Source organism: Citrus sinensis, chromosome 5 (genome assembly GCF_022201045.2).
Source record: "Citrus sinensis cultivar Valencia sweet orange chromosome 5, DVS_A1.0, whole genome shotgun sequence".
NCBI lineage: Eukaryota > Viridiplantae > Streptophyta > Magnoliopsida > Sapindales > Rutaceae > Citrus > Citrus sinensis.
This window is the reverse complement of record NC_068560.1, coordinates 16,568,790-16,640,878: the sequence shown is the minus strand read 5'-3', so window position 1 is coordinate 16,640,878 and position 72,089 is coordinate 16,568,790. Positions and strand designations below refer to the sequence as shown.

The following is a 72,089-nucleotide window of genomic DNA, read 5'->3' as shown; positions in this document are numbered from 1 at the left end:
TAGACCTTGTGATATATACTGATGCAGACTGGGGAAGTGATATTGATGACAGAAGATCAACCAGTGGCTACTGTGTATACTTAGGTGGAAACTTAATCAGCTGGAGTTCAAAGAAGCAAAGTATAATTTCAAAATCATCTGCAGAATCAGAATATAGGGCCATGGCATTGGCTTGTTCAGAACTGACTTGGATTTGCTCAATTCTTAAAGAACTGGATGTCAGGCTTCAGAACACTCCACTACTGCTAAGTGATAGCATAAGTGCTGCTGCTATAGCTACAAATCCAGTAATGCATTCTAAGACAAAACACATAGAAATCGATATTCACTTTGTGAGAGACAAAGTTGAGAGAAAAGAAGTTGAAATTGCATTTGTATCTACAAATGATCAGGTAGCTGATATATTAACTAAACCTCTTACTTATCCCAAGTTCAGCTTCTTCAGAAGCAAACTTAAAGTCTTTCCAAAAGACTTAAGTTTGAGAAGGGGTGTTGAATTAGCTGATGAAGCTGAATCTCATGCTACACACGTTGGAGTGCCAGCTGGAATCAAGCTAGCTGTAAACCTAGTAGCTAGCCTAGAAGTTAGAATGAAATATGCACGTGAGGAGCTGAAGAATCCCAGGTGGCAAAACTGTTATGAAGAGATTCCCATGCAGTTAAATGCAGCTGGAATTAGTTGATAGTTTAGCTATTGTTAATTGTGTATTAGTTATTTCTGTTAGTTAGATTGATTAACTATGATTGGCGTGATTAGCAAACATTAGATTCAACTATAAATACTGAGCCAAGCTCATTATTGTAAATTGAGTTTTGTGATAATAAAAACAGATCTTCATCTTCCTCATTTGATCCTCAAAATCTAACTAGGATGAGAGATAAAATCGAGTCGTCATGGCTATTGAAATCGCTCCTGGGTGGGTGGTTGGCTTTTAATGTCTTTCGCTGATAAGTAATTCTCTAGGTTGGTCATTGAAGTTAAAAAGTGCTAGAAGCAGTATAGTTCCGAGGTCATAATCAGAGTAGTTCTAGAGCGCTTCCAAACTGAAATAAATGGATTCGGAGGAGCTCATTAAGAGGTGCAGAGCTATTAAGATAAGTGATGAGGAGGAAGGACGAGTAACGTTTAAGAGCAAAATGAAAGCTAGAGGAGAAAAAATAGTTGCAGGCTGTTTAATAGGGAAAGTAATCCTTTAATAGAACATGTCATTTTCTATGAACCAGCTGTTTTTCAAGTTGGATTGCTCTGGAATACTCACAATCTGGAAAAGCTTGTAACCGTACATAGAAATATTTTCACGTGAGGAGGTTGGGGAACATGCTGAGAGGCTCACACATAAAAACCTTAAAAGCTAAAAATGAACTTTGGTGTATTAAAAATTTTGAAATATATCAAAAGTATCATATCAATCATACGATAAGTAAATAATGTTATAACATGTGTTTATTTATTATGAGAAATCACTAATCTGTAATGTATTTTAGAATTCCTCCTATGGATAGTGGAGCACTTATGGAAAACATATTCCATTTATTTCTGTAAAATCTTGAAATTCTAAAGGTATAAAAATGTTGCCACAATTTGATAAATCTTGTACCATCCTCAGCATCTCTCCGAAATCTAACAGCATTTACGCGGCTGTTCGGGACGAATAAGCTAATTAGTATTTACTAACCCCAAACAGCTGAGAAGGATACTAAAATTTGGACCCTAGCACTTCATTCGGTGTAAATAACTAACTAAAAGTAGATAAATAAATAGCTGAAAATATCACAAACTATTTTAAATTGATTATTAAAGTAATGGAATATATTAAATAAATAAATAAATAAATAAATATATATATATATATACACGAGCGCGCGCATATATGTATATATAAAATAAATAATATATATAGTCCTTTTTTGGTACAGGCGCGTTCATTTTTTCATGCGAATATGCTTTTAAGCCATACAATTTAAGGAAATATTTCCTTCTGGTATCAGAGCCAAGGGGAGGATAGTGTAAAGCAGTTTATAGTTCTGTGTTTAAAGACTTGTGTTTTATTTTGAAGTTTTGTTGTGTGGTGAATCCTTACTGGTAGTAAGTCCCGCCATAGGATAAGGACATCCGTTTAGGGCTGTAAAACCATACCTGTAGCCATTCTGACAAAACCATAGATAGACCATAGGTTTCTATTCATGGATCCTATACACTGTAGAACATCATCCTTTTCTAGCTCTTCTTCCGGGAAGACTAGTGATTCAAAGCATGTTGTGAGTTCAGAGGAATTCTTTATTGAGAACTTTGATAAAGCAATTGATTGTTGGGAACTTCCAAAAATTTCTAAAGAAAAGATTTACAAAACAAAAAAGCTTGATTTTTTAAAGAATGATTATATTATAAAGACTGAAGAACGTGACATAACCCTTTCAAATCCTTTTGAAACAATTCAATTGTTTTCTGAGCATTCTTTAAAGAAATTAAAAGAAAAGAATTTCAATTATGTTCACATCGGTCTTATTCAGGTCGGAATAAAACCCTTAACCAAAGAAGGCTTGGACACTTCTATCCTTGCTGTCCTAAGAGATGGGCGATTCATCTCTTTTGATGATTCCTTGCTAAGTAGCATCGAATCCAGTCTGTGTAAAGGTCCAATTTCATTTGATTGTTATCCAAACATAACAATTTCACTAAAAGACAAAAATATTTTGAAAAGCATGATTTTACAAATCAAAACCCATAATTATAATATGATTGAGGGATCCATCCCAGTTGCCTTAATTTTTAAAATCTCGTATAAGGCAATGATCACTGCATTCAGTACACAACATAAATTCCAGTCAAAAAGAGATGAGACTCTTCTCTTGCAGACTGATTTGTCTAGAGCCAACACTGTCATTCCAAAACCTATTCAATGGAAAGATGTCCATCTTCCAGAAGAATGGATCCTTGAAGGAGCCGCTCCACCAGCGATTCCAAAACAACTTGAGCCTAATACAGAGTTGCAAAATGTGACTCAATATTCCGATGGTAAAGTCAAATTGTCTTTCAGAAGATCTACCTCATCCAGGTTTTCTGATAGAGCTTCGTGCTCAAGCATTCCTTCATTAGAAAGGAAATTTACAAAAGTACCCTCTGTTATAAATCTTCCTTTTCAAAGTCAACCTAGGTTTTCAACTTCTGATATACCTAGCACTTCTATACGATCTGTTGACTATACCACTAGTGTTCCTCATCCGATCTACACTAGTAATCAACATATTCAAAGTCAGGAAGAGAAGGAACCTTCTCCTCCAACATCTCCTACGTTTTCTGCTGTTACAGAAAATGTTATTAATGTCATCGAAAAAGAATTTGAATTGGATAAAACTCTTTTACATAATGATTTTTATTCTGATTTAAACAAAGAAAAAAGACTTTGGTTTTTTAAACACTTTTTAAACCAAAGAAAAGAAATCCAACAATTTTATTATGAATTTGTGGATCTTCATAAAGTTCATATATTGTTTTTTGATTGGTTCGAAATATATTCCTCAAATAACAACATTTCTTACCCTTTCAAAGAGTCAAACCCTATTACTATTAGGAAAAAGACCACTGAGTGGAAACTCTCCGAAAGTAATAGAACAGTCGATTCTGAGCATCCACCCCTCCGGAGTATAACCGTTGACCACGGCGAACCTCCTATAGAAATTAGAGCTTCACCTTACAAAATCCCCAAACCTAATGATACTGATAGTAATTTAAGTAGTATTATTCAACAGAATAATTTCTGTAATACTAACTTAAATACTATAGGAAAACAGTTGACTAGAATAGAAAACCAATTCCATCAGTCAACCATATCTGTTTCTCATAGTCAAAAGCCTATTCCTTCAAAATCAGATTCTGATAAAAAGCTTAAGGAACCTATTTTCAAACCCTTCCAGGTTTCGAAAATTAGCCAAAAGCTTGTCCATGAATCAAAATCGGATTTTGCCAAAGCCATTAGAGAACAACTAGATAGGATAGAAGCTGCTTCTTCCTCATCTAGTAAGGTTCAAATAGCTCCTGATACTCCTCAATCTAGCAAGATTGGAGTATTAGAACAAGACCAGGTTTCTATTGCCTCTTCTGACTTAGAAGCCTTTACCGAAGAACCTGTTTCTAAAGCCAATAAAATCCATTGGGAACTTGCTATCCCTACTTCCAAATCTCCACCTGATTTGACTATAGACAACAGGCCTAGTGCATTAAATCAAGCTCGATATAATGCATCCTCTGTCTATGAGTGGAATATAGATGGAATGTCTGAGTATAACATTTTAGGTGTATTGCAGCAAATGACCATGGCAGCCAATGCCTATAAAACCCAATCAGGAACTTCTGACAAAGCCATTGCAGAAATCCTAATTGCCGGTTTTACTGGTCAACTCAAAGGATGGTGGGATCATCTTCTCACTAAATTGCAGCAATTAGACATTTTTAATGCCATCCAAACTGATGAGAATGGTGCTCCCATTCTTGATGAGTTTAATAACCCTATTCAGGATGCAGTTGCTACCCTGATTTTAACCATTTCCCTTCACTTCATAGGTGACCCTTCTCACCTTAGAGACAAAAACGCCGAGTTACTACACAACTTAAGATGTAGGAAACTCAGTGATTTCCAAGAATACAAAACCACTTTCTTTACTAGACTCTTCCTTAGGGATGATGCAAATCATGTAACTTGGAAGGAAAAATTCCTTGCAGGTTTACCTACCCTATTGGGAGAAAAGGTTAGAAACTCCATCAAAGCTCTCTATGACAATCGTATTCCTTATGACGAGCTCACTTATGGTGAACTAGTCAGTTTTGTCAATAAAGAAGGTTTAAAGATCTGTCAAGATTTGAAATTACAGAAACGTCTGAAGCAGGAGCTTAGGAGATCTAAGCAAGAATTAGGCGGTTTTTGTAAACAATTCAATTATGACCCCTTTAAAGCCTCTACTTCCAAAGATTGTAATGGTAAGTGTTCTTCAAAACCTTACAAGAAATATTACAAATCTAAAAGCCGTAGGAAACCCTTTCACGAGTTTAGAAAACTTCCTTATAAGAAACCTTCGAGGCCTTATAAGAAACATAGTTTTTCTAAAAAGAAAGAGTTTAAAGCCAAACCTAAAACCCCATTCAACTTCAAAGATGCCACTTGTTTCAAATGTGGTATGAAAGGTCATACTGCAAAGTTTTGCAGAATGAACAAGAGACTCCAAGAGCTTGACCTCAATGAGGACATCCTTTCCAAAATAGCCCCTCTTCTTGTAGAGTCTTCTGACTCTGAGTCTTCCATGTCAGGAGACAGTGATCCTCTTCAGGTCGATGAGTTATTTGACTCAGATACCTCTGCATCTAGCAGTAGCGATTCTGATTCGGATTCCTATTTAAAGAAAATCAATGTTTTGACTAAAGACCAAGAAATTTTTCTTGAACTTGTAAAGCATATTTCAGATCCAAATCTTCAAAAAGAATATCTTGATAAACTTTTGAAAACCATGGATTCTGACAAAGCCGGAACCTCAACTGAGATTTCTAAGGTTCCAATTATTAAGAAGAATTCTTATGATCTTACTCAGATTTTGGACAAAAAGAAAACAAAAAAGTCAACACCCACCATCCAAGATCTTCAAAACGAAATCAAGCAGATTAAGCTTGAAATCAGGGATTTAAAAGAAAAACAAAAAAGTGATTCTGATACTATTCAACTCCTTTTACAAAAGCAGTTACAGGATAATTCAGACAATGAATCTAATCCTGATGATAATGGTGATGATATTAAAGTAGAAAATATTGAGTCTGTACCCAATGATTTTCTATTTGTTTTAAAACAAATCACCACAAGAAAGTATTTGATTAAAGTCACTCTCATCTTTTCTGATGACTTTGCTATGGACGCCATTGCCCTTTTTGATACTGGCGCCGATTTAAATTGCATTAGAGAAGATATTGTCCCCAAAAGATTTCATGAAAAAACAAAAGAAAGACTTTCTGCCGCTAATAATTCGAAATTGAATGTTAGCTCCAAAGTTGAAGCCTCGATTTATAATAATCAAATTGAATTTAAAACTTCTTTTGTCCTTACAAATGATATTCATCATGCTATCATTTTAGGCACTCCTTTTATAAATCTCATAACTCCTTATGCTGTCAACTATGATGGTATATATTTCAAAGCAAAATCTAAAGAACTGGTTTTCCCATTTATTGAAAAACCAAAAACTAGAAATCTAAACATTGTTAAAGCCTGTTCTGTTTATCAGCACAAAATCAATGCCATTCTTAAATCCAAACAAGATGATTTGTTTTGTTTAAAAAAGGATTTAAACTTCCAAAGAATTGAGAGTCAATTACAAAATAATTTTATTCAAAGAAAAATTTCCGATTTTAAAAGCCTCATTGAAAAAGAAATATGTGCCGATTTACCTTCTGCTTTTTGGAATCGAAAACAGCATTTGGTAGATTTGCCTTATGAAAATTCTTTTGATGAAAAACAAATACCCACCAAAGCACGTCCAATCCAAATGAACATGGAGTTGGAACAGCATTGCAAAGATGAGATAAATGATCTTATTAACAAAAAGCTCATTGTAAAATCCAGATCACCTTGGTCTTGCGCCGCTTTTTATGTTAATAAAAATTCTGAAATTGAAAGAGGCGTACCTAGACTTGTGATAAATTACAAACCCTTGAATAAAGCTTTAAAATGGATTAGGTACCCAATACCTAACAAAAAGGATTTGCTCCAAAAACTCTGTTCAGCTTTCATTTTTTCAAAATTTGACATGAAGTCTGGTTTTTGGCAAATTCAAATTCATCCAAAAGACCGTTATAAAACTGCTTTTACTGTTCCATTTGGACAGTACGAATGGACTGTTATGCCCTTTGGTTTAAAGAATGCACCCTCGGAATTTCAAAGAATCATGAATGACATTTATAACCCCTACTCCGAGTTTTGTATAGTTTATATTGATGATGTGTTGATCTTTTCTCAAAGTATTGATCAACACTTCAAACATTTAAAGACTTTTCATCTCGTTACAAAAAAGGCTGGCCTGGCCCTTTAAAGTACAAAGATTTCATTATTTCAAACAAAAGTCAGGTTCCTTGGTCACCACATTTCCAAAGGCACTATTACCCCTATTGAGAGATCACTTTTGTTTGCGGATAAATTCCCAGACAAAATTCTTGACAAAACCAAAGATTTCTTGGTAGTTTAAATTATGTTCTTGATTTCTGCCCTAATATCAATAGGATGTCTAAACCTTTGCATGATAGGTTAAAAAAGAATCCTGTTGCATGGACAGAAGAGCATACCAAAGTGGTTAGATTAATAAAGCAATCTGTAAAAAACATTCCTTGTTTATTCCTTGCAAATCCTGCATTACCTAAAATTGTTGAAACCGATGCATCTGACATAGGTTATGGAGGAATTTTGAAACAAAGGGATAATGATAAAGAACAGATAGTTCAATATGTTTCTGCTCATTGGAATGACTGCCAGAAAAACTATTCTACTATCAAAAAAGAAATCCTTTCCATTGTTTTATGCATTACAAAATTTCAAAGTGATTTATTAAATCAAAAATTTTTACTTAGAATTGACTGCAAAGCTGCAAAACATGTTTTAGAAAAAGATGTTCAAAACATTGCATCAAAACAAATTTTTGCACGTTGGCAAGCTATTTTAAGTGTTTTTGATTTTGATATTGAATTTATTAAAGGTGACAAAAATTCTGTTCCTGATTTTCTAACTCGGGAATTTCTTCAAAACAGATAATGCTGCCAAAGAAGAATAAAGGTAAAGCAGTTCTCAAAGACACTGGTTCCCAAGAACCTTCCAAAGAACCCCTTTCAACCCCTTCCAAAGAAAAATTACTTTCTTCAGCCTTGCCCATTAAATCTTGGATTGAAATGGTTGAAGAACATGGAGCCCAATACAAATCTATTTCTTCTGATGACCAAGTAAAGCAATGGATGAGTTCCATTACAAAATCACCTGAGCTCATGCTCGCCCTCCAAAACCTTTCTCAGAGCCAAATTTTTCCCCAAAAAGAAATTGAAATTTCAAAACCCTCTTCCCAAAATGTTGTTGTCTCTGCTGAAAGCTCATCCTCCCAAATTGTGCTTTCTCAGCCAACACCTTCAAAGAAAACCTCCGATTGGTTTGATAAAACCCATTTTCAAAACATTCTTTCTCTAGAAGATGGATTTTACCATTCTGATCCTTTTCAAAGCATTTCAAAGTTTTTTCCCAAAGGCTGGTTTTTCAAACCATGGGATTTGACAAAACCCCAGTCTTATTATCAAAGCATTTTGGAAATAACTGAATCAGTTAAATTCAAACATTTCTTTCTTGACAAAGCCCATCCAGAACCGGCTTATTCAACGGCCACAATCCTCAAAGTATTGAGCCCAAATCAGTGGGGTGACCTACTCCACAATTGTAAAACCTTCCCTCTAAATTTTGAAACCCGTTTACCACATTGTCGGACTTTTTCCTACTGGGATTACCAACAAGCATGGTATAACACCTTCTTTATCCAAAACCCTAAAAAATCCCACTCTTGGTTATTTTTCTTCAACACAAAGATAACCGTTCAAAGCCTTCCAAATTGGTTTCAGCATTGGTGGAATCATTTTGGCCCAATTCCACAAATCTTATCACCAAACGCTACAAATTGCCTAAACCTCTTCAAAGCCCATTATTTACCCTCTGTCTCAGAAAAAAGATTTCCCCCCTTTCTTTGCTTTTGTGCAAATTTCTTTCTTCCTTGGGTTTGTTCGTGGAACCTACGTTTCCACAACCAAGATTCCCAAGTCATCCTTCAAAGAACCTTTAAAGTCAAATGGTGGTCAAAATTTGATGAACAGTCCAAATTGACTGTCAACATGATCAAAGATTGGCTCTCCTCTAAAAACCTCCTACAACCAACCCTGGAAGCCTCTAAAGCCCAACAGACCTTCCTAACCCAAAAATCCAAAGCCCAGTCTCTTTTGGCAAGCGCCAAAACGGAAGATGAGTATTTCAAAGCCATGGAACAGCTCCTCGCCTCTCGATCAAAGTCCTCAGCTGCAGATTCCTCTGAAGATGAAGATGAAGATGTTGATGATGATGAAGAGCCTTTCATTTCTCTCGGAGACGATAATGAAGATGACTGTTTCGGCATTTTTTCTCCGATAAAGCATAGTAAATAATTATTTGATTATTTACTTAAAAAAAAAAAAAAAAAAAAAAAAGAATTGTATTTTCGGGTGGTCCCCTGGACACAAGTGAGAGCGCACATGTCTCTTCACCCGTATTGTATTTTTCTACAAAGAGTCTACTATTCAAAGCTACGATCCATTTGTTACTGTGCACTTAAAATCCCGCTACAGTGAACAGTGCAACTTTCCAGAGTTTACTGTGCACTTAAAATCCCGCTACAGTGAACAGTTTAAAGATTTTGTATATAAACCGAGAGGAAGACTTAGACTCCTCAGGTTTTTCATTTCTCTCTAAAAAGCTTCTCTCTCTTCTTCTCTTCCTTCTCTCTAAAACCTCTCTCTCTCTCTCTCCGAAGGGTTCCAAAGAAGTTTTCTGCTTACACAATAGTTCTATCACAAGAGCTTTGTGTGATCAGACTAGTTCTTTACCTTCAATCTTCTCGTCTTTCAATCTTCCCTTCTGGAAAGATTTGAAAATTTGTAAAGCCAACCAAAGCAAGATGTATGTTTAAATTCAGTTCTTTAAATTTTAAAGTTGAATGTAATTTAAATTTCCGCAATTTAATTTTCGCAATTTACTTTAAAGCATTTACTTTAAAGCATTTACTTTTCTGCAATTTAATTTTATGCACATTTAAATTCCAGTAATTTATTTTTTAAAAAAAAAAGCACTTTTCTTTTCCAAGCATGCTTGCAGACTGATCTGTATCAGATCTGCCATATAAATTCTACATTCCTCTGAGGCAAAGAGACCGGATCTCGATCCTCAGTTGTAAATCTTCTCTTCTTCCTCCATTCCTTCAGAGCACCATTTCCGGGAACCGGATCTGGTACTGTGTATGTACCCAAGCCCTTAAAAGAACTTAATCTAAATCTGATAATAGCCCAATAAAAAGAATCAACCACGTTTAAAGCAACTTAACTTTATTTGGTAAACTAAAACTGATTTGGTATATCGGCTGGAAACCCGAACGTGCGGGCTATTGATCTGTTCTAAGTCAGATCTGGGTCCAAAGGCTTCACTCTGTGTAGCATCGATCTGGTTTAACAACGCCACGTATCAATTAGTTATTAAAATTGACTAACCGCGTTCAAATTTGTTTGAACATTGTATGATCCAAAGAATTGCATAATCAAAGCTGGTAATTTATTATTTTATAAAATTTGGAAAAGCCGATCCGTTAATTGGTTTATTTAAAGTTTTAATATTGAGTTCTAACGAAAGCACATCCATCCTTCGATCCTATTTCCTTCTGGTATCAGAGCCAAGGGGAGGATAGTGTAAAGCAGTTTATAGTTCTGTGTTTAAAGACTTGTGTTTTATTTTGAAGTTTTGTTGTGTGGTGAATCCTTACTGGTAGTAAGTCCCGCCATAGGATAAGGACATCCGTTTAGGGCTGTAAAACCATACCTGTAGCCATTCTGACAAAACCATAGATAGACCATAGGTTTCTATTCATGGATCCTATACACTGTAGAACATCATCCTTTTCTAGCTCTTCTTCCGGGAAGACTAGTGATTCAAAGCATGTTGTGAGTTCAGAGGAATTCTTTATTGAGAACTTTGATAAAGCAATTGATTGTTGGGAACTTCCAAAAATTTCTAAAGAAAAGATTTACAAAATAAAAAAGCTTGATTTTTTAAAGAATGATTATATTATAAAGACTGAAGAACGTGACATAACCCTTTCAAATCCTTTTGAAACAATTCAATTGTTTTCTGAGCATTCTTTAAAGAAATTAAAAGAAAAGAATTTCAATTATGTTCACATCGGTCTTATTCAGGTCGGAATAAAACCCTTAACCAAAGAAGGCTTGGACACTTCTATCCTTGCTGTCCTAAGAGATGGGCGATTCATCTCTTTTGATGATTCCTTGCTAAGTAGCATCGAATCCAGTCTGTGTAAAGGTCCAATTTCATTTGATTGTTATCCAAACATAACAATTTCACTAAAAGACAAAAATATTTTGAAAAGCATGATTTTACAAATCAAAACCCATAATTATAATATGATTGAGGGATCCATCCCAGTTGCCTTAATTTTTAAAATCTCGTATAAGGCAATGATCACTGCATTCAGTACACAACATAAATTCCAGTCAAAAAGAGATGAGACTCTTCTCTTGCAGACTGATTTGTCTAGAGCCAACACTGTCATTCCAAAACCTATTCAATGGAAAGATGTCCATCTTCCAGAAGAATGGATCCTTGAAGGAGCCGCTCCACCAGCGATTCCAAAACAACTTGAGCCTAATACAGAGTTGCAAAATGTGACTCAATATTCCGATGGTAAAGTCAAATTGTCTTTCAGAAGATCTACCTCATCCAGGTTTTCTGATAGAGCTTCGTGCTCAAGCATTCCTTCATTAGAAAGGAAATTTACAAAAGTACCCTCTGTTATAAATCTTCCTTTTCAAAGTCAACCTAGGTTTTCAACTTCTGATATACCTAGCACTTCTATACGATCTGTTGACTATACCACTAGTGTTCCTCATCCGATCTACACTAGTAATCAACATATTCAAAGTCAGGAAGAGAAGGAACCTTCTCCTCCAACATCTCCTACGTTTTCTGCTGTTACAGAAAATGTTATTAATGTCATCGAAAAAGAATTTGAATTGGATAAAACTCTTTTACATAATGATTTTTATTCTGATTTAAACAAAGAAAAAAGACTTTGGTTTTTTAAACACTTTTTAAACCAAAGAAAAGAAATCCAACAATTTTATTATGAATTTGTGGATCTTCATAAAGTTCATATATTGTTTTTTGATTGGTTCGAAATATATTCCTCAAATAACAACATTTCTTACCCTTTCAAAGAGTCAAACCCTATTACTATTAGGAAAAAGACCACTGAGTGGAAACTCTCCGAAAGTAATAGAACAGTCGATTCTGAGCATCCACCCCTCCGGAGTATAACCGTTGACCACGGCGAACCTCCTATAGAAATTAGAGCTTCACCTTACAAAATCCCCAAACCTAATGATACTGATAGTAATTTAAGTAGTATTATTCAACAGAATAATTTCTGTAATACTAACTTAAATACTATAGGAAAACAGTTGACTAGAATAGAAAACCAATTCCATCAGTCAACCATATCTGTTTCTCATAGTCAAAAGCCTATTCCTTCAAAATCAGATTCTGATAAAAAGCTTAAGGAACCTATTTTCAAACCCTTCCAGGTTTCGAAAATTAGCCAAAAGCTTGTCCATGAATCAAAATCGGATTTTGCCAAAGCCATTAGAGAACAACTAGATAGGATAGAAGCTGCTTCTTCCTCATCTAGTAAGGTTCAAATAGCTCCTGATACTCCTCAATCTAGCAAGATTGGAGTATTAGAACAAGACCAGGTTTCTATTGCCTCTTCTGACTTAGAAGCCTTTACCGAAGAACCTGTTTCTAAAGCCAATAAAATCCATTGGGAACTTGCTATCCCTACTTCCAAATCTCCACCTGATTTGACTATAGACAACAGGCCTAGTGCATTAAATCAAGCTCGATATAATGCATCCTCTGTCTATGAGTGGAATATAGATGGAATGTCTGAGTATAACATTTTAGGTGTATTGCAGCAAATGACCATGGCAGCCAATGCCTATAAAACCCAATCAGGAACTTCTGACAAAGCCATTGCAGAAATCCTAATTGCCGGTTTTACTGGTCAACTCAAAGGATGGTGGGATCATCTTCTCACTAAATTGCAGCAATTAGACATTTTTAATGCCATCCAAACTGATGAGAATGGTGCTCCCATTCTTGATGAGTTTAATAACCCTATTCAGGATGCAGTTGCTACCCTGATTTTAACCATTTCCCTTCACTTCATAGGTGACCCTTCTCACCTTAGAGACAAAAACGCCGAGTTACTACACAACTTAAGATGTAGGAAACTCAGTGATTTCCAAGAATACAAAACCACTTTCTTTACTAGACTCTTCCTTAGGGATGATGCAAATCATGTAACTTGGAAGGAAAAATTCCTTGCAGGTTTACCTACCCTATTGGGAGAAAAGGTTAGAAACTCCATCAAAGCTCTCTATGACAATCGTATTCCTTATGACGAGCTCACTTATGGTGAACTAGTCAGTTTTGTCAATAAAGAAGGTTTAAAGATCTGTCAAGATTTGAAATTACAGAAACGTCTGAAGCAGGAGCTTAGGAGATCTAAGCAAGAATTAGGCGGTTTTTGTAAACAATTCAATTATGACCCCTTTAAAGCCTCTACTTCCAAAGATTGTAATGGTAAGTGTTCTTCAAAACCTTACAAGAAATATTACAAATCTAAAAGCCGTAGGAAACCCTTTCACGAGTTTAGAAAACTTCCTTATAAGAAACCTTCGAGGCCTTATAAGAAACATAGTTTTTCTAAAAAGAAAGAGTTTAAAGCCAAACCTAAAACCCCATTCAACTTCAAAGATGCCACTTGTTTCAAATGTGGTATGAAAGGTCATACTGCAAAGTTTTGCAGAATGAACAAGAGACTCCAAGAGCTTGACCTCAATGAGGACATCCTTTCCAAAATAGCCCCTCGGTTTTGAAATTTCAATTTCTTTTTGGGGAAAAATTTGGCTCTGAGAAAGGTTTTGGAGGGCGAGCATGAGCTCAGGTGATTTTGTAATGGAACTCATCCATTGCTTTACTTGGTCATCAGAAGAAATAGATTTGTATTGGGCTCCATGTTCTTCAACCATTTCAATCCAAGATTTAATGGGCAAGGCTGAAGAAAGTAATTTTTCTTTGGAAGGGGTTGAAAGGGGTTCTTTGGAAGGTTCTTGGGAACCAGTGTCTTTGAGAACTGCTTTACCTTTATTCTTCTTTGGCGGCATTATCTGTTTTGAAGAAATTCCCGAGTTAGAAAATCAGGAACAGAATTTTTGTCACCTTTAATAAATTCAATATCAAAATCAAAAACAAATGTCATTCATGATTCTTTGAAATTCCGAGGGTGCATTCTTTAAACCAAAGGGCATAACAGTCCATTCGTACTGTCCAAATGGAACAGTAAAAGCAGTTTTATAACGGTCTTTTGGATGAATTTGAATTTGCCAAAAACCAGACTTCATGTCAAATTTTGAAAAAATGAAAGCTGAACAGAGTTTTTGGAGCAAATCCTTTTTGTTAGGTATTGGGTACCTAATCCATTTTAAAGCTTTATTCAAGGGTTTGTAATTTATCACAAGTCTAGGTACGCCTCTTTCAATTTCAGAATTTTTATTAACATAAAAAGCGGCGCAAGACCAAGGTGATCTGGATTTTACAATGAGCTTTTTGTTAATAAGATCATTTATCTCATCTTTGCAATGCTGTTCCAACTCCATGTTCATTTGGATTGGACGTGCTTTGGTGGGTATTTGTTTTTCATCAAAAGAATTTTCATAAGGCAAATCTACCAAATGCTGTTTTCGATTCCAAAAAGCAGAAGGTAAATCGGCACATATTTCTTTTTCAATGAGGCTTTTAAAATCGGAAATTTTTCTTTGAATAAAATTATTTTGTAATTGACTCTCAATTCTTTGGAAGTTTAAATCCTTTTTTAAACAAAACAAATCATCTTGTTTGGATTTAAGAATGGCATTGATTTTGTGCTGATAAACAGAACAGGCTTTAACAATGTTTAGATTTCTAGTTTTTGGTTTTTCAATAAATGGGAAAACCAGTTCTTTAGATTTTGCTTTGAAATATATACCATCATAGTTGACAGCATAAGGAGTTATGAGATTTATAAAAGGAGTGCCTAAAATGATAGCATGATGAATATCATTTGTAAGGACAAAAGAAGTTTTAAATTCAATTTGATTATTATAAATCGAGGCTTCAACTTTGGAGCTAACATTCAATTTCGAATTATTAGCGGCAGAAAGTCTTTCTTTTGTTTTTTCATGAAATCTTTTGGGGACAATATCTTCTCTAATGCAATTTAAATCGGCGCCAGTATCAAAAAGGGCAATGGCGTCCATAGCAAAGTCATCAGAAAAGATGAGAGTGACTTTAATCAAATACTTTCTTGTGGTGATTTGTTTTAAAACAAATAGAAAATCATTGGGTACAGACTCAATATTTTCTACTTTAATATCATCACCATTATCATCAGGATTAGATTCATTGTCTGAATTATCCTGTAACTGCTTTTGTAAAAGGAGTTGAATAGTATCAGAATCACTTTTTTGTTTTTCTTTTAAATCCCTGATTTCAAGCTTAATCTGCTTGATTTCGTTTTGAAGATCTTGGATGGTGGGTGTTGACTTTTTTGTTTTCTTTTTGTCCAAAATCTGAGTAAGATCATAAGAATTCTTCTTAATAATTGGAACCTTAGAAATCTCAGTTGAGGTTCCGGCTTTGTCAGAATCCATGGTTTTCAAAAGTTTATCAAGATATTCTTTTTGAAGATTTGGATCTGAAATATGCTTTACAAGTTCAAGAAAAATTTCTTGGTCTTTAGTCAAAACATTGATTTTCTTTAAATAGGAATCCGAATCAGAATCGCTACTGCTAGATGCAGAGGTATCTGAGTCAAATAACTCATCGACCTGAAGAGGATCACTGTCTCCTGACATGGAAGACTCAGAGTCAGAAGACTCTACAAGAAGAGGGGCTATTTTGGAAAGGATGTCCTCATTGAGGTCAAGCTCTTGGAGTCTCTTGTTCATTCTGCAAAACTTTGCAGTATGACCTTTCATACCACATTTGAAACAAGTGGCATCTTTGAAGTTGAATGGGGTTTTAGGTTTGGCTTTAAACTCTTTCTTTTTAGAAAAACTATGTTTCTTATAAGGCCTCGAAGGTTTCTTATAAGGAAGTTTTCTAAACTCGTGAAAGGGTTTCCTACGGCTTTTAGATTTGTAATATTTCTTGTAAGGTTTTGAAGAACACTTACCATTACAATCTTTGGAAGTAGAGGCTTTAAAGGGGTCATAATTGAATTGTTTACAAAAACCGCCTAATTCTTGCTTAGATCTCCTAAGCTCCTGCTTCAGACGTTTCTGTAATTTCAAATCTTGACAGATCTTTAAACCTTCTTTATTGACAAAACTGACTAGTTCACCATAAGTGAGCTCGTCATAAGGAATACGATTGTCATAGAGAGCTTTGATGGAGTTTCTAACCTTTTCTCCCAATACGGTAGGTAAACCTGCAAGGAATTTTTCCTTCCAAGTTACATGATTTGCATCATCCCTAAGGAAGAGTCTAGTAAAGAAAGTGGTTTTGTATTCTTGGAAATCACTGAGTTTCCTACATCTTAAGTTGTGTAGTAACTCGGCGTTTTTGTCTCTAAGGTGAGAAGGGTCACCTATGAAGTGAAGGGAAATGGTTAAAATCAGGGTAGCAACTGCATCCTGAATAGGGTTATTAAACTCATCAAGAATGGGAGCACCATTCTCATCAGTTTGGATGGCATTAAAAATGTCTAATTGCTGCAATTTAGTGAGAAGATGATCCCACCATCCTTTGAGTTGACCAGTAAAACCGGCAATTAGGATTTCTGCAATGGCTTTGTCAGAAGTTCCTGATTGGGTTTTATAGGCATTGGCTGCCATGGTCATTTGCTGCAATACACCTAAAATGTTATACTCAGACATTCCATCTATATTCCACTCATAGACAGAGGATGCATTATATCGAGCTTGATTTAATGCACTAGGCCTGTTGTCTATAGTCAAATCAGGTGGAGATTTGGAAGTAGGGATAGCAAGTTCCCAATGGATTTTATTGGCTTTAGAAACAGGTTCTTCGGTAAAGGCTTCTAAGTCAGAAGAGGCAATAGAAACCTGGTCTTGTTCTAATACTCCAATCTTGCTAGATTGAGGAGTATCAGGAGCTATTTGAACCTTACTAGATGAGGAAGAAGCAGCTTCTATCCTATCTAGTTGTTCTCTAATGGCTTTGGCAAAATCCGATTTTGATTCATGGACAAGCTTTTGGCTAATTTTCGAAACCTGGAAGGGTTTGAAAATAGGTTCCTTAAGCTTTTTATCAGAATCTGATTTTGAAGGAATAGGCTTTTGACTATGAGAAACAGATATGGTTGACTGATGGAATTGGTTTTCTATTCTAGTCAACTGTTTTCCTATAGTATTTAAGTTAGTATTACAGAAATTATTCTGTTGAATAATACTACTTAAATTACTATCAGTATCATTAGGTTTGGGGATTTTGTAAGGTGAAGCTCTAATTTCTATAGGAGGTTCGCCGTGGTCAACGGTTATACTCCGGAGGGGTGGATGCTCAGAATCGACTGTTCTATTACTTTCGGAGAGTTTCCACTCAGTGGTCTTTTTCCTAATAGTAATAGGGTTTGACTCTTTGAAAGGGTAAGAAATGTTGTTATTTGAGGAATATATTTCGAACCAATCAAAAAACAATATATGAACTTTATGAAGATCCACAAATTCATAATAAAATTGTTGGATTTCTTTTCTTTGGTTTAAAAAGTGTTTAAAAAACCAAAGTCTTTTTTCTTTGTTTAAATCAGAATAAAAATCATTATGTAAAAGAGTTTTATCCAATTCAAATTCTTTTTCGATGACATTAATAACATTTTCTGTAACAGCAGAAAACGTAGGAGATGTTGGAGGAGAAGGTTCCTTCTCTTCCTGACTTTGAATATGTTGATTACTAGTGTAGATCGGATGAGGAACACTAGTGGTATAGTCAACAGATCGTATAGAAGTGCTAGGTATATCAGAAGTTGAAAACCTAGGTTGACTTTGAAAAGGAAGATTTATAACAGAGGGTACTTTTGTAAATTTCCTTTCTAATGAAGGAATGCTTGAGCACGAAGCTCTATCAGAAAACCTGGATGAGGTAGATCTTCTGAAAGACAATTTGACTTTACCATCGGAATATTGAGTCACATTTTGCAACTCTGTATTAGGCTCAAGTTGTTTTGGAATCGCTGGTGGAGCGGCTCCTTCAAGGATCCATTCTTCTGGAAGATGGACATCTTTCCATTGAATAGGTTTTGGAATGACAGTGTTGGCTCTAGACAAATCAGTCTGCAAGAGAAGAGTCTCATCTCTTTTTGACTGGAATTTATGTTGTGTACTGAATGCAGTGATCATTGCCTTATACGAGATTTTAAAAATTAAGGCAACTGGGATGGATCCCTCAATCATATTATAATTATGGGTTTTGATTTGTAAAATCATGCTTTTCAAAATATTTTTGTCTTTTAGTGAAATTGTTATGTTTGGATAACAATCAAATGAAATTGGACCTTTACACAGACTGGATTCGATGCTACTTAGCAAGGAATCATCAAAAGAGATGAATCGCCCATCTCTTAGGACAGCAAGGATAGAAGTGTCCAAGCCTTCTTTGGTTAAGGGTTTTATTCCGACCTGAATAAGACCGATGTGAACATAATTGAAATTCTTTTCTTTTAATTTCTTTAAAGAATGCTCAGAAAACAATTGAATTGTTTCAAAAGGATTTGAAAGGGTTATGTCACGTTCTTCAGTCTTTATAATATAATCATTCTTTAAAAAATCAAGCTTTTTTGTTTTGTAAATCTTTTCTTTAGAAATTTTTGGAAGTTCCCAACAATCAATTGCTTTATCAAAGTTCTCAATAAAGAATTCCTCTGAACTCACAACATGCTTTGAATCACTAGTCTTCCCGGAAGAAGAGCTAGAAAAGGATGATGTTCTACAGTGTATAGGATCCATGAATAGAAACCTATGGTCTATCTATGGTTTTGTCAGAATGGCTACAGGTATGGTTTTACAGCCCTAAACGGATGTCCTTATCCTATGGCGGGACTTACTACCAGTAAGGATTCACCACACAACAAAACTTCAAAATAAAACACAAGTCTTTAAACACAGAACTATAAACTGCTTTACACTATCCTCCCCTTGGCTCTGATACCAGAAGGAAATAGGATCGAAGGATGGATGTGCTTTCGTTAGAACTCAATATTAAAACTTTAAATAAACCAATTAACGGATCGGCTTTTCCAAATTTTATAAAATAATAAATTACCAGCTTTGATTATGCAATTCTTTGGATCATACAATGTTCAAACAAATTTGAACGCGGTTAGTCAATTTTAATAACTAATTGATACGTGGCGTTGTTAAACCAGATCGATGCTACACAGAGTGAAGCCTTTGGACCCAGATCTGACTTAGAACAGATCAATAGCCCGCACGTTCGGGTTTCCAGCCGATATACCAAATCAGTTTTAGTTTACCAAATAAAGTTAAGTTGCTTTAAACGTGGTTGATTCTTTTTATTGGGCTATTATCAGATTTAGATTAAGTTCTTTTAAGGGCTTGGGTACATACACAGTACCAGATCCGGTTCCCGGAAATGGTGCTCTGAAGGAATGGAGGAAGAAGAGAAGATTTACAACTGAGGATCGAGATCCGGTCTCTTTGCCTCAGAGGAATGTAGAATTTATATGGCAGATCTGATACAGATCAGTCTGCAAGCATGCTTGGAAAAGAAAAGTGCTTTTTTTTTTAAAAAATAAATTACTGGAATTTAAATGTGCATAAAATTAAATTGCAGAAAAGTAAATGCTTTAAAGTAAATGCTTTAAAGTAAATTGCGAAAATTAAATTGCGGAAATTTAAATTACATTCAACTTTAAAATTTAAAGAACTGAATTTAAACATACATCTTGCTTTGGTTGGCTTTACAAATTTTCAAATCTTTCCAGAAGGGAAGATTGAAAGACGAGAAGATTGAAGGTAAAGAACTAGTCTGATCACACAAAGCTCTTGTGATAGAACTATTGTGTAAGCAGAAAACTTCTTTGGAACCCTTCGGAGAGAGAGAGAGAGAGGTTTTAGAGAGAAGGAAGAGAAGAAGAGAGAGAAGCTTTTTAGAGAGAAATGAAAAACCTGAGGAGTCTAAGTCTTCCTCTCGGTTTATATACAAAATCTTTAAACTGTTCACTGTAGCGGGATTTTAAGTGCACAGTAAACTCTGGAAAGTTGCACTGTTCACTGTAGCGGGATTTTAAGTGCACAGTAACAAATGGATCGTAGCTTTGAATAGTAGACTCTTTGTAGAAAAATACAATACGGGTGAAGAGACATGTGCGCTCTCACTTGTGTCCAGGGGACCACCCGAAAATACAATTCTTTTTTTTTTTTTTTTTTTTTTAAGTAAATAATCAAATAATTATTTACTATGCTTTATCGGAGAAAAAATGCCGAAACAGTCATCTTCATTATCGTCTCCGAGAGAAATGAAAGGCTCTTCATCATCATCAACATCTTCATCTTCATCTTCAGAGGAATCTGCAGCTGAGGACTTTGATCGAGAGGCGAGGAGCTGTTCCATGGCTTTGAAATACTCATCTTCCGTTTTGGCGCTTGCCAAAAGAGACTGGGCTTTGGATTTTTGGGTTAGGAAGGTCTGTTGGGCTTTAGAGGCTTCCAGGGTTGGTTGTAGGAGGTTTTTAGAGGAGAGCCAATCTTTGATCATGTTGACAGTCAATTTGGACTGTTCATCAAATTTTGACCACCATTTGACTTTAAAGGTTCTTTGAAGGATGACTTGGGAATCTTGGTTGTGGAAACGTAGGTTCCACGAACAAACCCAAGGAAGAAAGAAATTTGCACAAAAGCAAAGAAAGGGGGGAAATCTTTTTTCTGAGACAGAGGGTAAATAATGGGCTTTGAAGAGGTTTAGGCAATTTGTAGCGTTTGGTGATAAGATTTGTGGAATTGGGCCAAAATGATTCCACCAATGCTGAAACCAATTTGGAAGGCTTTGAACGGTTATCTTTGTGTTGAAGAAAAATAACCAAGAGTGGGATTTTTTAGGGTTTTGGATAAAGAAGGTGTTATACCATGCTTGTTGGTAATCCCAGTAGGAAAAAGTCCGACAATGTGGTAAACGGGTTTCAAAATTTAGAGGGAAGGTTTTACAATTGTGGAGTAGGTCACCCCACTGATTTGGGCTCAATACTTTGAGGATTGTGGCCGTTGAATAAGCCGGTTCTGGATGGGCTTTGTCAAGAAAGAAATGTTTGAATTTAACTGATTCAGTTATTTCCAAAATGCTTTGATAATAAGACTGGGGTTTTGTCAAATCCCATGGTTTGAAAAACCAGCCTTTGGGAAAAAACTTTGAAATGCTTTGAAAAGGATCAGAATGGTAAAATCCATCTTCTAGAGAAAGAATGTTTTGAAAATGGGTTTTATCAAACCAATCGGAGGTTTTCTTTGAAGGTGTTGGCTGAGAAAGCACAATTTGGGAGGATGAGCTTTCAGCAGAGACAACAACATTTTGGGAAGAGGGTTTTGAAATTTCATATATATATATATATATATATATCAATTCAAGATTTTAAAGTGCAAGAAAGTCCAAAAAAACTTTAAACTGTGGGGTTTTAAAAATTTTCCAGACCTTTCTTGCACTTTAAGATCCCGGAGGCTCTTGATTAAATCTTCATCATACTTGGAGAAAATTAAATATGTATGGAAGGATATTTTCAAGCTTGGTAAGGTCAAATAATTGTGGAGTTAAAAAATTGAATGATGGGCAAGTTCAAACTACAATACAATTTAGAAACTTTTAGCAAAAAATAATAAGTGAAAAAACTTTAAAGTTCATGCACATATGAAATATGTATTATGGGCTTGGCTAAGTTACGGTTCGTGTTAATTTAAGGTTCATGTAACTAACAACTTTAATGATAAAATTGAATATAACAGTAGTTTTTTTTCACAGAAAAAATTGTCAATATTTTGTGTCAAATAAAAAATTAAAAAAATATATCTATTTTGGGCGAAACTTTTTGCGAAAAAAAATGAGTGCCAACACTTTATAACTTAATATGTATTTTAGGCTTGGTGAAGTTACGGTTCATATAACTTAATATGATTTTATATTTTTACTTTAAGATGATTAAATTAAGAAAAAAAAGAAATTAAATAATCAGAGATCGGATACCATTGGAGATCCCTTTGTATTATTTAGAAACATCCATCCCCTCGTTTCAAGTAAGTTTGAAGGAAATGTCTAGAGTACAAAGTGGTAGACAGAGTATTAAAGATGAGTATGGGGAAATCAATCCCCTCCCCTTCCTTTCTTATTGACATCCTTACATATGAGCCCAAGAGGAAATGCACCGTGCCTGATAAAAGTAAAATTAAAAATAAAAAATTTCTTTTATCAAATCATTCTGTGGTGGAGATTATTGTATAATCAAGTACACATGGCATTTTTAAAATCTTTTTCTTTATTTAAAGCTCTAAAGGTCTGCCTAAGAGTCAAGGTTGGTGTCGTTATTCTAGAAGAACAACCCGCATCTTTTGATATTCAAAGTATCAAGTTCAAACTTTAAATTTTGAAATAATAATAATAATAAATATAAAAAGTGCCCAAATTTTTAGCTATAAATAGAGGGGTTCACCCCCTCATTTCATTCATTCCATTCTTTTCTTCTTTAGTTCTATAATGAGATATTTAGAGTTTTATACTCTTGAGTGACTAGTGTTTGGAGAGAGTGGGTGTATTAAGATTTTGAGAAGTGAAACAAAATACTAAAATACTTATAATCCTCATTTCACTAGTAAAGTTTTATCCTTTTGTCCTTTCCTATGGGCATAAGTTAAAAGCCGAACCAAATAATTTATGGTATCCTCTATGTGCTTGTTCTTCATTTTCTTCGAATTTCATTTTAGTTGTGACCCTACTTCACCAATCAATTTCCTAATAGTGGTATCAGAGCCGGGTTGTATTTTTTGGGGTCGAGATACTGTTCACATATATTGTACTGTTCATGTATATGATATTGTTTCTGTATATGACACTTTATTCATATATACAGTTACTGCTCATGTGAAATGGTAGGAACCGATCTTAGCAAAGGTAGCTCGTGGTGAAAAGCGATGGCGGAAAAATACAAAATTGAGAAGTTCAACAGAAATAATTTTTTGTCATGAAAAATGAAGATGAAGGTTGTATTGAGGAAGAGTAATTGCTTGGCCGCAATTGAAGAGAGGCTCACAGAGATAACTGATGATGACAAGTGGAATGAGATAGACAATAATGCCATTGTAGATCTACACTTACCACTTTCAGATAGGGTATTATTCAATATGGTAGAGTAAAAGAGAGCAAAGGAAATATGGTTTACTCTCACAAGACTATATGAGGTCAAATCACTACAAAATAAAATCTTCTTAAAGAGGAGGCTTTATACTCTTCGAATGGTAGAATCTACATTAGTGATCGACCATATCAACACTTTAAAGACTTTATTTTCATAACTTACAACATTGGGTCATAAAATAGAGGAAAATAAACATATGGAGCTTTTACTTCAATGTTTACTAGATTCGTATGATCAATTCATCATTAATCTAACTAATAACAATCGAGCAAACAATTTAGTCTTTGACAATATGGCAACCTCCGTATTAAATGAGGAGAGTAGCAAAAAATAAAAAAGATAGACATACGAGTTCGCAGCAAGTAGAAGCGCTATTGGTGATGAAAGGAAGATCCATGTAACGTGGCCCTAGTGAGAGCCACAATCACGGTAGATCAAAATCAAGAAGTAAGAAGAATGTCAAATGTAACAACTATGGCAAGAAAGGGCATGTCAAGGAAGAATATTGGAACAACTAGAAGAGAAGAGAGGGTAAAGATCCTGAGTCATCAAATGCTCAGGGGTATGTAGTTAGTGCCTCGTATGATGGAAAAGTTCTCTACAGTAAGGCAACAACTGCTTCAGAAGGCAGAAAACCACTATCTGACGTCTAGCTTATAGACTTAATAGTTGCTTGGCACATGATCTCTCCAAGAGAATGATTTCACAAATATGAACCTATTTCAAGAGAATCTGTATACATATGTGATGATCATGCCTTTGAGATCACTAATATTGGTACTGTCAAAATAAATATGTTTAATGGTACGGTTCGCACAATTGAGAAGGTAAGACATGTCAAAGACTTGAAAAATATCTCTTGTCTTTAGGACAAATAGATAGTCTTGCGCACAAAACTTATGTAGAAAATGGGATCATAAAGATAGTCAAAGGCGCACTTGCATTAATGAAAGTGGAAAAGATCAGTGCTAATCTATTCATTCTTAAAGGGAAACACTACAGAAAGCTTTTGTGTGTGTCACATCAAATAGAGAAAATTCAGCGATGATGTGGCATCTTAAACTTGGCCACATGTCGAAACAAGGAAGCAACATAAATGAAAGTTTAGCAGATCCACTTTCAAAAGTAAATGTATTTTAGACTTGATTCATTCTAATGTTTGGGAATTATTTGATATATCTATGGGAGGTGCAAAATACTTGGTGATTTTTATTGATGATTATTCTAGGAGATATTGGGTGTATCCAATCAAGAAAAAGTCAAATGTATTTCCATTGTTCAAAGAATTCAAAGTGTAGATTGAACTTAAATCAGGGTAAGGGATCAAGTGCTTAAGGACAGACAATGGTGGAGAGTATACAGATAACATGTTTCTTGCATATTGTTAGAGTGCAATTTATGTACTAGTTTTGCATTGTTTACTTCCCTTAATATCGATGTTTTGCACTTAATAATAGTGATTTACTTGTGTTTTATTTTTGTAGGTGCAATTCTATTGATTGGTGCTAAAATTGAGCTACAAGATGATGTTTAAGGATGATTGTTCTCTTGGAGAAATTATGAGCGTCAGAAGAACTTTGTTGATAAGGCGTGGGCGTGTGCTGTCAACTACGGACCTGCAGTTTTTACACTACAACAAATATGACTTTTGGTAGCATTTGATAGTAGCACTTTTTTCATAATGTTACGAAATGTCAATCTATTGTAGCATTTCTAGAAGAAAGTTACAATAAGTTGTTCAAATTGTAACATTTAATTTTTTGTAACATTTTATCTTTAATTAGTAGCATATTTCAAAATGCTATGTATACTTATAAATAATATAGCACTTTAAAAATGCTACCAAATGTTGTTATTTATAGTAGCACTTAAAGATAGCTACAAAATGAGAGAAAAAGAAATAAAAATGAGACACTATGTACCGCCGAAATGAAAAAATAAGCGGCAACCAAATATTTTGATCTTCAAAATATGCAACATTGGGAGGGAAAGAAAACAAAGCCCCTTCTTTATTCCCTTGTCTCCTTACTGAAATTTTAAGGCATAAGCATTCAGATCTTTATTTGAAGAACACATTGAAAAATCATAGCTTAATATTCATCTAGAATCTCAATTCTTAATTCCTTTCTCTTCAAATTCTCTATCTTTTTCATTTCATTGGCTTATCTTATTTTATGGTTTTTTGAGAGGTTTCAGATTATGGAGTTGAATAACCATGGAATCATATCTACTTTAATCACCATCAAAGGCGTGGGCTCCTTTTTCCAACCAATATGAGATTCTCTACCACTTTTTTTTTTTTTCCTCCAAAATGTAACTCTTCCATGTCTCTTGTTCTTGGTTTATGATGCATTTGGAGATTACCTCATGACAACCAAATGAAAACGGCTTGGAGAAGTACTGGATGAACTACGCCATCATCGTCGTCCTCCATTGTGAAGATAAAGAGCATTTGGAGAAGTATTGGATGCAAAATGAAGATAAATTTTTTTTTAATTTTTGTTTGGTGTGTAATCTTTTTGAAAAATTATGAATTACATGTATATGCTTTAGCATCTTTTTTTTTTAATTTGTAATCTGATTATGAAGTTTATTTTTTGTTATTTTGTATTTATTTTTTTGTTTATCAATGGAATGGGTTAAATGTTTTAGTAATTCAATTATATTAATTTATTTGGGTATTCTTGCTAATAAAATTAAAAATTTATCAATTCCAAATATTGTAGATTTTATTCAATGTTAACAACATTTGTTACAAATACTAAAATATTACATATTCTCAATGCAGTAGAAGTAGCATTTCCAAGTGCTGCAAAAGATTATAACAGTAACACTTTCGTCATGATTTAAATGTCATTAAGTAGCAATTTTTAAATGTTATTGATGTTAAAATGGTAGCATTTATCTAAAGCAATCACATATGATTGTGTAGCTTTTTTTCAGTGCTATGTTTTCAAATTTGCAGCATCCGATAAATGCTACTAACTTGTAAGATTTTTAGTAACATGGGCTAACATAGCATTCCTTAAAATGCTACCATTTGCTTTTTGTAGCATTTTTGAGTGCTACCATATATCAATTTTGTTGCAGTGTTAGTTTAACGTGTTTTCTATTTTTAGTTATTTTTGTAATTACGAATTTAATATTTCAGATATTAGTATTTTATTTTAAAAAGAACTCTAGAGGAGAAGGGAGAGAGAGTATTTAAGGGAGGAATCTATTGTGAAAAGGAAGATACTTTTTTTGAAAAGAAAGAAACCCTAGACCTAAATTTTTCTCTTCTCTCTATGAAGAACTAAACCTATTATTCTGGTTAAAGGTTAATGAAGCTTTGATTCATCACTACTGTGAGATCTTTCTTATGCTTTAATTATTTTATTACTTTTTGGGTATTTGTTTATTCTCTGAATTATTTTCATGAATATATTTGTTAATTAGATAACTGGCTATCAACTTAATCTATTGTTAATTAAAGGATTCATCATATGAAGATTTTAATGTTTGTGACAAATAACATAGCAGTGAGTTGTGTTATGAGAATAAACAATCTAATTTAAATGAACCATCGTATGCGTTTGTTGATTAGGATTTGGGCCTCTTTGGTTTTTCAGGCTGTCAATTGATTAAATCCTATGATCGTATCTAGGGTTGTCTATTAATTAGGGAAATAACCAACCGTCGTACCTTGGTTATCGACTAGTTAAGGAGAGATTGGCTATTAGAGGGTCTCAGTAGCTATAACTGGTCTATCCATAAGTAGTAATAATTTATATTTGAATTAATGATCAGTAGTCGAATCAAGCTGAGTTAATTCTTTCAACCAAAGCTTTCTCTAATTTGAATTACAATTTTAATTTGCGTTCTTGTTATTTTAATTTGATTTTTATTATTGTCAACAATTCCCCCATTTTGCATTTTATATTTTAAAAGGATTTAAATAATTACCGATCTCTGTGGACACGACCCTGCTCAATCACTATACATAATTTATTTAGAGTAGGCATTTATTTTTGCTGGCTTCGACAACCATCAAATTTTGGCACTGTTGCCGGGGATTGTTGTCATTTATTTAATCCTTTTTACGTTTTACTTGGTGTATGGTTCGTTCTTCTCATACAGGTAGACTTTCGTTTGATCCTGAAATTGAGAAGACAGCTCGCCAGCTGAGACAACAGACGAAGCGAGCTAAGCAACAATCCTCGTCGCTTTTGCTTTCTGAAACAGATACGGTGCCGGATTTGGTTGAACCATCTAGCGATTCAGAAGAACAAGTGATGGATAGAGCTGCACCTGTAGAAAGAACTCTTAGAGAGTTAGCTGAACTAGACTTGAATCAGCAACCACTCTGCATTCAATATGTAGACTTGGAGGTAAATTTTGAATTAAAGGCTGGTCTTATTCATTTATTACCCAAGTTTCATGGTTTTGCAGGTGATCCTCATAAACATCTCAAGGAGTTTCATGTTGTATGTTCAACTATGAGACCACAAGGCGTGACTGAAGAGCAGATTAAGCTGCGTGCTTTTTTGTTCTCTTTAGATGGGCTAGCTAAAGACTGGTTGTACTACTTGCCTCCTGGATCAATTACAACGTGGAATGCTTTGAAGAAGCAGTTCCATGAGAAGTATTTTCCTGCTTTAATAGTACTTTACTGATCTCTGTGAACACAACCTTGCTCAATCACTATACACAATTTATTTAGAGTAGGTATTTATTTTTGTTGGCTTCGACAACCATCACATATGTAAGCAAGAAAGTATCTAGAGATAGTTCACGGTGGCAGACACTCCTCAATAAAATAGAATAGTAGAGTGAAAGAACATGACTCTTATAGAAAAAATAAGAGTTATGTTGAGAACTGCTGGTCTACCAACTCATTCTAAGCGGAAGTAGCAAAAACTATCTATTATGTGGTAAGTGGTTCATCATTCAAGGCAATCGGGTTGAAGATTCCAATGGAAAAGTGGACAGGAAAGCCAATTGATTACTCTCATCTCAGGCATTTTGATGTCCTTTTACATGATATACAATACCCAAGTGAGATTAAAAATGGATCCAAAATCCAAGAGATGTATTTTCTTAGGATATATTGATGGAGTGAAAGGGTATTATCTGTGGGGCCTCAATGCCCACAAGATCGTTATTAGCAGAGATATTATCTTTGTAGAAGATCAAATGCAAAAGAGAGATATGAATGATAGCACTTAAAAATTCAGAGATTGTGCTAATATATGTTGAAAATAATATGGAAAATGAAGATTCAGATTTTTTTGAAGCAACACCAAAGTATGAGAATAAGAACCAATCGAGTCTGAGGCCCCAAACGTTTGTTGGTCGACTAGTGATAGAAAACTGTCAGTATGGCATTTGGATTATGTCACAGATATCAATTTTGCATACTGTCTTTTAATAGAGAATGGAAAGCCATCAACTTTCCATGAAACTTTAAACAGCATAGATATTGCTTTGTGAATGATAGCAATGCAGGAAGAAATTAAGGCTCTACACAAAAAAATGACATAGGAACTCATACTACTACCATATGAAAAAAAAATCATTGGTTGCAAATGGGTCCACAAGATCAAACGTGATGGTAATAATATAGTGGAGCGGTATCGTGAAAGATTGGTAGTAAAAGAATATGCTTAGAAAGAATGTATTAACTTCAATGAGATATTTTCTCCAGTGATTTGACCCAGGATAGTGAGAGTGGTCTTGTCGATGTGTGCTACATTTGACCTATATTTGGGGCAGTTAGATGTGAAAATTGCATTTCTTCATAGAGAATGATGGGTGTCGAAGCCAACAAAAATAAATTCCTACTCTAAATAAATTGTATATAGTGATTGAGCAGGGTCGTGTCCACAGAGATCGGTAATTATTTAAATCTTTTTGAAACGTAAAACGTAAAATGGGGGAATTGTTGACAATAATAAAAATCAAATTAAAAATAATAAGAATGCAAATTAAAGTTGTAATTCAAACTGGAGAAAGCTCTGGTTAAAGGAATTAACTCAGCTTGATTCGACTACTAATCATTGATTCAAATATAGATTATTATTACTCATGAATAGACTGGTTATAGCTACTGAGACCCTCTAATAGCCAATCTCTCCTTAATTAGTCGATAACCAAGGTACGACCGTTGGTTATTTCCCTAATCAATAGACAACCCTAGATACGATCATAGGATTTAATCAATTGACAGCCTGAAAAACCAGAGAGACCCAAATCCTAATCAACACATATGATGATTCATTTAAATTAGATTTTTTATTCTCACAACACAACTCTCTGCTATGTTATTTGTCAAAAACATTAAATTCTTCATACGATGAATCCTTTAATTGACAATAGATTAAGTTGATAATTAAATAGTGGCCAATTACCTAATTAACAAACATAATCATGAAAATAATTCAGAGAATAAACAAATACCCAAAAAGCAATAAAACAATTAAAACACAAGAAAGATCTCACAGTAGTGATGAATCAAAGCTTCATTATCCTTCAACCAAAAAAATAGGTTTAGTTCTTCATAAAGAGAAGAGAAAAATTAAGATCTAGGATTTCTTTTCTTTTTCTCCAATCCAAATCCCCCTTTCTTTCACAATAGATTCCTCCTTAAATACTCTCTCTCTCTTCTCTTTTAGAGTTCTATTTAAAATAAAATACTAATATCTTAAATATGAAATTCATAATTACAAAAATAGCCAAAAATACAAAACACGTTAAACTAAAAACTGCAGGTCCGCAGTTGACAGCACGCGCCCACGCCTTATCAACAAAGTTCTTCTGCCGCTCATAATTTCTCCAAGGGAACAATAATCCTTAAACATCATCTTGTAGCTCAATTTTATCACCAATCAATTGAATTGCACCTACAGAAGTAAATCACAAGTAAATCACTATAATTAAGTGCAAAACATAGATATTAAGGGAAGTAAACAATGCAAAACTAGTGCATAAATTGCACTCTAACAAATTCCCCCACACCAAGATGATGCTTGTCCTCAAGCATATAACTCAAGACTAATCTCAAATCTCCACTAAATTCTCATCTCAACTCATCCAAAAAAAATTTTAAGCAAGCATACCTCAAGAAATTAAGTCGATCATCATTCGAGAGATAAGGATATTAAAGCATAGAATTTCATAAGATAGAAAAAGAACATTCAACCACCAAGAAGATCCATTCAAAATTCAAGTGCAACAAGATTTAATAGCCCTCTCAATAAATTCACTCCATGCACTCAAAGTGTTTAGGGTGTCATTTATCCACTCAAATCAAATCAAAGAATGCTATTACCATAAGCTTGCTCATATATTACATCTCAATCCACAAAACATGAATAAAATGCAAAAATCTAAGGGTCTTAAAAGGGTTGTAATGGGGTTAAATGGGTTAAATGAAAAAGAAAGGTTTACGGAAGAAAAAGAGATCAAAATGAGAAAAATGAACTCATTGAATGAACTTATGATATCAAAATGCTTATTTCTACTCAAGTCACCAAGAATGTAAACATTTTTTTTCTTTCTTTTTTTTGATTTTTCTTTTTCTTTTTTTTCTTTTTTTTGTTGTTCTTTTTTCTTTTTTTTTTGGTTTTTGAATCAAACAAAAGAAACGAACCTTGCACAATTTAATTCAAGCATAATGCTTGTTGATCTAATTGAGAAACTTTATTCCAAGGTAGAAAAAGCAACAAAATATATCCACACAATGAGTCCAAAAATCTCCTTAAATTGAGGCTCAAAAAGAAGAAAAATGGTTAAGTTGACGGAGAAAATTAGATGGGTAATGGTTAAGGCTTAAACAAAGATAGCAAATAAAGGTTTTCGGGTAGAGAAAAAAAATACGAGAATAGAAAAATGGAAAAAGGGTTTGCCCTTATCATTTTAATGCATAAAATCCCGTTATGCGGCTTCAACATGCATAACAAAGCAAGTTCTAGAATAAACAAACTAAGATTGATATTCACATAACAAAAATATGAGAGCAAAGTGGTTGCTCATAGGCTCAAATCCTCACAAAGTTGGTAAATTTGCCATCAAATCATGTACACTCTTCAAATGAATCAACCATCAATAGTGGTGTAGAATGAGAAGAAGGTATGAGTGATATATAAAAGGAAAGGTAAAAATGATAAGAAGTTAGAAAGGTGAAAAGTGAAAGATAAAATGTGAGTGATGAAAGAGTATGATAGAATAAAAATAGATGTAAATAATTTGAGATAAATGGGAAAAAAGTAGTGAGAAAGAAAAGAAAAGAAAAAATAATAATATATAAAGCATACTAACTCCAAAATCATTTAAGGATGAGTAGAGTGAAAATAGATGAGTAGAGTGAAAATAGATGAGTAGAGTGAAAATACTACTTCCAGACATCAATAATGTAAAAATCCCTCCCCCACACCAAGAACTTACGTTGTCCCCAATGTAAGATAATCAAAGCTCACATAAAAATTAAAGTGTAAGGATAAAAGATTAAGGGAAAAAAGAAACTTCCCTGAATTGTGAGCTTTGATCCACATAACGTCTATGGGCTTGGCGGAAATGGTGGGGTAAATCCCACACTCTCGAAGTATGCGGCCAAATTCTGCTCCATCTTTTTCAGCTTGTGCTCTATTTTCTCTAACTGAATGCTCAAAGGCGGTGCGGATGTAGAAGGAATAGTTGGCGGGGCAGCAGTGTCGTCGTCAAACTCGTCATCAGAGGTAGCACCACTCATAGCATAAAGCTTCTTCTGAAGTTGAGTGGGTCCTGGTTCAGTAAATTGAAATCTCCCCTCCTTGAATTCGACCACACCTATTCTTTCAAACACAGACATATCCAAAAATTCCTTTTTGCAAGCAGGATGCAAATCATTATTGTTGGGATCAAGCACACATAGGTTTATAGCTAACAGAGTAATGTATGGACCAAGAAATAAAGTCCAATACCATTTAAGCACACTTTGAAATTGATCTGCTAACCAAAAACCTAATTTAGGCCTTACATCATTTAACATGCACCAGATAAAATAAAATTCAGTTTTAGAGAAAATTCATGAGTGATCTTTCTTGCCTAAAAAATTATATGCTAAGAATCGATGCACACATTTCAAAACAGGATCACGTAAGAAAGAACTCTTTGATTTACTCGGGTCATAGGCATTGTGATCAACAGATAAATTACGTCAAAGACCATAAGGCTCAAAATTTTCGCTAAAGTCACAAGTTGTTCCTAAATATTCATCACTAGTAGAATAATCATCATCAATGAATCCTAAAGCTAGGTTAAAATCCGTGATAGAGTGTGAAAAATTTCGTCCCATTAACCTAAACTTGATGACATCCGGGGTATGCAAAGTAAAATCATTTGGCATAATAAATTGAAAAGTAGCATAAAACTCCCTAATCAACTCAACATAACCGAAACAATCAACATCAACAAACTTACGCAACCCAATCTTATCTATCAAAGAATCAAAATTATCCTTAACATTTAATTTTTCAAGAGTCGGGTAATGAATATACTTAGCTGGAAGTATTTTACGCGTGGAAATATCTTTGTACCTCTCTTTCTCTTGTTGAGTCGCGAATGCGAGGCACCCCCCGAGATTGGATTCCGCAAGTGGCAAAACACTCATACCTTTTCTATGCTTCGATCTTTGTCTCACGGCTTGGCGTGAATCTGAAATTGTGCTCCATGGAATCGTAGTGGGAGCGGCAATCTTAGATTTCTTTGCGACGGGTGTCTTTTTCGATGACTTGGAAGCAGATGCTTTCCTCTTCGGCATTGTTACAATAATTACACTCACGGATTTCGATTTACCCGGCTGGAATACAGGGCGTAAGCTGGTTGCGTTCGGGGTGCTGTTTGCATGGTTGCGGCTGCTGCTGCGTGGCTGTGTTGCGCGCAGCTGCTACTGCGTGGCTGTGTTGCGCGCGAGGGACTGATACGCTGCGTGATGGTGCTGGCTAGATTGATTTAGGCTGCGCGCACGGGCTGGAGCTGATGCGTTGGGGCTGGTTCTGTGTTGCTGCGTTGCGCACGGTTGGAGATAAGAATCTGCGTTGCTGGGGCTTGCGTTGCGGTGCGCGCGCGGGACTGATGCGCTGTGCTGAGGCTGATTCGTGCTGTTGCTGGTTGTGGTGCGCGATGCTGCGCGCAGCGGCTGGGGCTGATTCGCGCTGCGCGCGCGGGTTGGGGATGCTGGAGCTTGCTGCTAGGACTGATGTTGCGCGCTGCGGCTACGGCTGGGCGTACTTGTCTGCTGCTGCTGGTTGCGCGGTGAAGGCTGGAGCTGAGGCGCACTGCTGGAAAACGATAATCAACAGTAATTTTTGAATTAGGGATTTGTGAACAGTGATTTTCGATTTTTTTTTATAAATATATATATATATATATAAAGAAAGAAAAGATCGAAAAAATAAATAAATAAATAAATATATATTTTTTTTTAGTGATGAATCACTTTGAGACACTAAAAATTTCAGAAGTACTTTTCTAATAAGTACGTGGGCACGCCTTAAAACTATTTTACTTTAAAAATTACAGAAGTACTTATTAGTTAAAATGTGGGCACGCCTTATCAAAAATTTTCTTCTGACCAAAATAAGCAAACACATTAAAATTATTATTATTTTTAAAAAAAAATCTAAATCAAAACTAAAGGAAGATAAAACACAAACCAAAATAAACAAATCATTTGGGTTGCCTCCCAAAAAGCGCCTTTGTTTTATGTCTTTGGCTAGACACATTTATGCATCAATCTCCATAATTGGGACTCTCGAGAGCTACATCCTCCACAATATTCACCGAAAAACCTTCATAAAAAGGTTTTAAGCAATGACCGTTAACCTTAAAAACTTTGTCAGAGGTTGGACTCCGAATCTCAACTGCACCATGAGGAAAAATATTAGTAACAATAAAAGGTCCAACACAGCAAGAATGTAATTTACCCAGAAAAAGTTTAAGCTTAGAATGAAAAAGAAGAACTTTTTGACCAATCGAGAACTCCTTTCTCAAAATCATTCTATCATGAAATGTCTTCGTTTTTTCCTTGTAAAAAACTTCCTGCACTATAGGGTTAATAACATCCACAGAAAATACCGAACGTTCCTCACTAGGATATTTCATGGCATTATTCATATTGAATTCTATAACCTCTCCATCAAACTCCATAGTGAGAGTCCCTTTATATACATTCATTTTAGTCCTAGCAGTCTTAAGAAAAGGTCTTCCTAGCAAAATTAGGACAGAATTAGAGGAGTTATCATCTTCCATATCAAGTACATAAAAATCAGTAGGAAAAACCAACTCATTAACTTGTACTAAGACATCTTCTAATACCCCATCAGGATATGCATTAGACCTATCAGCTAGTTGAATTATCACGCCAGTTTCTTTTAATGGACCAGTATTCAAAGATGAATAAATGGAACGAGGCATGATATTAAAGAAGCTCCTAGATCTAACAAAGCCTTTTCAATTCTAACACTACCAATTTTATAAGGGATAGTAAACATACCTGGATCCTTGCACTTAGGAGGTAGTTTCTTTTGAAGAACTGCTGAAACATTCTCCCTCATGTGAACTTTTTCATCTCCTCTTAATTTTCTCTTAGAGGTGCATAGTTCCTTAAGGACTTTAGCATATCGAGGTATTTGTTTTATAGCATCTAATAAAGGAATATTTACCTCAACCTTGCGAAATGTCTCAAGGATGTCTTTCTCTTGTTCCTCCTTCTTGGATTTTGCAAACCGGCTTGGAAAAGGAGGAGGTATCACAATAGGTAGGGGTTTTACTCTGGTGGGTTGCGCATCTTGAGATTGAGGCATCAATTCATTCTTCTCGAGCTCATCTTCTACATGCTTTGTCACTTTCTTACTAGGCTCTTGCAACTCTTTCCCACTTCTAAGGATGACAGCACTAACGTTTTGCTTTGAATTCACCTCAGATTGTGAAGGCAATCTCCTTAATACTTGAGACTCCAGACAGCTCACTGTAGTCGCCAATTGACTCATTTGGTTCTCCAAATAATTTGCCTGCTGAAATTATTGAGTGTTAGTCACAAGCGATTTAACAATTTCTTCAAGAGATATACCTAACTTGGAGGTTGACTGTGGAGGTGCTGGTTGTCTTGGTGGATACTGTTGTGGGAATCCTGACGGCCTAACTCCATAGCTGAAGTTGGGATGATCCTTCCATCTCGGATTGTATGTTTGTGCATAAGGATCATACCTCCTCTGAGGCATGCTTGGAAATCCTCCAACTGCATTGGCTTGTTCAACGGGTTCTTCTTGAAGTGTAGGACACATATCAATTGAATGACCCATATTGGAACAAATGCCACAAGTCTTCACCTGTTGCACATTACCTACAACAAACTTTTCAACAAGAGAAGTAAGTTTATCTAAACGTTGTTCAACAGAAGGAATATTTACCTCATTCACCTTCCTTGAAGTGAGATCTTGCCTGCTACCAAATTGTTGTACGTTGGCAGCCATATTTGATATCAACTCCCTTGCTTGAGTAGGGGTCTTGTTCACTAACACGCCTCCACTAGCAGCATCTATCATACTCCTATCCATCAATGACAGTCCTTCGTAAAAATATTGAATAAGAAGTTGATCAGAAATCTAATGTTGAGGACAACTAGCACACAATTGTTTGAATCGCTCCTAATACTCATACAAAGTCTCCCCAGGAAGTTGTCTGATCCCACAAATATCTTTTCTGATGTTGGCAGCTCTTGAAGCAGGAAAGTACTTCTCGAGGAACTGCTTCTTCAAACCATTCCACGTTGTAATTGATCCAGGAGGCAAATAGTACAACCAATCTTTAGCTAACCCATCTAAAGAGAATGCAAAAGCACGCAGCTTAATCTGCTCTTCAGTCACGCCTTGTGGTCTCATACTTGAACACACAACATGAAACTCCTTGAGATGTTTATAAGGATCTTCACCTGCAAAACCATGAAACTTGGGTAACAAATGAATAAGACCAGATTTTAATTCAAAATTTACCTCCAAGTCTATATATTGAATGCAGAGTGGTTGTTGATTCAAGTCTAGTTCAGCTAACTCTCTAAGAGTTCTTTCTACAGGTGCAGCTCTATCCATCACTTGTTCTTCTGAATCGCTAGATGATTCAACTAAATCAGGCACCGTATCTGTTTCAGAAAGCAAAGGCGACGAGGATCGTTGCTTAGCTTGCTTCGTCTGCTGTCTCAGCTGGCGAGCTATCTTCTCAATTTCAGGATCAAATGAAAGTGTACCTGTACGAGAAGAACAAACCATACACCAAGTAAAACGTAAAAAGGATTAAATAAATGACACCAATCACCGGCAACGGCGCCAAAATTTGACGGGTGTCGAAGCCAACAAAAATAAATTCCTACTTTAAATAAATTGTATATAGTGATTGAGCAGGGCCGTGTCCACAGAGATCGATAATTATTTAAATCCTTTTGAAACGTAAAACGTAAAATGGGGGAATCGTTGACTATAATAAAAATCAAATTAAAAATAATAAGAATGCAAATTAAAGTTGTAATTCAAATTGGAGAAAGCTCTGGTTGAAGGAATTAACTCAGCTTGATTCGACTACTGATCATTGATTCAAATATAGATTATTATTACTCACGAATAGACAGGTTATAGCTACTGAGACCCTCTAATAGTCAATCTCTCCTTAACTAGTCGATAACCAAGGTACGACCGTTGGTTATTTCCCTAATCAATAGACAACCCTAGATACGATCATAGGATTTAATCAATTGACAGCCTGAAAAACCAGAGAGACCCAAATCCTAATCAACACATATGATGATTCATTTAAATTAGATTTTTTATTCTCACAACACAACTCTCTGCTATGTTATTTGTCACAAACATTAAATTCTTCATACGATGAATCCTTTAATTGACAATAGATTAAGTTGATAATTAAATAGTGGCCAATTACCTAATTAAAAAACATAATCATGAAAATAATTCAGAGAATAAACAAATACCCAAAAAGCAATAAAACAATTAAAGCACAAGAAAGATCTCACAGTAGTGATGAATCAAAGCTCCATTATCCTTCAACCAGAAAAATAGGTTTAGTTCTTCATAAAGAGAAGAGAAAAATTAAGATCTAGAGTTTTTTTTTCTTTTTCTCCAATCCAAATCCCCCTTTCTTTCACAATAGATTCCTCCTTAAATACTCTCTCTCTCTTCTCTTTTAGAGTTCTATTTAAAATAAAATACTAATATCTTAAATATTAAATTCGTAATTACAAAAATAGCCAAAAATACAAAACACGTTAAACTCAAAACTGCAGGTCCACAGTTGACAGCACACGCCCACGCCTTATCAACAAAGTTCTTCTGCCGCTCATAATTTCTCCAAGGGAACAATAATCCTGAAACATCATCTTGTAGCTCAATTTTATCACCAATCAATTGAATTGCACCTACAAAAGTAAATCACAAGTAAATCACTATAATTAAGTGCAAAACATAGATATTAAGGGAAGTAAACAATGCAAAACTAGTGCATAAATTGCACTCTAACAGAGAACTTGAACAAAAGATTTATATGCTCTAACTAGAAGGTTTTACTAAAAAGGAACACTTGGTTTGCAAGTTGAACAAATCTCTATATGATCTCAAACATGCACCGAGATGTTGATATAAGAGATTTGGTCCCTTCATTATGAACCTTGGATACAATATAATCTGTTCAGACTGTTGTCCATATTACAACAAGTTTGATAATAATGATTTCATCATTCTACTGTGGTATGTGGATGACATATTGGTACAGTTAACTCGGAAGTTTCAAATAAAAGACTTAGAACCAGCAAACAAGATTTTAGGGATGCAAATTCACCGAGATAGTAATAGCAAGAAGATTTGGCTTTCTACCCCACCTCCTATTAATTTCAAGTTATCCTTAAGTATTCATCTAGTAATGAGGTAGAGAAGAAGATATGTCTTGAGTATTGTATGCATCAGCAGTGGGAAATTTAAGGCTCGCTATGATTTGTACAAGTAGTGGGAGCGATCAGTCGATACATAGCGAATCCTTGCAAAGAACATTGGAAGACTATTACGAGGATTCTGAGATATATCAAAGGAACATAAGATGTTGCATTATGTTACGAAGGATTAGAATTAATGTCAAAGGCTATGTGCATTTAGATTTTGCAGAAAATCTTAATAAAAGGAAATCCACTACCGGCTAAGTATTTACACTAGAAGGAGAAATTGTTAGTTGGATTTCAAAATTGCAGACCATTGTGGCTTTATCAACAACAAAAACAGATTACATAGCAGCTATACTAGCTTGGAAGGGCTATTTAGATACAAAGGTTACCGAAGGAGCTTGGGCATAAAAATTTTTATGGCTTGTGAAAGTTAGAATGCAAGGAATCCAACCTTTCATTCCAGGACAAAGAATATAAGAGTACAATATCACTTCTTCGTGAAGTAGTGAAAGATACAAGAGTGGATACCAAGGAGAACTTAACCAACGTTTTGCCCAAGCCTATCAATGCTGATAAATTTGTTTGGAGTAAATCATTTTATGGCCTAGTAGAGACATAAGCAACATGATAGCGGCGAAGCAGAAAGGATGGTGTGGAGATTGATTGATTCTCAATTAAATTTCTAAGTGGGAGAATGTCAAAGTCAATGTCGCTTTTCTAAAAGAGCGACCAATAACTTTTGATATTCAAAGTTTGAATGTCAAGTTCAAACTTTGAATTAAAAAAAAAATATATAAATATATAAATAGTGCCCAAATTTTTAACTATAAATGAGGGATTCACCCCCGCATTTCATTCTTTTCTTCTTCAATTCTAGAGTGAGAGACTAAGAGTTTTAATGCTCTTGAGTGATTAGTGTTTTAAGAGATTGAGTGGATTGGGGTTCTGGGAAGTGAAACAAAATATTATAATACTAGTAATCTTCATTTCACCAGTAAAGTTTTATCCTTTTGTCTTTACCCGTAGATGTAGGCTAAAAGTCGAGCCATGTAATTTTTGGTGTCCTCTGTGTGCTTGTTCTTCATTTTCTTCTAATTTCATTTTAGCTGTGGACCTACTTCACCAGTCAATTTCCTAACACTAATAGGGGCGGATCTGCATTGGGAGTTAAATATATAAAATCTGAAATTTTATTAATTTATGACTTTTCTAAAATTTATTTTTTTTGTAACTTATATATGATTTTTAAGCATTTACATTTGAATAGAAAAAGTAACTTTTGTGACTTTTATTGAATAGAAAAAAGTCTGAATAAGAATTAAATATATATTCTAAAAATATTTTTATAAAATATATTTATTTCTTAAACTATAAAATCTAACTACTTTTTTTTGTTTTGATTTGTAAAAATATAAATATCAAATAACCATATTTAAGATAAATAAGATGTCAATTATATTCGGGTATTAAGAAAAATAAAAATAAATATGTCATTCATATATTTGTACTTAGCCCATTCATGCTTACGAAAAATTTATACCTATTCAGATTTAAAAAAAAAAAACAAATAAACAAACACCTTAGCCTAGCGTGGGCAATTGACTTTACTGAAAAATAGTTTTCATTTAATTTTATTTTAATTTATGGAAAAAATTTCTTTTAATGTGGCAATTTCGTAGACCACTTTCTTAGTGGGATTAATTTTATAACGCAATTTTATTTTTCTCACATTGGAAATCTGTAATTGTACACAATGTTGCTTCTTATCTTATAAATCAATCTCCAGGCTCCGCCCTTATTTCTAAGTATGAGACGTTCGCATCATTAAAAAACGGGAAGCAGCAACAACCTACTGGCTGATAGTATAGGATAGGAGTTGTTAATGCGTATCAGCTATTTGGTGAAATGCTCACAAGAAATGGACATTTGACATGTATGCATTTCTCGAACTTTACCAACAAAACTTTTTTAAAAGCATATTTGTGAATGATTTTCCTAAAATTTAATGTTTATCATCTCCAATCTTTTTACTCCTCCAGTCTTGAGTAATTATGGTGTTGCCACCCATGCATGCTTATAGATGCTTTGGTTCCTGAGATAATTAGTTCATCAAATTAGCAGCCTTAGCCTTATATTTGCATTTTATTTTTGTCAACGTTAACTGGTTAAATTGAATCAGAAGTGAAACTGAAATGAAAGTAACTGAATGACCCGAATTTCAAAATAATAATAATTTTGTCAACTAAATGATCCTTCTGTTTGCTTTAGTATTATTTTTTTCCCCCTTATCAATTCAAGTTTGAAAGACAAGTAATGTATATACCTAAACTGAAGTTTATGGTTTACAGGTATCAAAGCTGTGACTTCACATGAACCTTAGCAGAAGCTTCTGTGATATTATTTATGTAGCTTTTAACTTTAACAAAAGCATATGGATTTTTATTTTTTGACTTGATTTGCCAAGATGACGATGAGTGGAATTCAATTCATTTTCTATTTTTGTATTTTTTTTTCATTCTTTAAAACCAATAATTGTGTTTTGTTGTTGCAATTTAATACATCAATAACATTTATTGAAAAATTGGCTCAATTAAAATGTGTTAACATAATGTACAAAGTAAAATGCAACTTATAATTCATAAAATTTTAGATGCTGATCAGTCTAAATAGAAAGGACGTGTTTCACCTACTCTGTTTTGTACTAATAATCAACTACGCTTACCAAATAATAATCTTTCTGCAACTGTCTGGGGTTGACTTTATTCCCATCCCTTGATCTTTATTTATTTATTCTTTGCTTCACTTCTGAACTTAGCCAAGGAACTTGAACTTTGGCTTTTCAAATGGACTAGTTTTAGCTTTTAATCTCGTCCATGATCTTCATTGTGAAGATGACGAACTATTATTCTTTTATTCTTCACTTGTTGAAGTTACGGAATATATAACTTTCTCAAAATTTTAGCAAATCGTTATTCGTCAGCTTCAGAACCTCATTAAAAAGTCATCCTTTGCACTCGTTCTCAATCAAGAAACACATATGCTCCCTTTTGCCGTCAACTCTCTTGAATTTCACTGGATGAAGAAACCCTTTTCTCTTGGCATCTGTTCTGTTGTAATCTCCAGTCTTTGTTAATTTGTTTCTCTCCATTCCCAATCTAGTTGTGGCATGTTGTTGTCTCTGTTTGGTTCCATATCTACCCTTTGTACTTCCACCGTGTGAAGATATTTCTTTTTCTCCATCTCTATTACCAGTCAATAGCACGTGTTTGGTAACGGAAAAAGGAGGAAAAAAAGGAGAGTGGGGGCATTACTTTTATCTCATCCTTAACTTCCGAAAGTGGGAGAGAACAAGGGGGGAAAGAGGGGAGTGGGGAGTTAGCTAGGGGGGCTTTTTGGGCTCTCTTCCTCTCATGGAAAATTCTTTCTTTGACACTCTACTTTACTTTCTATAAATTACTTGAAAAGCCTTGGGTTTTAAGGCAATGTTATTAAGCCACATAAGTGGTGGCACAAGTTTTTCCGAAAGGCCTAGAAACTAACTTGAGCGTCGGAGGGTTCACACCGGAAAAACTTCCGGCGCCTCTAACCGTCTTCTATGATTTCAGGTATTTGCAGGTTAATCGCTAGTGGTTGCAGGACATCTTGACGATTGACCAATCGATTCTCTACCAAATAAATCTAATGCTGGTGTAGAAGTCTGACATTAAGTCGCTAATAGACTAAATCAGATTTGGGCATCAACATTTGGCGCCATCTGTGGGGATCGATACAAGAAGCCAATTTGTTATCTCTATCAACTTTCATTTAGCCAAAGCGAAGGCAAAATATTATCATGTGTGAATTGAAGCAACCTGTCTTTTATTTCTGAACTCACGTGAAAGAAGCAAAGCGAATCGGTAAAAAACTAACCCAATGTTGGCATTTAGAAGCTTCAGATCGGTAAAATCTGTCACAGATTCATCTCCACTTGTATTTCCAATTAAATTACTGCAATTACTTTCAATTTATTTGTTTGTGTGCATGATATATTGCATCAAATGATCAATTGTGATTTGGCTTTCATGAGCATGAGAAATTGATTATAGAGGATAGATTTAAAAAATACATATACTGAATATATGAAATCATATCACAAACTAGTGGCCACATGCTTGTTGGTTTATAGTCAACTGCTGATCATGTGCTTACCATTAAAGTCTTGCACGCATACAAGTTTAGATATTAAGATTTTAACCACTTTCCCAATCGGATTATGCCACGGTTTCAGCATGCATTTTGATGGGTTTAATCATTTCGAACGAGATTTAATTACTAATTGGATGCAGAGATGTGTGAGTTTGTAATTTCAGAAACAGGTTTCAGATGATATTTGTTAAAAGTTGTGATACGAGATCACGCACAGTAAGTGTTCGACAAAATAACTGACAGAATTAAAAAAAAAAATCGCAGCCTCAAATTGTAATGAGCAAGCTTAGGACTCTACAGAGGAACAATCAAGATGGTGAGATTAATTGGACTGGAAAACAAAGGCTGCAACTGAAATTATAGGGAGTGATGCTCAATAGAACATTGCGCAAGAGCCAAGGACTAAAATCCAGGTTCTAATTTAGTTGATTCAATATATGCATCAAACTAATTGAGAGCATGAATTATTCTTAATCATAGCTCTATTATACCTTTGCATGAGAGAACATTAGAAATTACATATATATACCTGTCTGTAAATAATGGCTGTCATCCACATTGCACAAATTCTTATAATCGTTAATGAGTGTTGGAAGAAGTATAATTAGCATAATTTGGATGAGGCCGAGTATTGGTATTTTGGCTAACTTTAACAATGGTTTTAAAACAAAACAAATTTTTATTGATGATGAGAATTGATAGGCATGTCTTCAAGCTTCAAAGAATTGATGAAGTTGGATTTTTGTTTCCTTCATATTTTATTCGTTTTGTGCCCATGTTACAATATTGCAAGAATAATTCTAAGAAGGGAGCAAAGCAGAGTCAAGCTCGGGATTTGTTTGATGAAGTACCAATGAAATAATGCAGAGCACAATCTTAGGTGCACTTGTTCTAAAACCCCAGTTTTATATTCATCCTTTAAATCCACTACCTGACTTTAAATATCGGATGAATGGGGTTTTGACTTATTAAGCCGTTAATAGAAAATAGTTAAGATTACATATTATAAAATATATAGCATAGTCATATATTAGCACACAGCATGCTTGGCCGAAGGATTGATGGAACTTGGGTTAGCATGAGATTGTATTCCCTTGATACAGTGATATGACTTTACTTAAACTTTTATGTTACCATTTATTTGTGGATTACACATTTTACATAATATGGTTTATTTTATATATAAATTTCAATATCTATAGTGTTAGTAAATGGTGCTCTGCACCTTTAGCAAAGGTCTTTAATAATATTGCCAACCAAATATTATAGATGGTAATAAAACACCAAGAATGTTTATCCATCAAAGGCCCAAACATATATAAATAGCTAAAGCACAAGTTGTAAATGCTGAGCTATTTTCTGGATAATTTATAAGTTACAGGTCAGAAATTAAATTTTTGATAGTTTATTACAACTGATCAATTTGCAGAGCAAATCCATATTTAAGGATTTAAAGCAAAAACCTCAAATAAGTGCACACTGAAGGCACACATTTGTAGGAATCAGAACATGTTAGGAGTTATATTTTGATTTACAAGTAGTTTTTTCTATGAAAATTTAATTATTTCTCTAAATCCTGCTATGTGAGATGAGGATACCTTATATTCATTAAATTGATTGTGCTCATATTAGGGCTGACGGTATAACTTAGTTAACTTGATTTCTTGAAAGTCACTCAATATGAGAATGATTTAAGAAATGAGAGCTAGGCTAGCATTGAGAAGCTAATCAAAGTTTACTAATAAGGCATTCAAAGGCTCCAAAGTCTCAAAAGCCTGTTTTATGGCGAGACAGGAAGCCAAGCATGCCAGGATCTGCTTGACCAAGCGAAGGCAAGCAGACCACCAAAAATCTTCTAAGGCACGCAAAGGCTCCAAAGTCTCAAAGTCTGTTTTATGACGAGACAAGAAGCCAAGCATGTCAGGATCTGCTCGACCATGTGAAGGCGAGCAGATAATGAGAATTCTAAAAAGTTTCTAAGGCAAGCAAAAGCTCCAAAGTCTCAAAGCCTCCTCGATGGCGAGACAGGAAGCCAAGCTTGCCAGAATCTACTCGACCATGTGAAGGCGAGCAGACAATGAGAATTTCAAAAAAACATTTCTAAGGCAAGTAAAGGCTCCACAAGTCTCAAAGCCTCCTCAATGGCGAGACAGGAAGCCAACCTCGCTAGAATCTGCTCGACTATGTGAAGGTGAGTAGATAATGAGAATTCCAAAATGTTTCTAAGGCAAGCAAAGCTCTAAAATCTCAAAGCCTCCTCGATGGCGAGACAGGAAGCCAAGCTCGCCAGAATCTGGTCGACCATGTGAAGGCGAGCAGACAAAAAAAAAGTTTCTAAGGCAAGTAAAGGCTCCAAAGTCTCAAAGCCTCCTCGATGACGAGACAAGAGGCCAAGCTCGCCAGAATCTACTCGACCATGTGAAGGCGAGTAGAGATCAAAAATCCCAAGAAAGTTTATAAGGCACGCAAAAGGTTTCAAAGTCTCAAAGCCTGCTCGATGGCGAGACAAGAAGTCAAGCTTGCCAGAATTTGCTCGACCATGTGAAGGCGAGCAGAAAAAGAAAAATAAAGGTACCACAAGTAAAAGGCTTACAGTCTCCAAACCTCCTCGCAGTGAGATGAAGTCAAAGTTTGCCTGTTCTTGCCCGACTAAGATTACGCGAGCAAGAGTTATATGAGCGAAAAATGTTCTAAAGCAGATAAATGACTAAGTCTTAAAACCTACTTCAGGTGAGATAAATACCCGAACTTATGAAACCTGCTTTACATGATTATGTGAGTAGGAAAATGGTATATTTAAAGGCATTTAAAAGTTTAAAACTTGAAACTTTTTTGTTAATGGCAAGGTTAATTTTAGCAATCCCAAGCCGATTTATGGCAACCACCTCGAGGTCACTTTAAAATTTATATAGTTTCCAATCTTGATTCGTTAAAACTCTCAACACTAGAAACTAGGGGACTGGTGTTTGGTAACGGAAAAAAGAGGAACAAAAGGAGAGCGGGGGCATTACTTTTATCTCATCCTTAACTTCCGAAAGTGGGAGAGAACAAGGGGGGAAAGAGGGGAGTGGGGAGTTAGCTAGGAGGGCTTTTTGGGCTCTCTTCCTCTCATGGAAAATTCTTTCTTTGACACTCTACTTTACTTTCTGTAAATTACTCAAAAAGCCTTGGATTTTAAGGCAATGTTTATTAAGCCACATGAGTGGTGGCACAAGTTTTTCCGAAAGGCCTAGAAACTAACTTGAGCGTCGGAGGGTTCATGCTGGAAAAACTTCCGGCTCCTCTAACCGTCTTCTATGATTTCAGGTATTCGCAGGTTAATCGCTAGTGGTTGCAGGACATCTTGACGATTGACCAATCGATTCTCTACCAAATAAATCTAATGCAGGTGTAGAAGTCTGACATTAAGTCGCTAATAGACTAGATCAGATTTGGGCATCAACAGCGCGGTTGTTGTCTCTAATATTGTTTGCATCTTTCTTCTGATCAATACATAAGTTATTTTGACTGATTCACTTTTCCTCTATTATCTAAATCATTCCTTATATCAATTCAATCACTTTTGAACTAGAAACCTTTTCCTTGTTTCCATCTTCTCACCAGATTCACAACAGTTTTTAAGCTTTCTTTGATTTCTCCGCTTCCACAACCAGATACACTTGTCATCTTTGTTGTTTCATTTTCTTTTTTTCGTTTTTCTTTTTTTTTTGCCTCTCTTTCTCTCTGTGTTTCGCTCGTCGTTTATTTTCATTTCGGAACTTTGAAAAAAAGAGGATCGAAGATGGTGGAAAGCATTGTTACTGTTCTGTTAGAAGTTGTGAAATGCTTCGCTCCTCCAACAGAACGCCAACTTGGTTATTTGCGTAACTATAAAGCCAACTTTGAGAATCTCAAGGCAGAAATAGACAAGCTCAAGGATGAAAGTAAGAGCATTCAGCACAGAGTTTCTGAGGCTGAAAGAAAAGGAGAAAAGATTGAAGAGAAGGTTGAGAACTGGCTGGTTAGTGCGAGCAACACCATTGAGCAGGCAGCCAAATTCATTGAAGATGGGGAGACAACAAGTAAGCGATGTTTCAAGGGCTTGTGTCCTAATTTGAAGACCCGCTATCAGCTTAGCAAGAAAGCAGAAACAGAGGTGAAGGCCCTTGTTGAACTCAAAGAAGAAGCTAGGAGATTTGATGATAGAATTTTCTACCGTACCATTGCGGATGAGGTATGGCTAAAGTCTAACAAAGGTTACGAGGCCTTTAAATCAAGACTTTCTACTCTGAAGTCTATACAAGATGCATTGACTGATGTCAATGTCAGCATCGTTGGGGTATACGGCATGGGCGGCATTGGAAAGACAACACTGGTGAAGGAGTTTGCAAGGCAAGCCAGTGAAGAGAAACTCTTTGATCAGGTGGTTTTTTCAGAGGTTTCCCAAACTCCAGACATAAAAAAGATTCAAGGGAAAATTGCAGAGAAACTCGGTCTGGAGTTGTCCGAGGAGGCTGAATCTAGAAGAGCTAGTAGACTTTATGAACGATTGAAGAAAGAGAAGATGATCCTTGTGATTCTGGATAACATCTGGAAATATCTTGATTTAGAGACTGTTGGAATTCCTTTTGGCGATGATCATAGAGGATGCAAATTATTATTAACAGCAAGGGATCGTAATGTCTTGTCAAGTATGGGATCTGAAAATAACTTCTTGATTGGCATTCTAAATGAGCAAGAAGCTTGGAGGTTGTTCAAGATAATGGCTCGTAATTTTGTTGAAAATCGTGAGTTAAAACCTACAGCAACAAATGTAGCCAAGGCATGTGGAGGTTTGCCTATTGCCCTAACCACAGTAGCAAAGGCACTGAGAAACAAAGAGCTGCCTGTGTGGAAGAACGCCTTGCAAGAACTCCGAACGCCTTCAGAGGCAAGCTTCGATAAAGGAGTACCAGTAGAGGCATACTCAACAATTGAGCTAAGTTACAAGTATTTAAGAGGTGAGCAACTCAAGAAAACTTTTTTACTGTGTAGTCTAATTACACCAACTTCAATTATGGACTTGTTCAAATATAGCATGGGCTTGGGTGCATTTGAAAGTGTCCATAAGCTAGAAGATGCACATAACAAATTACATGCATGGGTCCATCAACTAAGAGACTCTTGTTTGTTGCTTGAGGATGGTAGAGTAAATTCTTTTCCATGCATGATGTTGTTCGCGATGTTGCCATTTCAGTAGCACGTCGTGACAAAATTGCATTTGCGGTGAGAAATGAGGATGTGTGGAACTGGCCAGATGCAGATGCACTAAAAAAAAATTTTGCAATTTGTTTAAAAGATAGTATTATTAATGACATTCCTGAAGTGTTGGAATCTACACAACTTGAATTTTAATTCATGTCACCCAAGAACTCTTTTGTTGGGCCCAATGTTCCTGAGAACTTCTTCAAAAGGACGAAAAAGCTTCGGGTTTTGGATTTGACTAGAATGCGGTTATTGTCATTGCCATCTTCAATTGATCTTCTAGTAAATCTTCGGACACTTTGTCTTAATCAAAGCATTTTGGGAGACATGGACACAGCCATTATTGGAAAGTTGGAAAATCTAGAAATCCTTAGCTTTGTGCGGTCTGATATTGTACAGTTACCTAAAGCACTAGGGCAACTGACTAAGCTAAGGCTGTTAGATTTAAGAGACTGTTTCCATCTAAAAGTTATTGCTCCAAATGTCTTATCGAGCTTAATCCGATTAGAAGAATTGTATATGGGTAATTGCTCCGTTGAATGGGAGGTTGAAAGAGCCAACAGTGAAAGAAGTAATGCTAGCCTTGATGAATTGATGCTTTTACCTTGGCTAACCACTCTAGAAATTGATGTTAAAAATGACAGTATTTTACCGGAAGGCTTTTTGGCCAGAAAGCTCGAAAGGTTCAAAATATCCATTGGAAATGAGTCATTCATGCCTCCCAAGAGTGTTACAAGAGAATGGTTTCAAAGCCGGCCGCACTTTTTGATCGACAGTAATCGTGAGAGTTTAAGAGAATTGAAGCTCAAGCTTGATTTTATGGACATTTGCTCCATGAAATTGCAGGGCATCAATAACGTTGAATACCTATGGTTGGACAAGCTGCAAGGTGTCAAGAATGTTCTTTTTGATTTGGACACAGAAGGCTTTTCACAATTGAAGCATCTCCATGTTCAAAATAATCCTAACTTCCTGTGTATCGTGGACTCAATGGAGATGGTAGCTTGTGAAGCCTTTCCTCTTTTGGAGTCACTTATCCTTCACAACTTGATCAACATGGAGAGGATATGTATTGATCAGCTCAAACTAGAGTCTTTGAACGAACTCAAAATCATACAAGCATTTAATTGTGATAAATTGAGTAATATCTTTTGGCTCTCTACTACAAAATGCCTTCCAAGACTTGAGAGAATTGCAGTTGTTAATTGCAGCAAGATGAAAGAGATTTTTGCAATTGGGGAAGAAGTTGATAATGCAATTGAGAAGATAGAGTTTGCTCAATTAAGATCTTTGAGTCTGGGGAATCTTCCAGAGGTTACAAATTTCTGCCGTGAAGTAAAGACTCCTTCAGCATCACCAAACAGACCATCGTCGCAAGAGGATACATCAACTCTGCTTTTCAACGAGAAGGTGCGTAGGCTAACATTTTCTTCATATATATATATATATATATATATAACAGATTTTATTCTATCATGCGTTCTCTTTTGACGTCATACGTGGAAAATAATTAAATCATTTAAGAATTGAAAGAAAATGGAAAAAAGGATAAAAAGAATCTCACACGCTCACTAATTGAGCTCTTAACAAGTAGTATGAATTAGAATGCATCAAACTCAGCTGTCAGTTGGAAATTGATTCTGACTTGCATTAATTTGTAATCAAAGAAGAAAATTTCAACAAGTGCTTCCCATATGGATATTGGATCTAACGAGAAATTCTTATTTTTTTAGGTTGCGTTGCCTAACTTAGAGGCTTTGGAGATATCTGCAATTAACTTGAAGTGATCCCTTATTTTGTCTTTCCACAGCTCACCGTTCTGATACTCCAAGGTCTACCAAAACTTAGATGTTTATACCCAGGAATGCATACTTCGGAATGGCCAGCACTAGAAAATTTTGCAGTGTGTCGTTGTGACAAATTAAAGATATTTGCTGCAGATTTATCGCAAAATAAAGAGAATAATCAACTTGATATTCCTGCACAACAGCCCTTATTGCCGTTCGAAAAGGTATGAAGTCATTTTCTAGATATTTTTTTTTCAATAGCTCATTGACGACTTTTGACTTTGAAAAATGTAACAAAACATTTATAAATTAATACTTAATAAATTGAAATTTTTTATTACATAATAATCTTTGCTAGTCTTGACTAAGGGATCAATGTGGGAGATTAATAATTATATGAACTTTTTTAGGTATAGCATTATAAAAGAATCCTTAGTTTTTCTTTATACAACGACTTACAAAATAAATTAATAATTTATTGTTGTGAAATAAAATATTTTCATGCAAATATAAACAACCCTTTTCCCTAATTTCTTTTTTACCTCTAAAATTAACATATAAAAAATCATATAATGAATTTTATCACTAATTCAATTTTTTTTGGGGGTAAAATTAATATAAAACAGATACCATAAAGTCACTGCTTGTGATTGGATTACTCAAAATCATTTGAGAGAACATCAATTGACCTCATTAGTTATTATGATTTATGATGATCAGATCTTACCCAACTTGAAGGACCTATCATTGAATGGAAAAGACGTGAAGATGATTTTGCAGGCCGATTTCCCACAACACCTTTTTGGCAGTCTTAAACAACTAGAGATTGCCGAAGATAACTCAGCTTGTTTTCCAATCTGGAATGTACTTGAGAGATTTCATAATCTTGAAATACTCTCACTGTTTCAATTTTCATTCCACGAAGAGGTATTTTCGGAGGAAGGAAGCTTAGAGAAACATGCGGGAAAGTTGGCAATGATAAAAACATTAGAGCTGCGCTGGCACTATCATCTGAAGTAGCTGTGCAAACAAGACTCCAAACTTGGCCCCATTTTTCAGTATCTTGAAATTCTAAAAGCATATCATTGTCAAAGTCTGTTAATTCTATTGCCATCATCATCGGTATCTTTTCAGATCCTAACAGCTCTGGTGGCTTTCGGTTGCAAGAAATTGTTACACATGGTAACATCCTCCACAGCAAAAACTCTGGTGCGACTCGTAGCAATAGAAATATATGGATGCAGAACAATGACAGAGGTGGTAATAAATGACAAAGATGGAGTTGAAAAAGAAGAGATTGTTTTTAGCAAATTGAAGACGTTGGAACTGTTTGATTTAGATAGCCTCACAAGTTTCTGCTCTGCCAATTACACCGTCAAATTGCCATCTTTGCAAAATTTGTGGGTGATTGGTTGTCCCAAGATGAAGATTTTCACTACAGGAGAATCAATCACGCCTCTAAGAGTAAACGTCCGCTATGGAGAGACAGCGGATCAACGGCGCTGGGCTAATAATGATCTAAACACAACCATACAACAATTACATGCTGAGAAGGTACGTATATACATATTACTCTCTATCTCCCATGATAAATTTTTACAAAATTTGCTTTCTTAAATACAATATAGATAAGATATTTGTTATAAAGTAAGTTTAAATTGATGAATAAGAATTTTACTTTCAGCTGTTGGCGGTGTCGTCGTCATACTCTACGCAGTACGACTAATTTCATAGGCTTCTTATGACTTGGAGTTGCGAATTTTTAGAAGAAAGTCTCAACTGGTAATTAATTTTTATTTCATTTATTTAATCCCATGGCTTGTTTAGCAATTTCATCTGAATTATTTAGAATGGGTCCCTCGGTTTACTGTTAAATTTGCAATGCAATTTTAATGATCCTTTCAGACTTTTATGGACAGATTTTGCAAAATTGAATGTCTTTTAGTCTAGTTTAATTTGAGTTTTTCATTTTTTTTAGAGCTCCCCTTGTTTTCTAAAATTTTATAATTCCTTGCATACTTTTTATGATAAAGTTTCATTAAAAGCCTTCATATTTTATAATTCCTTGAAAACGTGCATACTTTTTCCTTTTTTTTCTTTGCCAATTATTTATTGTCATCATTGCTGTTCTTTTATTTTAGTTTGTGCTCTATTTGTTCATTGGGTTTGCTTTTCGGAAAGTTAGAAGGCAAGGAAAGTACTTAGAAAATGTTCTTCCCTATGAACACATAATTAACAGCTGAATATCATTCATTGGATTAAAAAAAAATTAAAATAAAAAGAAAGTAATCAGCCCATTATTCCTAGAACAAATCCTTAAACCATCAAACGTTAGCTATGAACAAGTATATTGGTCTATAGCATATTCATAATATTTTCTCTGTTGTTCCTGTTAAAATTTCTCTACTCTATGATTGCAAAATGTCTGGATACTGATGAAGATTTAAGTCACTCTTCTTCTGTGAATAAGGTCGTTTTTGTTTTTTCCTCTATTCAAAGTTTCCATTCTGATGGGTTCCCATTTTCATCTTCGTGATCTTCTTGTGATAGTGTGAGTTACAACCTGTCTGTTTCCTTTGTTTGATCATCGCAAGTTCAAAGACATTTTATTCTAGCTAAGCTCTGTGTATGTATTATAACATTTTTATTCTCAATATATATGACTCAATGAGAGGTCTTTTATTATAGATATGTCGTGAATTTCTATTGTATTTTGACATTTGATGGTGTATCATTGTCTCATTGCAAGGTCTTTTAATCACTCTGATTCTCATTTGAGGAGGTTGGTCTCGTCTATGTGTATGTATTTATATCCACAAGAAATTTGATAAATGGTCTTGTCATTTTCTCATCAAAACATCTGGTGCTTCATATGTTGGAGGGCTACGAGGCATCAGGGCCAGATTTTTAAACTCAAAGTTCTTCGTGTCATTTTTTAACAATAATAAGGAAAGCCCAAGAGAAAATCTAGAAGTCCTAATAAGGACCGCTTCTGCATATATTGTTCATTTTCTTAATTACCTTCATTATTATTTTGATTTTCAATCGATCAAACTTCAGTTTCTTAGCATTAATCTAATTATGTACTTCATCTTGAAATCCTTAATTTACTCATCAAAATGTGAACGCTTAGTGTATCATTTTTACACTAAGAAATAGTTGTTTTACCGACCAGACATTTCTACAATATACTATTCAAAATAAGTACTTTTTACAAAGGTATTGTCATTGACGAGCCGTTGGATAAATATGAAAAGTATCATACCTTGGTGATAAAGAAAATTCGTTTGTCGGAAATGGAATGTCGAGCCCAAAATTACTCTAAACTTGGTAAAGTTAGATTTTGGCCCAATTTGTTTGAAAGTTTTATACATAAAGTACTTTTTTATGTAATTTGTGCAATCTGAAGGGAGGTATTGTAAAATTAACATGAATAAATGTAATATGCCAATACCGTTTAAAACAAAAAAGATATCATGAAATAGAAAAAAATAAATAAAAATAATAATAACAACATTAAAAGAAAAAGGAAATTACGGAGAAGAATAATCGCTTCTTGATCTCAACTCTCAATTTCAATACAATCTCTGAATCTCACTTCTCGATGGACCTGTCTCCATTCTTCATTCGCATTTACTCAGTGGTAATTAATTCTTCACTCTCACTCGCCTTATTTCCTGCAGATTTCTTCATTTTCCTTCACTGTTCATTTTTAAGGTTCCATTGTATTTCCATTGAGTTTGCAACCGTTCAATTGCTCGATCCTTATTAGTTTTTGGACTTCAATGACCATAGAAGAAAATTATCACAAACTCTTCCTTATTTTGTCTTTGTTTTTTTATTTGTTTATGCATGTTTCCTTTGCTGATTTATTTACTTATTTCTTTCTCTGATGTCCTAATTTATCCTATGATATTTCAATTGATGTATTACGTTCATGTTATGTTTATGGATGCTTGCTCTACTGTCCTAATTTACAATTAAATTTTACTCCGTCCTTAGCTATCGATTCACAGTGGTGTTTCATTAATATGTACTTGTCTTATTTTATATTTCATTAACTATTATTTCAACAATTGCTGCAGGTGTCAAATAATGAATTTGTATGAGCTTCAGTCCAAGGTAATTATCTTCTTCATTTCATGTTATTTGATCTCTAGGTTTATTTTATCGTTTCATCTAAATTATTTGGAATGCATCAGCTGGTTTATTCTTAATTTTGGAACGAATTTGATGCAGCGGATGGTTGCGTAGGATGAGTGGAGTATCTCTCTAGGGTAACAACTTGAGCTATAAGTATCTATTTAGGGTGTATAATATACATTTCGAAGTTCGCGACGAGGGGAATCTAATCTAATACTGTAGCGCCGCATTAGTCTCGTGGTTCGATTGAAAATTATATTTATTTCATATTATTTTACAAGTTTAAGATCTATTTTCCTATTGTTTTCAGGATTTTTATCTTCTTTTTTTTCTAGATATGGAATTTGAGTAACATTTATCTTATTTCAGTTAGGAGAATGTTATTATGTAGTAATATGTTAGGTTTACTTATTTTGGTAAATTTGTGATATTTACGTTTAGTTTAAAAGAAGTCCAAAACCTTAATTTTGTTATTTAGACTTTCATTAATAAAATATAAAACTTTATAAAGGAGAAAATGCTCGTCTGGTACCTATATTTTAACTTCAATGCTCGTTTAGTTTTTATATTTTAAAAAATACCTCAATATACCTTGATATTAAATACGTTACATTTTTCCTTAAATTTTATTTACTTTTACAATAATATCTTGGCAATAATATTCTTAAATTAATTAATTTATTTATAAAAAAGTTAATTGGAAAATTAATCAATAAATATCAATATGAAATAACCAGTATTTTTTGTACTTTTACAACAATCTTGCTAATAATTCTTTATAAATAAATTAATAGCAGCCATCTTAAAGTAATGTTTAATATTCTTAAAGCAATCTTACTAATAAATGCATAAAAAAATTAATTTACGAAATTAGTCCTAAAACTAAAATAATAACATAAAAGTTTTTATTAATATTTATTTTGTTTAAGGCTGGCTAGATGAATTACCATTTTTTTCTTTTCATTGATATTCCCAAAAATATTATTCCAACACAGTAGGGGTGTCTTGAGGTTAGGGATGGCAATGGGGAGGGGAGGGGACCAATCTCCCCGTACCCATCACCGATATTTTGTGTATGTCCTCGTCGCCTCCCCGTCCCCGTCAGAATTACTTGAGAGAATCCTCATCCCCTCCTCGAATAATAACAGAGGATCTCCGAGGGTCCCCGATCCCCGAATAACTAATACATTTTTTTATTTTCGATTTTGAGTTAATCATATTAAAATAAAAAAAATTCAAATAAAAGTAAAGTTTGAAATACATCTTACATTAATATCTATTACAAAAGTTACATACATTAAATTAGTAAGTAATGCAGCATGCAAGGGATACAAACTATCATGAACAAATTAATAGTCTAATACAAAATTGTTACAAATAAAATCGAATTTAGATTCAAAATTAACTTTTTCAATGGTGGCGTGGGCACTTTATAAATGTGGACTATTCCCTTTACAGTACAATAGTTAAGTTCGAGCAAATCAAGAGCAAATATTAGATTAGATTAGATATTAAAATTGTGATTCACTGTGGGCAATTATAACATCTAAAAATAAATAAATAAATAGATTTAAGTTTAAAATATTTAATGAATATTAAAATTAAAACAAAATTTTTGAGCTAATAGAATCTATCCAGTCTTTTTAATGTTCTAATAAAAATTTAGGACTTTAATTTGTTAATTAGGCCTAAAAGTTTAATAATATAAATATTTTGATATTTGTTATTTTTACCAATATTTATAATTTTATAATTCAAATTTTATAATTTATTTACTAGTAATTTTAAAAATAAAAATAAAATTAAAAATTAAAATGGAGAAATGGGTAGGGGATGGGGATTCCACCTCATCCCCATCCCCTCCCCAAATAAGAAATTGGGTAAAAAAAATTTCCCGTCCCTTCCCCAAATAGGGAAAATCCCCAAAGGTACCCGTTCCCGTGGAGATTTTTGCCATCCCTACTTGAGGTTGAGGCACTTTTTAAAATATAAGAACTAAATGCGCTCTTAAGTCAAAATATAGAGACTAAATGAACATTTATTCCTTTTAAAAAGCTTGTGTTTCTCTATCTTTTCAATCTCAATGTTTTTGTTTCCGTTTCATCATAAGTTCTAATGTTTGGTTCTCATCTTTATGTGCAAATTTTACATCATTGAAGGTCTTTTGATCTGATGAGTTAAGATCATAAAATTATACTTGCATTGGTCAGGTTATACGAAAATTGTACAAAATAATATTCTTATATAACTGTTGTCCTCTGTTATTACGGAATCCCCAAGTTCTGAAGAAGGTCGAAATCAGGTCTCTCTACTCTGAAGACCCTGGAATAAGAGCAACAAATGTGTTACCGTTGAAAGCATGGCAGAAAACTTAGTACTTAATTCGGACTCTTTGTGGCTTCAATATTTTACTTAACATGAAAAATTCTTTCTAGCTTGCATCATTGTAAAGATAAATTGTCGTAGTTCTGACAATGAACAAGTATAAATGTCGACAGAGAAAAGTACTGAACAATTAATGTTAACAGCAATCGATTGGTGTGAGCGCCAACCACCATTTTCATATTTAAGCCTTTAGAACAGCAAAACAAAATACGGCAAGTGGCAAACCACATCAAATAATCAAATTGTTGATAGATTTTGAAAGCTTTAATTTGCTTGACATATATTTGAATATTTCAACAGATGCATCTTTTCTCTACTCACGGGACACGTTGAGTTAGAAATGGTTTGAATGTCAATATTACTCCTAGTGCCTCGACCAAATTCAGAATGAAAAAAATCATCTGGTTACCTGCACTTTAGTTTAAGCAGCTAACTAAGCTAATTAGCACAAAGTATTTCACAAACTCGTCAGAAATTTCATCAGTAAATCATCATACCTGGGAGGAAACCAGCATCTTGACGCTTTTGTGACCAAGAAAATCTGCCAGAACCCCAATTAATGAAAAAAAAATTATAACATCATTTACATATAATTTTACAAAATCAGTAGGACACTCACAGAGCACCTCCTACAGCTGGACCGGCAGTTTTAGTAAGCTACACTACAGTCATAGCAAGTCCAATGGCAGCTCCTCTTTGATGCTGTTCCTGTTATTGTACGATAAACCAACAAATTAAATTTAAACTTTGACACATAAAAAATTTGAAAAAGCTGAAATCATGGAAATGTGCTAAACAAACAAAAGAAAAAAAATATTTACCACTGCTCTGTTTTGCAGAAGGAATAATCCAGTTATTATAGACATCTGATGTTATAATTCAGGAAAAGTAATAAAGAATTACAACATTTCTAATAAAGAAGATATAAAATAATTTTTATACATACTTCCTAATGGGTAATATAACCTAAGTATATGGATCAATGATTAGGATATCCACTGACAGAGAAAACATTCTTCATCACAGAAGCACAGTTTATCAATAAGGTATAAATAAGGCAAGGCTGAACACAGATAACATTGCTATGTAAGTGTAACTTGTCAAAAGACGTATCGATAAAACCTGTACATACATAGAAAATTACGTCACCAAATCCATGAAGAAAAGTATTTTATAAACAAATATGTTTGAAACAAACTATCAAATGGTCTAAATGCCACATGGTGTGTTCGAAATTTTACCCCTGCAATGCGTGTTATGATTATTGGCCTGATCTTCCTCTCAACGTAAGGGTATAAAGTAAGTTGTAAAACAAGGAGGGTGAATCCTATAGTAAGTTCAAAATGAGGACAATCAATAAGCAGTTTTCACTACTAGAAAAATGGGCTTTACTGACACCAATTTAGTGTCAGTAATTACTTTTGCTGACACTTGTTAATTGTGTCAGTAATGCTCAAGCCAGAACACACTGACACTAATCTTTGGTGTCAGTGATTTTTGCGTCAGTATTTTGTGTCACTATAGTATCACCACCATAGTGATACTATGATGTTAGTATCAGTTGATACTATTTCTATGTCAGTGTTTTGTGTCACTAGAGAGTCACAAGGATAGTGACTCAATCGCGTTAGCATTTAATGATACTATTTACATGTCACTGATTTATGTGACTACAGTATCAGGAATCCACTGACTCAGTAACATCAAAAATTCTTATCGTCATTTAAATAATTAGTGTCAGTATTAACGGTGCTATACCGGTTGTGTTTTATTTTTTTTAATCACATTATTCATGTTTATTTTACAATTAAAATAAACCCAAAATATATTAAACATTCCAAATCTTGTAATGCAATTCACATAATACACATTTCAAATACATCAGTTAAATTAAAATAATTCAAATACATCATTGTTTGGGGGTAAAAAACAAGTTCAAGTACTAAATTAAGCTTTGAACAAGTAGTATACACGATAAAGTACTAAATTAATTTCGGAAAATTTAGCCAAGAAGAAAAAACAGATAACAATGTCACTGATTTTGGAGTCCGCATTTGGAGTCACTGATTTTGGAGTCTGCATATGCCTTCATTTTTTTTCCACCTACAAGTATATAAAATCAATTAGCACACCACAAAAATAAGTCACAGATTTGTTTTAAGGAAAAATAATCATAAATTACTTGTATGTTACCTCGCGATTGTAGGCTGTAATTAACTTGGCAACGTATGTAGCCCACTGATCACGAAGTCGCGAGAGGTCCTTGACAGTGTATTCCTCAACTCCCTTGAACTTTAATTTTTAAACAACAAGTTATTCACCGAAAATCCTTGACTAAACTACTTAATTATCATTCATTTAAATATATTTGTGTGTTAACAATTAAAGCCAACAAATAAACTCCAACAATGTTACTGTTTTATCCAAAATTATATAGGTAAATACTGAACATCCTGATCATGGTAATTCCAAAAAAAAAAAACAACTTGTGAACCCCAACAACAACAATATTTGATAGCCGAAGCAACTTGTGAACCCCAACAGTACGCGATTTAATACAAATATGGATGTAGATACAAAACCTTAATTAGGATGACAACTTATCCTCATCAAAGTAAAGTACAAGCAACGACACCATAGCACATCCCCACTAACAACTACTTTGCAACCCAAACAATTGTTTTGTGTTGGGATATGCAGTACATTGTGTATATCCCAAATCCTAATTCATGTCTATATGGATATTCATATAATCTATTCAACAGTGTGCAACATAGTCACCATTATAAGTACCCTCACAGTTTATAAAATGCATACAATACGCAATAAAAAGATAATTGTAAAGAAGCGCACAGGTGTTTGAGCTGATTCATTTCACAATAAATTAAAACAATATGATGCAGTATTGTAAAAATCATTTTCAATACTTACATTATTTTTCAGAACGTTCACATTTGTGATGATATCTTGCATGTATTTCATCACATAGTAACCACATTCAAAGCTGCTCGGCTGCCTCGGACACTACAAGATCAAAATTACATTAATTTTTTACTGTACGTTAACAATAATTAGTTAGGTTTGTCTGATTTTTACCTTGACAGGTATCCATTGAACATTGGCCTTTGTATCAGAATTTAACCTCTGATGTATTCGAATCCCCCTACAATTAAGAGACATAGCTAACGTTAGCAAATAATTAGCATAAGACATAAAAATAAAATAGCATGATCAAAGATACAAATAACAAACTTAACTGATTGACAATCTGCATTAGCTCTTCATCAGGACTACCTTCCAAAGGATCAAGGTAATAGGTTGTACGTCTCACCATATCAATTGCCAATAACACCCAGTGGGCACTAAACAAAGTAAAAATTGTTCTCACACATGAATTACAAGTAAAAGTGATTAATCTACAAATTAAAGAATATAACTAGCAAATGAAAAAGGTTATACCCAGGGTTATACGGGAATACGATGACTTGTCCCAATTCTGCCAAGCCTAACAGTTTTGAAATGTATTGAGTCCTGTCTTTGAAACTGACCCTTGGATATAGCTTCTCAAAAAGCCCAAAATGAACTGGTTTAGTACTTCCATTGCTCTCCATCTCCTCATACAGGTGTTTAAGAGGAAACAAATATATATAACGAAGTAAGTTTGAATATATGAAACAAAATGATAGGGCCAAGTTTACTAAAACATAAGTTATGATTTACCATACTTGATCCATATGTTAATGATGCAGTTTGAGACCTCTTTAAACTCGATGATTTCAGCACAAATGATTTTGTCCAAGTGTGTTTCCCAAATTTCACCAAAGGTTGCTGTGTCATGCCGAATCCTGATCAACTGAGGTAAAGAATTCTCGATGAACATGGTAAACATGTTCATATATTCACTCCTGTCATTCTTTCTTGATCGTGCTGCTGCCCGTGTATTCTTCACACGTACATTGAGGTCTTTTGCTGCTGGTCTGATGACTCGGGGTTCTTTTTTGGCTATTTCTGCTGGTCTGATGACTCTGGGTTCTTTTTTGGCTACTTCTGCTGGTATGATGACTCTGGGTTCTTTTTTGGCTACTTCTGCTGGTCTGATGACTGGTGGTTCTGTGTTGGGTACTTTGTCATGACAGGAGAACTGCCTATCTAGTACTTTAGGAGTTAGTCGAGGAGATCTTCTCGGTGTGGGCTTTGAAGTAATGTCACACTCTACTTTTTCGGGGGTTTGTTGAGGAGTTGCTTGGGAAATTGTGGTGGGATTGTCCTTGATTTTACTCTTCACAAACTTTGGAGTCGACTTACCCGATGGGAAATCAGCCTATGCAATAATCAAAATACATACCATTAGTAGTAATACATGCATATACAAATGGAAATCAAATAATGACATGTAACAGGCCATATACCTTTCTTTTTCCAAGAGTTTCAGGGGATTGTTGATCATTGTCAATCTGAACACCAGTGGAAGTTTTGGGCTTAAGAAAGTTAGAAATTCCAACTTCAGTATTGCTGTACGCATTTAACCTTGCATTCATGCGTTCTAATTGAGTAGACATGAATTGGAAACTCTCTTGATACATCTTTCTTTCTCTTGCTAACTCAGTGGCATCAGGGACATGAAAGTACATAGATGGGGTGACGAATTGCCCCACTCCTTGCACCCTACTTCCATTTGGCTACTTCTGAAGAGCTTCACCTAGAATGTCATGTGACCCTTGTGATTGGAATGTTCCTTGTTCAACCTAACTCTTCAGCTCATTCTACAAAAAAAAAATATTGTAAATCCGCAATTACGAGTACAAGACATCAGCTAAACTAAACTAATATCCTTCTTGAATCTTTAACAAAGAGCAAATCCATATACAGTTCAAATTGAAACTACAGAAAATATTACAAGACAACACCTCAAACAAGTTTTAACCTTTTAATGTGCGAAGAAATAAGTTCTGATGAAATCTTACTGAGTTTATGTCAATTGTAAATGTTGCCATACAATTATTACAAAAAGCAGTATATATGTACGTAAATATCTACCCCCACACACACATATTATAAAGAAAATTCATAAGAATTAAGTATACAAGTGACTTACTATTTTCTCAGCAATTGGCGTCACATCAGAAGCATATTTGCCATCTCGGTCTGCTCGTGCCATTAACCAAGCTTCACTGCGATCAATCTCCCGCTCAGAAACTCCACTCTCCTTTTTCTGTTACAAGGTGACATAAAACATAAATAATTGATTCTATTATATTATACGCATTAGATTACTTATGTTACTGTAATTACTCCATATTACCACACTTACTTTTCTATACAACATGCCACCATATCCTGTGCTACCCAAGCGATGGTTGTAGACATTCTTTGCTCTTTTGTCTTTTGCCTTCTTACTTTTTTCCTGCACAAACAGTTTATATGAAGAACAAAAAGTTACCACTGATTATTAGTAACTACCAACAATTAAATCAGGTAATATTAACAAACAACACACCTGAAATTGTTCAGACAAAACTTTGTCAACAAAAAGTTTCCAATCTTCTTTTTTAATGCTTGGATATTCGATAGGAGGCAACCTTAGTGACTTTCGATCGTCCTTGTTAGGTAGAACGAATTCAGTTGCCAACTCATATCGAAAGTTTCTTGATGCAACCCCCATCCACTTTAATACTTGGCTTTTGCATTTCAAGCTCAATTTGAATTTTTTCTGTCAACCAATAACATGGATTAGAAACAATTTTAAAAAAATCTGGAAGTTATATAAAATCTTTAAACATACTATGAAATAAGAAAACAAAACCTGAAAATGAACCCACAAAGTTTCCTTCATCTCCAGTGGCACACGCCTCCAATCATCAAGTAAAATTGAAATTGTTTCACGTACAATGACTCCAATGTAACTCCTAAGATCATTTCTTCCCTTTCCAACTGGAACACCATAAGAATTGTACTCAATTGCAGCTTCATGACTAACTTCTTGTTTTTGCAAACCTTTTTTTTGTTTGTTTGTTTTCTTCTCCTTGGTCTTCCGTCGAGCTCCGGAAGAGTGAACTCAACATCGTCAGCCATCTCCTACAATCCTGAAAATGATTAAAATAAATAAGTATATCATTTAGATTAATAAGTTAATACAAGAGCAATAGCATATAATGAAATAAATAAATCACTTACTGGAAAACTGTGAAAATTGGTGCTAGAAACTAACTACAATAATGCATTCACTGATTTTCTAAATCAATATCTATTGGAATAGCATCACAATCTTTTCTGTCATAAATTCCTTCATCATCTTTCTCATCCAACTCACATACTGGAAGTTTGTTAGATAATGGAGAAAATACATCCACGTCTTCACATCTTTCCCCATTTAACTTATAAGCTTTGTCGGTCACTGAACAAACTATTGATTTATTATTATCTAGTTGGTCTTTTACATAAAATACTTGCTTTGCATGACAAGCCAGAATAAAGCAATCAGATTTATAGCCAATCCGATTTAAATCAACTACAGTGAAACCAAAATTGTCAGTGCAAACCCCTCTATCATCTACCCAATCACACTTGAAAAGTGTTTTTTTAACCATTAGATAATCAAGCTGCCAAATCTCATCAATGACTCCATAAAACGTCATGTCTCCAAAATGAGGACTTTTATCTTTTGAGCTTGAAATCTGTAGAGTGTTAGCAACAACCCTAACACCACTATTTTGGGTCACACGATTACAGTCCCGGTCCCTCGTTGTAAAATTGAAGCCATTTATCTCGTAGCCAGAGAAGGTCACCACGCTTGAGCGTGGTTTGTTTGCTAACCAGCACACTATTTCGTCAATCGGCACATTATTTGCTTTATCATGTGCCACTTATTAATTAATTTAACAAGTACAGTAATTAGTAACATGTAGAAAAATCTTGTTAAGTTTATATCCTATATTGTATTTAGTTAAGTAATTCTAACCTTTGCTTGTAACCAACCAGAAAATGTTCGTATGTGTTCATTTTGCAACCACAGATTTGTTTTTGCCTTATAGGGGTTTCTTGATGCCAAATAATGCATATGCTCCCTACAGTGAAACATATTAAGATTTAAAAACTAGTATATTAATCTAATAATACAATAGTAATATTTTTTTGAAAATTTAACAACTTACTCGATATATATTTGGATTTCAGGGGTGTTCATTAGAACACACCGGTGTGCTTGTGCCAACAAAGGATCATCAACCACCTTTATGTTTGCACCTCCCAAAGGCTTTTCGATAGATAAATCAATTGGACAACCAGTAGGCAGCCCAATAACATCACAATTTGAGAGGTACTCAGCACAAAATGCAAGTGCTTCTTCTACAATATAACTTTCTACAATACAACCCTCAGGGCGGTAGCGATTACGAACATAATCCTTGAGAGTTTTCATTTGTCTCTCAAAAGGATACATCCATCGAAGATAAACAGGCCCACATAACCTAACTTGTTCAACTAAGTGGACTGTTAAATGGATCATTATGTCAAAAAAGCTAGGTGGGAAGTACTGCTGCAGTAAGCATAAAGTGATTACAAGTTCCTCTTGCAATTGGTCAAGAGTATTAGGATCCACCACTTTACAGCACAATGTATTAAAAAAGAAGCACATCCTGATTATGGCCGTTCTCACATTTATAGGCAAACAGTTTCGAATGGCTAGTGGTAGAAATTGTTGCATCAAAGTATGACAGTCATGGGACTTAAGGCCTTGAAGCCGACAATCATCTATTGAAACAAGGTTTTGGACATTGGAAGAATACCCATCAGGGACTTTCACACTCAGCAAGGTTTCACAAAACAGTTTTTTTTCTTTTTTACTCAAAGTATAAGGAGTTGGAGGTAGGACTTTATTTTTTTTGTTTGTTTCATCAGGAACTAGTTTTCCCCTGATCTTCAAAGACTCAAGATCTTTTCTAGGATTAATCCCATCTTTTGTTTTGCCTGGTTGATGAAGTAATGTGCCATATATGTTTTCGCACACATTTTTTTCAATGTGCATCACATCTAATTGATGGCGAACTAATAAATGCTTCCAATAATCTAACTAAAAAAAGATTGACTTTTTTTTCTACAATTTTTCAGTTATGTTCTCATCACCATCATCGCCACCACCGCCATCATGTTTCCGCTTTTTGGCCTTCTTTTTCCCGAACTTAATATCTATATCTTCCACCATATTAAAGATTTCCTCACCAGACAAAGTTTTAGGAGGCTCATTCCACTCTTGCTTCCCATTAAAAACCTTTTTCAGTTTCCGAAATAGGTGACTGAGTGGTAGAAAGCGGCGATGGCCCATATATGACATTTTCCTACTATGTGGTAGCCAACATGCACAAGTGTCTATCCCACAAATTGGGCAAGCATAATAGCCCTTAACAGTACAACCAGAGAGGTTTCCGTATGCTGGAAAGTCACTAATTGTCCACATCAAGACAGCCCGTAAATTAAAGGTTTCTTTTCTATAAGAATCATAAACATCAATACCTACATCCCATAGAGTTTTTAAGTCCTCAATCAAAGGTGCTAGGTATACATCTAGATCATTTCCAGGTTGTTTAGGGCCAGATATCAAAAGTGACAACATCAAAAACTTTCTCTTCATACACAACCATGGAGGAAGATTATATGTTATTAATATAACAGGCCAACAACTATAAGTAGTGCTAAGTGTACTATGTGGGTTAACCCCATCAGTTGAGAGAGCTAAACGGAGATTTCTAGGTTCTTGTGCAAATTTTGGCCACTTATTGTCAATTAGTTGCCAGGCTGGTGAGTCTGCTGGGTGGCGAAGTTTGCCATCTCTAATTCTTTTATTAGCATGCCATGTTAAATTTTGAGCTATTTGTGGTGATTGAAACAATCTTTTCAACCTAGGAATAGGTGGAAAATACCATAATACCTTTTTAGGAACCCCTTTCCTAAATTTTGTTGAGCTATCTTTTTTTTTTTTATACCTAGATGCTCCACAATTTGGGCATTCAGCAAGATCAGCAAATTCATTCCTATACAAAATGCAGTCATTTGGACATGCATGTATTTTTTCATACTCTAAGCCTAGCACTTTCATTGTTTTCTTAACCTCGTACATTGACATAGGTAGAGTATTATTATTTGGCAAAATATCAGCAAGGACTTCTAACAAAGCAGAAAACCCTTTATCGGACCACCCATAGTTCCCTTTCACATTGTAAAGTCTCATTAAACTAGATAACTTTGAATGTTTTGCACCCGGGTACAAAGGCTTTTCAGCATCTTCAAGCATATCCTTAAAAGAACTAGGATCTCTATCACAATGCTCGTAAGCATCTTCGACCATGTCAATTATATTACTGTAATCATGACATCTAAATCGTTGACTATGTGAATGGTCTTCACAGTTTGTAAATGTAGATTTAGAGTCAGTCTCACCATGCCAAGTCCAAACAATATATCTTGGGAGAAAACCTTTTTCAAATAAATGATCCTTCACCTGTTGAGGAGTATGAAACTCCATATTACAACAAAAGGTGCAAGGACATCTAATTGACATTCGATTTTCAGCATTCAAAATGGCAAAATCTAAGAAATCAGCAACTCCAGAACGATACTCTACAGACAATCTATCACAAGTTATCCAACTTCGGTCCATTTCAAATATTTTACCTGTTCACATATGTAATGTCAGTTTAAGTTTAATTAAATTGCATGATTAATTTAAAGTTCAATGTTATTATGATTATAGTTGTAATAATAAACTTATAATTCTGGAAAATCATTAATTATAATAATAATTTAGACAAAATCCTGAAATTGAAATAAAATAAGTTTTGAAACTTAAATAGGAGATTAATAGGTAAGATGGGTGCTAATGGCTTTTTAAGTAGTCGAACTAATTCATAAGTCAAGTAACTAACAAAAGTTAAGAGTTCAAATAAATAATGTCTTCATACCACTTTGCAAGTCATTTTTTAAGATTCTATAAATCATTTTTTAACTTCAAATACAACATGCAGAACTACTTTAAAACAAGCATTTCTTTATTGAATCAAACACAAATCATCAACTTTATACAATCTCAAAATACTCACAACCACAAACTTAATTAATTCATATCATAGTCATTGTCTCTATTACAAATCGTCCAACCAAAACAGAATAAATAAACAAGTAGGATTATATAACAAAATTTGCCTCTCTTTACATGAAACAGAGATGTAAATAGTTTGTAACCACTAAATACACAGTCATTCAGCCAATATAACACCCAAACAATCATCTCCTAATCACAAAGCCAAAAGCTAAAATCAAATTTCATATTTTAGTACATTCAAAATCAACTAACTTATTGCTCAAAGTTAAGAAACGAAGCTAACAGTTTATTTCAGAAACTAAAAAAAATGCACATTTTTAGTTTTAAATAACAATGACAGTAAATCACATGCACAAAAGTTTGAAACTGACCTCAAATGTGGCAGAAAAAACAGAGTCGCAGCAGCAAGTGTTTTGAGTTTAAGTAATGCACCACTTAAAATGCCTGTATTTTTGGACTGCATGTGAGTGAGATATAGAAAAATAAGAACAAAAATTTCAAGTTACGAATAAATAAAAGAAAAAAAAAGATTTGGAAAACAAAACCCACCAGGGTTGCACGACTGTTCAATTTATGAATATCTGAAACAACCCAAAAATAAAAATTCAAAAATATTATTCATAAGCCAAATTAAAACAAACCCAATAATTAAATTGCACAAAAAAATAAAATATTCTGCCATTACCAGCTGATAACCTCCTCTACAGTTCTTTCTCTGGACTTAACTTGTCAGGGAGAATGAGATTACCTGAATACCGAACCGATGGTGCCACTTCACCCCTTGTCGATGGCTTTTACTTGCTTACCTAGTATAGGCACTGGATGGTTAAGTTGGAGAAAAACCCCTTCGATAACAAGCGATTAGGGTTTTGGTTTGTGTTTCAATTTGGGGAAAATGGAAAAACGAAACAGAGTTTTAGGTTTTCATTATCTATCTAAATTAATTGAATTTAATTTGTAAATGGATAGTGCAAAACAGAAGAGATCGAGAAGAGAAAAACGAAAGCGAAAGTGAACGATGAAAGCAAGATAGAGACAGTCGATATAGTCTAGATGGGGAGAACAAGTGTGTTTTATGTTGTTGTTATTTATATTTTCATTTTTTAATAATTTAAATATTATTATGACTGTGACTCATCGAGATTTGATGGTCTGTGCTCCAAACATTAAAGCTTTAAATCTTAGAGCTCTCAGGTTCGAGTTGGAGCTAAAACAAAATTTTTATGAATTTTTTTTATCATTGATACTTTAGTGTTAGTGATTTTTGATGTTTAGTTTACTGACACCCTAGTATCATTAATCTCTGATTCCTATTTGTCAAAAGCGGAAAATGGTGCATATGTACATAAGGACTGACACTTTTTACAAAGTGTCAGTAACGAAGTATCAGTAAAGCCCATTTTTCTAGTAGTGTTTGTGGGGTTGATGTTGGGGAAAAATCAGTTTTTTAAATTTAAAAAAAAACGTTTAAGACCGATCTCATAAAATATATAGGAATTCATAAACTAGAAAATCATACCTTGACAATTCGAGAAGATGAACGATTTTTGCTTTTTCCGCTGAAGTGATTTAGGCTCCCCAGATCACGATCCGCCACCAAATAACCTTCCAGGCTATAACTCAAGTTTGATCTGCACTTAACGTGTGGGCACCTTTATCACCACTAAAAGCAACTAGCAGGAGAAATTTTTTCTCAAAATTAGAGAGAAATTATTTTTCTCTTGGTTTGTATAAAGTGGCTCTATCTCTTTTCTTTAGAGAAATAAGCCTTTTTATATTTCCATTTAGTGAAAATCCTTAGCTCCAAATAATAAAAACCAAAAGCCACGGTACTTGCTTTTTCTATAGGGGGTCCACCTTGTAAAATAACATAAGGCCCCTTACATACAAGCATATTAAATGGAGCCTCCCACTAAATGATATATTTAGGCTTTTGACCCAAATAGCTAGTTATCTTGTTTATTAATCTAGTCGTGGTGCAGTCAATTAAATGAGCTAACCCGGGGATCATTTGGGAACATATAATAGTGGCTACAACAATTAAGCTTGTAATTAAATAAGCCTAATCATTTAATTCCAACCCTACTCCACTATAAGATTGGAATTGACCTCCATAATTGTATGTTCGAATAATAATTCGTCCCAAGCCACATTGATTTCTTCACTGCTCAATCCTTTGTACCACATCGTTAATTAAATCGACATCTCAACTATCCAATCAATTTAATTACATCTTGTTTCTTGATACTTACTGGTTTTCTCTAATGATCATTTTCAACATATTAAATATGTCGACACAATTTGGCCAGAGAATTCTATGATCAAGTATCGAAAACCCATCAAGAGATGTGTTGTACAAATTCTATATTGTTAATCTATAACTCCAATAACCATAATTGCTCTCACCAAGATACCTGGTAATCTTGACTACAAGTATGTGTCGTGCGCATTGGTAACTCAAATGGAATAATAATTACAATCATGGAATTATAACTAACTCAAGATTAAGATTACAGTAAAATCAAGGCCTATGAGATTTAATAAGTCTGACAGTTATTACAAAGTTAATTAAATCTCATATGTGATTATGTTCAATGTAGTTGCACTATATCAATAAATTCATACATGATTAAGACAAATCATTCAATGAATTTATTACAGTCTATACCTAAATAAACTGCCCAACTTTATTTATTAACTGCGAACTTTATTCATTTAATCATAAGATAACTTGTATTTATGTCTTTTGTGAATCCACATAGTGATCACATAAATACATATAATATGATTAAATGGACTTTACTCAAAATATCAATGCAATTAAAATACTTGAATAAAATACCTCATATATTTTATTAATTAGAAAAATTATTTATTACAATTAAATTAACACATATGCTTTTAAAGAGCACATTTTCCCAACAATCTCCCATTAGCTCTCAAAGCATATTTGACATCTCACGCATGCCCATGGATTCTAAGTGCAAGTTAAAAGGTTTCCCAGGTATGGCCTTAGTAAAAGGATCTACCAAGTTTTGCTGTGACGCAATCTGAGTAACCTCCACATCACCTCTCTGCACTATATCCCTTATGAGATGATACTTCCTCTCAATATGTTTTTGTTTCTTGTGGTTCCTTGGTTCCTTAGATTGAGCTACCACACCACTATTATCACAATATAGTTTAAGGGGTGCAGTTACAGCAAGTACCACCTCAAGATCTTATAGGAACTTGTGGAGCCATACAGCTTCAGATGCAGCCACATATTCAGCTTCAGTTGTGGAGCCTGAGATACAAGATTGTTTTACACTCCTCCAACTAATAGCTCCACTTCCTAATGTAAACACATAGCCAGAAGTTGATTTTCTGAAATCCTTATCTAACATAAAGTCATAATCTGTATAACTCACTGTAATGAGTTCATCACCAGAATACACAAGCATATAATTTTTAGTTCTTTTCAGATACTTTATTATATGCTTGACCGCAGTCAAGTGTTCAAGTCTAGGATTACATTGATATTTGCTAACCATCCCTACCGCAAAATAGATGTCTGGTCTAGTGCAAAGCATGGCATACATGAGACTTCCCATAGCTTCTGCATACGGAACTCGTCTCATTTTCTCTATCTCTTCATATGTTTTAGCTGATTGATCCTTAGAGAATGTAATTCCATGTCTGAATGGTAATAAACCATTCTTGGAATTTTCCATGCTAAATCTAGCCAATATTTATCAATAAAGACCGCTTGAGACAAGGCTAAAGTTTTAATCTTCCAGTCTCATAGTAACTTGATACCAAGAATATAACTTGCCTCTACCAGGTCTTTCATATCAAATTATTTTGCTAACCAACTTTTTATTGTAGTCAATACTCCTATATCGTTTCCAATTAGAAGAATATCCTTTACATAAAGAATTAGGAAGGCTACAGATTTTTCTTGAATTTTCTTGTACACACATGATTCATCAATGTTATGAATGAATCCAAACAATTTAATCGCTTGATCAAATCTGGCGTTCCATGACCGGGATGCTTGCTTCAATCTATAAATAGATCTCTACAACTTGTATACCATGTGCTCTTGGCCTTTTTGTATGAATCCATCTAGTTGTTGCATGTAGATGTTTTCTTTAGGATGCCCGTTAAGAAAGGCAATCTTAACATCCATTTGCCAAATTTCATAATCTAGCACTGCAGCAATAGAGAGCAGAATCCTAATGGATTTAAGCATAGCAATCAGAGAAAATGTTTCCTCATAATCGATTCCCTCTTTTTGAGTAAAACCTTTGGCTACTAATCTTACTTTGAATGTTTCCACCCTTCCGTCTACTCCCCTTTTTCTCTTATAGATCCACTTGCACCCTATAGGTTTTACCCCATTTGGTGCCTCTACAAGTTCCCAGACTTTATTGGAATACATAGATTCCATTTCTTGATTTATGGCCTTTTTCTAGAATTCAACATCTCTGTCTATTAGAGCTTCGTTGTAGCCAGTGGGATCTTGTACATGTTCATCTGAGATAGTCATATAGGTTTCTCCCAATAACATGTATCTCGTAGGTAACCTACTTACCCTCCCACTACGACGAGGTTCTAAAAGTAATGGTTGTTTAGGGATAATCTTGTGTTGATTAGTTGGTTGTTGCTGTTCTTCTTGTTCTATAACAGGTGTTGAAAGACCTGATCACCTGACAGTACTTCAAGTATTACCTTACTCTTAGGTTTGAAGTTATTCATATAGTCTTCCTCGAGGGAAGTGAAATGTGTGCTCACAATCACTTTCCTATATTAAGGACTATAAAATAAACCTCTCATTGTTCCTTTGAGATACCCCACAAACATACAAACCTCAAAATGTGAATCCATTTTTTCTGCTTTTGGTTTCAGCACATGTGTTGGTGATCCCCAAATATGGACATGTCGTAAACTTGGTTTGCGACCTGACCATAATTCTATTGGGGTTTTATGCACTGACTTAGATGGAACTAAGTTCAAGAGGTAAACTGCAGTTTCCAGTGCTAGTCCCCAAAACGAGATTGGTAATGACAAATAACTAAGTGAAGATCTCACCATATCCAAAAGAGTTTTATTTCTCTTTTCTGCTACCCCATTTTGTTGTGGTGTTCTTGGGGCAGTTAACTAAGATATAATCTCATTTTCAACCAGATACTCTTTGAAATCTCCAGAAAGAAATTCACCACCTCGATCAGATCGAAGTTGCTTTATGTTCTTACCTAATTGCTTTTCTGTCTCAGCCCTATACTCTTTGAATTTCTCAAGAGTTTCAGACTTGTGACTCATCAGATAAACATAATCGTATCTTGAGTAATCATCAATGAAAGTGATGAAATACTCATAACCTCCTCAAGCTTGAATATTGATTAGTCCACATACATCTGTATGTACCAATTCAAGTGGTACTATTGCATGCACTCCTTTGGCCGAGAATGACCTTTTGGTCATTTTCCCTTCTAAACAGGATTCACAAAGTGGCAATGATTCATTTTCCAATAGACCCAAGAGCCCATCTTTGATCATTCTCTGTATCCTATTTTGGTTTTTATGACCCAAGCGCAAATGCCAGAGGTAACATTAGTTAGAAGAAATATTTCTTTTCTTAGATAAATGTGTATGCTCATCATTATTGATCAATGTGTCATGCATAGAATGGATCATAGGACTTAAATGATATAAATTATCTTCCCATGTTCCAGAACAAATAAGTCTCTTATTATAAAAAATAAAAACAAAGGATCCAAAATTTACAGTGTACCCTTGTTTTGACAAGCAAGCTACTGAAATTAAATTCCACTTAATGTCTGGAACATAAAGACAAATATTCAAAACTAAATTCTCATTATTAAAAGATAATAAAATAGATACAGTCTTCACTACTGACACAAACTGTCTTGTCCCTAACTGCAGCTTGACGCTTCCTTCACTTATTTTCCTAGTTTCCTATAACCAATAAAGTGAATTAAAAATATGATTAGTTGCTCCTGAATCCAACACCCAAGTGTCA

The 72,089-nt window shown here is 34.5% G+C and overlaps 4 protein-coding genes, 1 non-coding gene and 1 pseudogene across 5 annotated transcripts; 3 read left to right on the top strand and 3 right to left on the bottom strand.

Annotated features, from left to right (window-relative positions):
* Positions 1-35,910: 35,910 nt before the first annotated feature.
* On the top strand, positions 35,911-36,017 carry LOC112496562 (small nucleolar RNA R71). Its single transcript, XR_003063108.2, has one exon. It is a non-coding gene; the product is annotated as a small nucleolar RNA R71 (small nucleolar RNA).
* Positions 36,018-46,214: 10,197 nt separating this feature from the next.
* Positions 46,215-47,651, top strand: LOC127902287 (disease resistance protein At4g27190-like). Its single transcript, XM_052441139.1, has one exon. It carries the CDS (start codon positions 46,215-46,217, stop codon positions 47,649-47,651), a length of 1,437 nt encoding a protein of 478 aa, XP_052297099.1.
* A 2,766-nt stretch (positions 47,652-50,417) lies between these two features.
* On the top strand, positions 50,418-51,990 carry LOC127902752 (uncharacterized). Its single transcript, XM_052442756.1, has 2 exons — positions 50,418-50,997; positions 51,128-51,990. Exons 1-2 carry the CDS (start codon positions 50,623-50,625, stop codon positions 51,167-51,169), a joined length of 417 nt encoding a protein of 138 aa, XP_052298716.1. The 5' UTR covers positions 50,418-50,622; the 3' UTR covers positions 51,170-51,990.
* Positions 51,991-55,850: 3,860 nt separating this feature from the next.
* LOC127902286 (protein ZINC INDUCED FACILITATOR-LIKE 1-like) lies at positions 55,851-56,837 on the bottom strand (annotated as a pseudogene).
* A 5,355-nt stretch (positions 56,838-62,192) lies between these two features.
* LOC127902285 (uncharacterized) lies at positions 62,193-63,994 on the bottom strand. The gene is made up of 3 exons (XM_052441138.1): positions 63,165-63,994; positions 62,947-63,035; positions 62,193-62,833 (listed from the first exon to the last, which is right to left on the bottom strand). The coding sequence occupies exons 1-3, from the start codon at positions 63,992-63,994 to the stop codon at positions 62,193-62,195; spliced, it is 1,560 nt and encodes a 519-aa protein (XP_052297098.1).
* A 69-nt stretch (positions 63,995-64,063) lies between these two features.
* LOC127902284 (uncharacterized) lies at positions 64,064-65,623 on the bottom strand. The gene has a single exon (XM_052441137.1). It carries the CDS (start codon positions 65,621-65,623, stop codon positions 64,064-64,066), a length of 1,560 nt encoding a protein of 519 aa, XP_052297097.1.
* Between the last annotated feature and the right edge of the window lie 6,466 nt (positions 65,624-72,089).

Coding starts and splice junctions, on each gene's coding strand:
- LOC127902287 (XM_052441139.1), top strand. CDS start 46,215: ATGGTGGAAAGCATTGTTACTGTTCTGTTAGAAGTTGTGAAATGCTTC.
- LOC127902752 (XM_052442756.1), top strand. CDS start 50,623: ATGGTAACATCCTCCACAGCAAAAACTCTGGTGCGACTCGTAGCAATA. Junction 50,998..51,127: donor AACAATTACATGCTGAGAAG/GTACGTATATAC, acceptor TTTTACTTTCAG/CTGTTGGCGGTGTCGTCGTC.
- LOC127902285 (XM_052441138.1), bottom strand. CDS start 63,994: ATGCACATTGAAAAAAATGTGTGCGAAAACATATATGGCACATTACTT. Junction 63,036..63,164: donor TTGTTGGCACAAGCACACCG/GTGTGTTCTAAT, acceptor GTTTCACTGTAG/GGAGCATATGCATTATTTGG. Junction 62,834..62,946: donor ACACATACGAACATTTTCTG/GTTGGTTACAAG, acceptor TTAATTAATAAG/TGGCACATGATAAAGCAAAT.
- LOC127902284 (XM_052441137.1), bottom strand. CDS start 65,623: ATGGACCGAAGTTGGATAACTTGTGATAGATTGTCTGTAGAGTATCGT.